Source organism: Quercus robur, chromosome 3 (assembly GCF_932294415.1).
Source record: "Quercus robur chromosome 3, dhQueRobu3.1, whole genome shotgun sequence".
NCBI classification, from domain to species: domain Eukaryota; kingdom Viridiplantae; phylum Streptophyta; class Magnoliopsida; order Fagales; family Fagaceae; genus Quercus; species Quercus robur.
Window position 1 is genome coordinate 18,293,362 of NC_065536.1, and position 71,277 is coordinate 18,364,638.

Consider the following 71,277-nt stretch of genomic DNA (forward strand, 5'->3'; position numbering starts at 1 on the left):
GACAAAACTTCTAATGTTTTTTTCTGTAATGGTGGCCAAGGCTTCCGCCTCCACCCATTTTGTGAAGTAGTCGATACCCACTACCAAGAACTTCAGTTGCCTTACCGCCATTGGGAAAGGTCCCATGATATCTAGTCCCCACTGAGCGAACGGCCATGGAGCCGTTATAGGGGTTAGCTCCTCAGCTGGTCGTCCGATGAAATTGCTGAACCTTTGGCATTTGTCGCAGCTTTTAACGTAAGACTCGGCATCCTTCTGCATGGTTGGCCAGTAATACCCAGCTCGTACCAGTTTGTGTACTAACGAGCGCGATCTGGAATGATTCCCGCATATTCCTTCGTGTACTTCCCTCATTACGTAGTCTGCCTCTTCAACCCCGAGACATCTTAGATAAGGACGGGAGAAACCTCTCTTGTAAAGAATGTCTTTTATCAAGACGAACCTTGCCGCTTGGACTTTTAGCTTTCTCGCTGCCTCCTTCTCTTCTGGCAATATCCCGTCCTTTAAGTATGAAGTTATCTGCGTAGTCCAGTTTCTTTCGGAGCGTATCTCCTGCATGTTGTCGGGGTCTATTAGCGGAAAGATTTGAACAAAGGAAAGTACATTACCCGGTGTCATCATATGTTCTGTTGAAGCGGCTTTGGCTAGCCGATCGGCGAGCTCATTTTCTCCCTTGGGGATCTGGACGAACATTGCTTTTAGCCCGTCGACTCTCGCCCTTACTTGATCAAGATATCTCTTCAACCTTTCCCCCTTGCATTCATAATCTCCGTTTACTTGATTGGTCACGACTTGAGAGTCACAATGCACGACCACACTTTCAGCTCCGGCGGCTTTGGCTAGGTCGAGTCCTGCTGCCACCGCTTCGTATTCTGCTTCATTGTTGGTAATGGGGAAGTCGAGACGGACCATACATTCAATCTTGTCTCCTTCAGGTGACAGCAATACTATGCCGGCTCCTCCAACTCGCTTATTGGATGATCCGTCGGTGTAGATGTTCCACTGGGGGGGTTCTTCCGCCCCCTTGTCCGCGTCACGCGTAAACTCTGCTATGAAGTCGGCTACAGCTTGTCCTTTGATGGCCACACGTGGACGGTACTTGATATCAAACTCACTCAATTCTATTGCCCACAACGTCAGTCGACCCGCGGCTTCAGGATTACTCAGTGCCCTTCGCAAGGGCTTGTCGGTCATTACGTTCACGGTATGGGCTTGAAAGTAGGGTTTGAGCTTACGAGCAGCCGTGACCAACGCAAAAGCGAGTTTCTCCATAGGTTGGTATCTTTCCTCGGCACCGCGGAGCGCCCGGCTGGCGTAGTACACGGGCTTCTGTGCCCTGTCCTCTTCTCTGATTAAGGCCGCGCTGACGGCCACCGGGGAGACAGCCAAATAGAGGAAGAGTTCTTCACCTGGTTGCGAGGGGCTCAGTAGAGGTGGTGAAGATAGATAGGTTTTTAACTCCTCGAATGCTCGCTGACACTCGTCCGTCCACTCGAATGACTTTTTCAATGTTCGAAAGAAGGGTAAACACTTGTCCGTCACTCTCGACACGAATCTATTCAATGCCGCTACCTTGCCGTTAAGGCTCTGTACTTCCTTCACGTTTCTCGGGGGGGCCATCTCCATTATGGCTTGGATTTTGTTCGGGTTAGCTTCAATTCCCCTTTGAGATACCATGAATCCTAGGAATTTGCCTGCCGTTACACCGAATGCGCACTTTCCCGGATTGAGTTTCATGTTATAGGATTGAAGTGTGCCGAATGTTTCCTTAAGATCTTCCAAGTGGTCTTCCTCCTTCCGGCTCTTCACCAGCATGTCGTCGACATAGACTTGGACATTCCTCCCGATTTGCTGTGCGAACATCTTGTTCATTAGTCTCTGGTATGTTGCCCCTGCATTCTTCAGTCAGAATGGAATTACTTTGTAACAGAAGAGTCCTTGACTGGTTACAAACGAAGTCTTCTCCTGATCGTCCTCGTGCATGCGGATCTGGTTATAACCCGAGAAAGCATCCATGAAGCTTAGCAATTGGTGTTGAGCCGTCGAGTCTACTAGGATGTCGACCCTTGGAAGGGGATAGCTATCTTTGGGGCATGCTTTGTTAAGATCGGTGAAGTCCACGCACATCCGCCATTTGCCGCTCGTTTTCTTCACCATTACCACATTCGCCAGCCAATCGGGGTAGTAGACTTCCCTAATGAAGCTTGCCTCTTGGAGTTTGCGGACCTCTTCCGCTATTGCTTGGTCTCGTTCCGGGGCGAACACTCTCTTCTTTTGTCGGACGGGTGGAAACGAGGGCAACACATTCAACTTATGTACTATGACCGAGGGATCGATTCCTGGCATATCGTCATGGCTCCAGGCGAACACATCCTTATTGCTCCTCAAGAAAGCTACGAGCTCTTGACGGATTGCGGGTTTGGCAAGCGTTCCGATCTTGGTGGTTCGATCTGGATTGGAGCTGTCGAGAGTTATCTCCTCTAGCTTCTCTGTAGGTTCTGCCGTCGTTCGGTGTTCTTCTATGTTCAAGGCCTGGATCTGGTCTTCCACCTCCATCATAGCTACGTAGCATTCTCGTGCGGCAATTTGACTTCCGCGTAGCTCTCCTACCCCATACTCCGTTGGGAACTTGATCATCAGGTGGTAAGTTGATGTTGCCGCCTTCCACGAGTTGAGCGTGGGTCGTCCAATAATAGCATTGTAGGCTGACGAGCAATCGACCACCAAGAATGTTACGTCCTTGGTGATTTGTTGGGGGTAATCTCCTACTGTCACCGATAACGTGACTGCGCCCAAAGGGAATATTCTACTCCCTCCGAAACCAACGAGCGGGGCGTTTGTCGGTATTAGCTGCTCCCTGTCAATCCTCATTTATTGGAACGCCGGATAATACAAGATGTCGGCCGAACTACCGTTGTCGACCAACACTCGGTGGATATTGTAGTCGCCTGCCCGCAAGGTGACGACGAGGGCATCGTCGTGTGGATGGTGTAGGCGTCTTGCATCCTCTTCCGAGAACCTGATAATGGGGCGTTCCCTTCTTGCCATCTTTGGCACTGTACCCGCCAACTGGACATTCTGTACCATCCGAAGGTATGTTTTGCGAGCCTTTTTCGACGATCCGGCCGCGGCTGTTCCTCCAATTATCATCCTTATGTCCCCTAATGGGGGTCTTGGTCACTCGTTTTCTCGGCGGAGGTGTTGTTCTTGTGGGGGTTGATCCGTTCTCTCCTTGCTGACGAACTTCTTCAGTTTCCCTTGTCGAATAAGGGCTTCGATTTGTTGCTTCAAGTCGTAGCAATCGGCCGTGTCGTGACCATGGTCACGATGGAAGCGGCAATATTTGTCTCTGGACCTTTTGTTGGGATCACCCTTCAGCTTTCCCGGAAACGTCAGGGATCCTTCGTCCTTAATCTGCATTAGGACTTGGTCTATCGGAGCGGTCAACGGGGTGAAACTTGTGAACCTTGCGCCCATGGGTTTTGGACGTCTCTCCTCCCTCCGATCTCCCATTCTTCCTTTCTTCCGCCCCTGGTCCTGTCGGGGATCCTCTTGTCTGTCTCTTTTCTTGGGTCTATCTTCTCGGGCTAATAGTGCGTCTTCAGCGTTCATATACTTGGTGGCCCTGTAAAGCACCTCCGACATGGTCTTTGGGTCGTTTTTGTATAGGGAGAACAAAAACTTACCCCCCTTCAGTCCGTTTGTGAACGCTGCCACTAGTATCTTGTCATCGGCTTCGTCGATCGAGAGCGCTTCTTTATTGAAGCGTGATATGTAGGCCCGTAACGTCTCCTCCTCTCTCTGCTTGATATTCATTAAACAAGCCGTGGATTTCTTATACCGATGTCCTCCGATGAAGTGCGTAGTGAATTGAGCGCTCAGCTCCTTGAAGGTGCCGATGGAGTTTGGTGTTAGCCGGCTGAACCAAATCCTTGCTGCGCCCTTTAGGGTTGTAGGGAACGCCCTGCACATAATTGTGTCTGCCACTCCTTGAAGGTGCATCAGGGTCTTGAAGGTCTCTAGGTGATCGAGAGGGTCCTTGATTCCGTCATAACTATCCATACTTGGCATGCGGAATTTACTTGGCAGGGGGAAGGAATTGACGGTTGCCGTAAATGGCGAGTCAGTCCGGTTGACAAGGTCGTCAAGATCATTGGACACTCGCCCCTTGAGAGCGTTCATCAGTACTTCCATCTGTTCCTTCATCGCCTGCATCTCCGCGATGATGGGTTGTGGAGCTGTATCCGTCACTGAAGGGATGCTGGCGTCCCGCCGCACTTGTTTGCTCGGGGCGTTACTCTCCTGTGGTCCGTCATGATTCCTCCTTTCAGCGCTGGTTCCTTCTTGATCCGCTCCTTGGTTATTGACCGCCGCACTCTTTTGGTTTAGCTGCTCTTCTAGGTCGTGGTTTTGTTTGGTGAGGCGCTCCACGGCTGCGGCGAGCGTCCTGACCTGTCTCTCAAGGGCAGTCGTAGGGGCTTCCTCTTCTTGAGCGTCGTTAGTGGTTGCCATCGAGCGTATGAGTACCATGTAACTCTTTTGTCTAAGAAGCGATAACGTGTTATGACGATCGTTGTTCCCACAGACGGCGCCAACTGATGACGTCGAAAGTTGTCACCAGTGGGTCACACCGTACTCGCGACTCGATGCGAACCTGCACGACAGAAGCAATCGAGAGAAGTCCTTCAGAGAGCACCGGTGTGGTGCCGGCCAAAAGCTCTCCGACGGTCAAGTTAGAATTCTTCTTTTTACTTAGAGCGTTAGAGAGGGTCAATTAAAGCGTACCTCGATTTCTGAGGGTGGCAGGCCTTTTATAGTGGCAAAGGGTTGACTTTTCTTCTTGGTTTCCAAATCTTTTCCATGTGGGACTCTAATACAAATTCCTCTGAGAGTGGTGAGCAAGGATTTCCATTTTTGGCTCTTAAGGCTTTTCTAGGCGATATGGACCTCGGATCATGGGCCCTTTCTACGTCTGTCAGTAATGGGCCTTCAAAGTGCAGGGAATCATCTTTATACAGGCCCACCAGTTCCGATCCGTCAGGCCCATTAAGGTAGGCCCATCAGGCTCTATATTTTACCATCTTCAAGCATAGTAACTTTTTATTGAATTAATTTTTCATAAATCCCATTGTTATATTACATGTTGTCTGTGTTCTTATCATGCATGCTAAGTTTTGTATTAATTGGATGTTGGTTACTATTCGATCTAAAAATCCATCTTTGATGCATAATTTTAAGTACAAAAACTTGAAATTTAAACATTTAATTGACGACATAGTTATTGATTTCAAATCATTTTGAAATTTTGCAAGCATGTAGAGTATGAGAAAAAATATATATATATAATTCAATGGCAGATTTGTTAAAATTTGCACCTAATAAAAAAAATATTTGATAATGTAACATAACTTAAAGTTACATCACGTATAACTTGAACTCATCTTTTATATATGTGTGTGTTTGTGTGGACAATATCAAGTTACTTAGTATAACTATATATGATATTATACCACTTCGATATTATATATTGAAGTGATATCTTTTGGTTATTGTTAAGAGCTTCCTAAGAAGTTAGTATATAATTGTAGAGGGTTCTTTTACGTTTCTTTTTCTAAGAAGGAAGTCGGGCCTAGTGCTTTGCAGAATGGACTTCAAAGTACCATTTTGCCGCTGCTAGTTTGTATGCAAACGTGGAGTCCAAGTCCAAGGGAAGACGCTACAAAGTGGGCTTATCCTGTGTTTCTACCGCAGAAGGAACTTTTCTCCAGTTTCTGCTGCAAAACTGACTTTTCTACTATGCGATAAAACTTCCTGCTGTGCAATAAAACCATCTGTTGTGTAGTAAAGCTTTCTGTGATGCAGTAAAGCTTTCTGCTGTGCATTAAAGCCTTCTGCTATGCAGTAAAGCTGTCTGCTATGCATTAAAGCTGTCTGTTGTGCATTAAAGCCTTCTGCCATGCAGTAAAGCCTTTTGCAATGTGAATGACTACTCTTCATTTTTTACTACAGAAATACTTTTCTACTTCCTGCACATAAACAAATCTAAAACCCAAATAAAATACCAATCAAGCAAATGTTAGCTTACATGGGTTAGCATATTCTCAAATATATACATACACATATTGGTAAATATACTTATACGTATTCACATATACATCTATAAAATATATTTTGCAGAAAATGAGAAACAAGATATATGTATATATATACTTATGGTAGGTTAATGATTAGTTTGTGTCAATAGTAAAACACGTAATAACAGATAAAGAAGAAAGTTTCGGCAGAAAAGGTTTAGTTAGTATAATAGCTAACACGGTAAATATAATGAAAAGGCGCTACAGTAGAAGAACTAGTACAATAAGTAAAGATACCACAGCAGGACAACTAATGCAACAAACGTGATAAAAACGTGCTACAGCAGAATGATTAAATACAATAGATATAATTTATAATGAGAGAAATCAAATATATTTGCAATCGAAATCAAGTATTGAATCTTCCTATAGGATAAGTAAACCAAGAAAGAACCCAAACCCTAACTTGAACAACCTTGTCATTGGCTATTGCCATCAAAGTTGTGCATTTTGAAGAATAGGCCTAAATGGCTACTAGCTATTACTTTTGGGGATATCAAAGAGTGAGTTTACTAAGAGGGAGGGAAAAGATGGTCTATTGATGCATGCCCCTATTCCTGCCATATTTTCTCTCTTCTTTTTACCACTTTCTTTCTTTCTTTCTCTTCGTTCTTTTTACTCTTAGTTGCTTACTACTCTCCTACCGTGGATTGTTCCCCCCTTTGGTCTTTTTTTTTCTTGGGTCCCTCTCTCTAGGTGACTCTCTCTTTCTAAGTGCCTCTCTTAGGTGCTTCCCCCCCCCCCCCCCCAATTAGGTCTCCCCCTTCTGCTATGGTTACCTCTTCCTTTTATAGTGAACTGATTCAATGAGATTTCTCCCTTTTACCCCTAGGGCTTCACCAAATGTTTTTGGTTTGTTGTGGGCATCCTTTTAGGACTGTCCACCAACCCATTGGTTGCCCCGACCACTACCATTACTCAGAATACATCAGCTGCACCATTACTCATTTCACGACAAAATTTCATTTTGTTTGTTCCTGCTGTATACCTCTACCTCTAGGTTCAAATGGATCAGAATTGGGCTACCTCACTACCTAACTCTATGGCATGCATCAAATGGTCCCAACCATCTATTACTTCTTTTGGGTAAGATACTATCCCAGCAAGGTATATTCCCAAAAGAAGTCATGGTAGAAAACCAAATATAGACCCCATTTTCCCCCCACCACCAAACCACACCCTCTGAATCCCCTTAACCATGGGCCCACCTCCCTTGTATTGGCTGGGTACAAGTTAGTGGTGCTCCGGCCTTTCTGTACTTGCTCCATTGTCTTCTATTTTTGTCTTCTTTCATTCCCACACTGTTTTTGCCGTAGCAGTTTTGTTTTGTTTTGTTTTGTTGTGTGTCTCTGTCTTATTTCTTCATGCATTTCCTGCTACGTTTGTCATTTTCCTTTGATTTGACTTTTATTTCCTTCACGTGATTCCTGCTACTGACACTTCCTTTCGTTCCATGTTTCTTTTCATCGTGCTTCTTCATATTAGCTTTCACACCTATCTTTTTATACAAAAGGATTTGGGTCTTTGTGGGCCAAATAATGTTAACTAGATCAAAAGGGTCTTGGGCCCAATTTGTCTTTATCTGCCAAAGCCATTCTGCCAAAGAACTGTATTCTGTGGTAGATCTGTATTCTGCTGCAGATTTGTAATTTGCTGCAAATTTGCATTTTGCTGTAGATCTGCTGCAGATCTGTATTCTTTTTTTGGTAGGCCTTTGGGCTTTGATTTTTATTGGGCTTTCTTCCTCATGGGCTTTTGGAAATGGATTCGCAAAAATAGGCATCAACAATAATCTGTGTGATTTTCAACAAAAGTATTAAACTTGAAAGGGTGTAATGAATTTGTGAAGAGCTACTATGAAAAATTCAAATTCTAAATGAATCCACAATTTAACAAGTATAAAAGGCTAAAACTATTTTGTTAGAAATTAAAGTGTCATGTAAGAAATCAAATTGAATTGTATATTTTAGATACTTGATTTGATTTAGGGGGATGGATCATATAAATAGTGCCATGTGTTCCTCCCTGACACTCTCAATGCTTCAACTTTCATAATATCTTAATGCAGGATGTCTCGAGTTACTATTTACGAGGTGCGTTCAAGGTTGATCCATATTAAAAATGTGACATTGAGCAGAATGAGCAGGAATCAATGATGGAAATAAAATGCACAAAATTAATTGTGAAGGTTTGGTAAATTTTATTCCTTAACCATTCAGAATCTCCATATATATATAAAGTATAAACTCTAGCTTCTCCACCAACACTTTTATCATCGCCCAATAGAATTTGAAACCAAAACATGCTGGTAACTACCGTAGACGTACTCCAAAAAAAATAAATAAATAAAAAATAAAAAGACCTACCGTAGACCGATAGGCTTAGACCAAAACAAAAAATAAAGTAAAATAAAGTAAAAGAAGAAGTGGAGGAATATGATTGCCATTAAAATAAGTAGGTGATAAATTTTAGAAGAAAAAAAATCTTGTTTAATGCATAAAAGACATGAAAGAACGTATCCTTAAGGAATGATGTGTATGCAGAGTCATCAAGGAATGATATGTAACAAGCACTTTTATACGATATCATATAAGTAGTAAAAATAATCATATATTAAATTGAAAAATATACCTAAACTACCCTAAGGTCATTTATTCAAGTTCGATTAAATTAACTTGTCATAATAATATCAATTCGAGGCTATCATGATTCTCAAAAAAAAAAAAAAATATATATATATATATATATATATATATTCGAGCCTATCATATTAGTAGAACAAATATAGAATTCTAAAAATTCTATGAAGATGCATCAGGGCAACAATTAAAGAAGGCGAAGACGTCGCTCTATTTCAGTAGTAATATAGCCACAGACATTCAAGAAGAGAACAAATATAGAATTCTAAAAATTCTATGAAGATGCATCAGGGCAACAATTAAACAAAGCAAAGACGTCGCTCTATTTCAGTAGTAATACAGCCACAGACATTCAAGAAGAGACCAAGACCAAATTTGGGGCACAAGTTATTAAACAACATGAAAAGTATTTGGGCCTACCATCTCTTGTGGGGAAGAATAGGAAGAACTCTTTCAAGGGAATCAAAGAAAAGGTGGCAAAGAAGCTGGCGGGATGGAAGGAAAAATTACTCTCAAAAGCAGGTAAGAAGATTCTGATCAAAGTAGTGGCCTAGACAATTCCTACATATGCCATGAGTTGTTTCAAGATTCCGAATAAACTTTGTGATGAGATGACTAGCCTTATGAGGAACTTTTGGTGGGGACAACAAAGAGACGAAAGGAAGATGGCTTGGATTAATTGGGATAAACTCTGTACTCCTAAAGCTCAAGGGGGGTTGGGATTTAAACAGCTAAAACAATTTAATCTTGCTTTATTAGCTAAACAGGGATGGAGATTACAACTGGGTGGTGACTCACTGCTCTATCGAGTTTTTAAGGCGAAGTATTTCCCTAGGAGTGACTTTCTACAAGCTAGTTTGGGTGCAAATCCATCATATGCGTGGCAAAGTATCATGGCAAGGCAGAATATTATCAAAAAAGGAATGAGATGATAGGTAGGCAATGGTCAAAGCATTCGGATATGGATGGATAAATGGACCCTTAATCCCTCAACATACAAGATTATATCTCCTCCGGCTGGTCTTCCTTTGGAGGCTCGGGTGTGTGAATTAATTGAGCCAACTCTTGGTACATGGAAAATCGACCTGATTCAAAGCATTTTTCTCCCACATGAAGTTGACGATATTTGTAGTATCGCACTGAGCTCTAAGCTTCCCTAGGACAGGCAGGTCTAGGCTCCTACAAATAATGGTAAGTTCAGTGTTAAAAGAGCATACAGAGTGGCTGTGGAGCTTGTCTCTGAAGGCTTAGCTGGGGCTGCTTCTGATGACAGTAGGATGAGGAGGTTTTGGAAACAAATATGGCAGCTTAACATCCCTTACAAGGTTTGCCATTTTGCATGGTGAGCTTGCCGAGACACACTTCCCACCAAAGAAAATTTAGTGCGTAGGAAAGTCTTGACTGAAGGATGCTGCAAGCTGTGCAATTCAGGCCTAGAGAGTTCTAGCCATCTATTTTGGGATTGTAACCGAGCACGTGAGGTTTGGGATAGCTTAAAGTTGTTCAGTATTTAGCCATCCATACGTTTCACTTCTTTCATGGATATGGTCTGGTACAGTGTGGTCGAAGCTGAATGGGATTCGGAGTTGATCGAAAAAGTAACCATGGTGGCGTGGTCTCTTTGGACGAACAGGAATGAACTGTGGAATGGAGGTGCGAGGAAAAGTACTACAAGGATCGGGTCTAATGCTTTAGAGTATCTGGTTGAATATCGAGAATGTGTTGCCGAGCCGATGTAGCGAAGGGAAGTCCAGCCTGAGTTTTGGAAGCCACCACTGAGAGGAATGTTCAAAATCAACATTGTCGGGGCTGTATTTGCTGATCAAAAAGTTGCAGTTGTGGGAGCTTTGATTCGGGACGAGGAAGGTAATGTTATTGGGGCCCTTAGCAAGAAGATTTCAGCCCCTCTCAATGCAGTAGAAATCAAGGCGAAAGCAACGGAGGTTAGGCTGCAATTTGATAAAGGTCTTAGTAGATTTTATTCTTGAAGGTGACTCTTTTTTGGTGATCAATGCTCTAAAGGAAGTCTCTCCGCCACCATCATCTGTGGCTGCTTTTATTTCTAGCTCTTTGTTGGTTTCTCAAGAGTTTAGACAGATTGTTTTTTCACGTGTCCGTAGGCAAGGCAATAGGCCAGCTCATTTATTACCTAAATATGCTTCTGGCATAGATGATTTTTCAGTTTGGTTAGAAGAGGAGCGTTGTTTCCTTAACCAAGCTCTGATTCAAGATGTAACTTACTCTTCTTTGGTTTAATAAAGTTTTTAGTATTTCCCATCAAATATATATATATATATATATATATATATATATATATATATTTTATTACTCAACTTGACCAACAACCCATTTTGCACCCATTTAAGAATTTAAATGCAACACAATCACTATGAAAATTTTCTTTTTACCCTTCATGTTACTACTAGGGGTGAGAATGCCAACCTAGACCCGACCAAAACCTATCGACATGAATCGATCCTGTCATATACGGTCGCCTCTGAACACAACTTCAATTGACAACAGGTTTCATTCGGACCATATTTGACTTGGGTGTCATGCAAATCCTTAAACTCGACACTCTTGATTAATTTTTAAGCTTTGATGTGTCTCCATCTCCATTCCTTTAGCCCTCTAGAATCTAGATTTCTCACCTCTCCATGGTTGAAATGTTGCATCGTATCTTATTACCTCTATCTTCCCCTTTAAATTAAATGCTATATATAACTTATTCTTTTGTGATTCCATAATATAATTTTTATGTTTGTAAGTTTTTAAAATAAATAACTATCAAAATCTTTAAAAATATATTTAAAATTAAAGGAATTCTATTTCAAATAAATTTTTTTTTTAATTTCTCCCAACATATAAGGATACAAATGCAAAAATGTTCTTGGCATGTCCAACACAAACACGCCGAGGATTTTGAGGTATTCATACTTCTTAGTTCTAAAAGAATGCTTTAAATGCATGGTGTCCAGTGTCCACTTCTGAGCCCCATCATTGTGTCAGCCCGGCTCTATAAGACCTTAGCACACACTACTTTCAAAGATGGAATCACTTGGGCTATCACTCTCTCAAAGTCACCTCTCTATCCACTCATCACCAGGGCCTTCATGTTGAGAAGTGCTCATATAAGACTAGTAAGAACTTAAAGTCTACCCTCACAGTGGCTGAAATTGAACCTCCAACAGGCCATGTGAGGCTCTCATTACAACTTTACAGCTTTTTTATACATGCACATGTAAATGATGTTTTTGTTCCTATATAATTACAGGTATATAAAGTGCAGAAGCGTACCTTTGAAATGATAAATGGAGAAACTTTTATATATATAGACCTGGCCTGAAGGGTAATGAGTGCCTTAAGCCTTGGAGTAATGGGCGTCCACTTTGAATTAAAGATAAAGTAGAGATCACAGTTTGAGTTCATAAGTGTAAGTGGTCTCCAGGGGAATACTGTATACATGGTTTTCAATAGATAAGGAATTCCAATCCTGGTTCCTACCACTAAAATTTCCCCCTCATTTATCTCTCTGACGATCTTAAACAAAGCACAATCCATAACTCAACTCACCAAAACTCTTGATAATCATAATAATCACAGATTAAAGTACTAGCATTCTCAAATTAGTACCATACACTCACACTTTGAACTTAAACCTGTAGTCATGCTAATTTTTTCCAGATTTTGTATCGTTAGTACCAAAACATGATGAGGTCCTGTGTAACCAGGAAAATTTGAATCAACTGCTGGTACAGAGGATAATATTGTAAGAATATTTGGGTTCTTCATTGAGACTTGAAAATTCAATCATTTGGCCTTCCAAATCTAGGGGTGAATATCTGGCCAATTGCTTCAAGCGCAGAAACATTCCAACTCTCAGCATGCCTAATAATCTGTTGAATGAAAAGAACAAACTACCTGTAATTAGCAGCAATTTTGGCCTACGCACCAGAAGTTAAGACATGCACATTGCTTTAATAGAAACAGTTTTTATTTCTTACTTTAAACTTGTCGTCTAATTCGTAGATTGTACTCCCATCTATGCAAATGAGGGGCCTCCATGGAAGTTTCAGGTAAGTCCTGCAGGCCAAAAAAAAAAAAAAAAACAGCCAATAAATAGGCTGGACCTACAGCTAGTGGTAAAAGAATATTAATAGGCTGACGCAATCAAGGAGAAGTATTTTTGTACTTCAAAAGTGCAAGAAAATAATAGCTGTTTGTGGAAGTGAGGAGGCAACAAGCCAATAGTGAATCAATTACACTAGTTCCTTTGAAATATTTTAAGTTTCGAATCTGCAGTAGAATAATCTTGATTTGTCCCAAAACTAAATAAAAGCCCACACATGACCTCCTTCATGCAAGGCATCTCATTTGGAAATGGCATTATCACATTGTAGAAATGGAAAATATATAATGGTGCAACAGATAGCACTTAATAATAGTTTTGATTTACATATTTTTTTAGTGTGCCTGGCACACATCATAGTCGATAAGCACTGAGGTAAATTACATTTCTCCAGACATTGGTCTTGCCATGCAAAACAGTACTATATTACTTAGTAACTGCATTTTACATATTTTTCTATGGTGCCTACCACACTGCATGGTCAATAAAGTAGTCAGCAAGCTAATCACACGTCTCTCAGCATTAGCATGGATATCCAAAAGAACAGTATAATGTAATGCATGCAAAGCACATAAAGCAGAAATACACTTCATTGCATGAAGCCTCTTGAGTAAAGAATAAGTCTAGTGACAGTGGCAAGCAATAAAAGCAGTGCTAGTGGTGGATCTATTTGAAAGTGATTGCTCACCAATTACAGTTTTGCCATTTTAGCAAATTATGAAAAAAGGTGTGAAAAGAGTTGTCATTAGTAGAATAGGTTAGTAAAAATGATATCACAAATAACATACAACTCTAACAAAAAATTAGAATAGAATAGGAAAAATTACTGCATGATATCCAGAACAAACTATGAGTTGATGGGGATTAGCTTCTAAGAGCATTTATTTTCATTATTTTAAAAAACATATAAAGTAATCTACTATTTTATACAAAGAACAGAAATAAGTAAATTCTTAAACACCTCCCTTCCCTGAAGAGAGCAAGTACAAAGAATATCTGAGCTTATTTAGCACCAAAACACACACACACAATTGACCAAGTTAGGCACCTTAGGTTCCACGTTGCAAGCACAAAATTAGCTTTGGAATTGATACCCTGCAGTGAAGTCATATTATCAGACAATAATGAATTCCATATATGTCTTGATTTGATAATAAATTATGTGAATAGTGTTGTACAAGAGTAAAGAGCCCATGCTCCGTATGCTTTAAATTCTAAAATAGACAACTTTACAAAGTCATTATAAAAGAACAAAAGGCAACAAGCAGAATAATGTGTCTTACAAAATCCTTGAAGATCTGGAAATCCATAGGGTTTCCATATGGTAGATCTGGAGCTGACCTTAAATGAACTAATGGGGGTTCAAATGGGATATAACTCATTATTATGCAGCATAAAAAATTTAAATAGAACCAGATAAAATACAAACTCAACTGATTTCTTATAGTTGACTTCTAGGTATATGAAAGCTGGATTTGCAGAAACTGTACATCTCTTTTTCTAGAAATTGCAGTTTACCATTTCCTTCAAAATAACCCAAAAGAAAATTCTGTAAACAAAAGTCTGCCATCACCCAACACCCAAAAAAAAATAGACAGCCTTTGATCTTCCATTTATTCATATACTTCTAAGTGAAACTATATGACTCAACTTGGCATCACAGAAGGCATCCAGAATCTATACAGAACTCCATGCAAAACAGTATAAAAAAGGCAGATTTGTAAAATGGAGACAAACTCTCAATTTCTTTGTTTCACATATTCTTAAGAACAATGTTAAGCTAAATATGGAAATAACTCATGTTTTCATTTTTCCGTTGGATTTCATAATCTTAGCCTCTCACTCCGTTAATGTGTAGATATCCAACCATTCCATTATTATAAATAAAATCAATTTTCACATAGAGAATGACTACCTTCTCAAGCTTTTGTAATCCAATTGATGGACAGTCAAAGAAAGGAACAAGCAATTTCAAGTTGCGTGAATACAACTCCTTACCTGAAGGTGATGAGCAGAGATATTAGTTTATCCTTCCCATAAATATTTGCACTTTTGCACACAGTGGCAATTTTTAGTCACTCTCAGAAACAGGAGAGAGAGAGAGAGAGAGAGAGAGAGAGAAATTTCAGGCATCTGGTATTATTTGGGTATGTCACAAAATCTGGTTAGATACTAGATGCAAGGATCTAAGTAGAATTTTCACCTGTACACAGAATACAAAGAGTGATGTGATAGTGTTACCTTAAAATAGGTCAATCACCTAGATACACAACTTGGACAAAATTTAAATATATCTATCAGATTCAACAGGACAAATTTTGCTTCAAATTTAGAAGATGTAAGTCAAAAGTCGAGCATGATTAACAAAAGGCAAGTAAGATAACAATTCTGACTAAATTCATAATTAGAGATGTTTGTTTTTTTTGGTGTTATTCCATTCTTATAGAATCTTAATAAACTGAAACTCAGACATATCAAACAACCAATCACAACAAAAATTGTGGAAACATTCTAATTAGAAAAAAATACAACATTATTCTTCTTACCTCGAAATCTGATAGTTGGATCTTCGAAGATACAATCTTCAGCATAAATTGCAGAAGTGAAAACCCCTATTTCAGATGAAAAGATAATATTACTGCACATTGCAAGAAAAATGCCTAATAGTTAACTGATTTTAATTCGAGTGAATTCAGTTCACAAAGAAAATATAGAGCTCTTTAAAACAGTTCAAAGACACCTGTGAGCAGATGCCATACAGAGAACTTACCATTTGTCAAGATTATACACTTAAGGTGGACAGATCTATAAGATCACTAAGACATCTTATTGGGGAGCATTAGTGATTAGTACCATTTAAGCTGAATACAACTCTTGGAATTGCCTCACCTTCTTTTCAAGTTAGTTCTCTAGGGCCCATTTCCCTTTTTCAAATCAATTCCTTTAACTAATTTATAATTTCGTTTTTTAACCCGCCCATTAACACACAAAAAATTTTGGAGTGTAAGAAGGTACCTGTTACAAAGTAGGCATTCTCATAATCAGAATTGAGGATCAGTACAACATCATCAATGCCCGAAACTTCAATCTCTTCTCTCTTTTCATCTCTTTCTCTTTCCAATCTGGAAAATATCAAATTAGCAAACACAGACACACACACATACACACATCCTTTGCGAATTGTCAGTAGATTGTAGAAGTAAAAATGCAATTAGAATTTAGAACAACTCCACTAAATAACTAATTATTGCAGTCAAATTACAGTTTTTTTTTTTATACAAGATAGAAATTTTACCCTAGTCTAATCTAAGTGTATATATGTGAAGCTCCCTTCTAGAAACTTTAACTCCAGTATTTGCTCCCCGTAACCTCACAATAACTTTTGTACTTGTAGAGTGAACATCAGGCCAAGGGTGCACCGCAATCAAATTACAGCTCATATATCATTAATCAATTGTTCAGAGACACTTTCCATTACAGTTTTTGGCTAAAATGGAACATACCATGTTACACATAGCCATATCAACAGTTAAGTTGTTTCCATAGAGCAAAAGGTAAGAACTTTTCACCCTGAAATACAATGTTGTGAATCTTGTGATCTATTTTGCAAGCTATAGAGTGAAACAGCTTATTAGATAATTCAAAAGTTAAGTAAGGGACTGTCAAATATGACATTCACATGCATAATTGAAGTACAATGTACAAGGACCAAAAATGGAAAAGACCCATCACATGAGGATGAAAATTGAAAGCTTTGGTGTACACACCTTGAGCTGGAATCGTTGGAGGAAGAGAAGAGTCTCAAAAGCTCAGTGACTCCACTGACCACGAGTTTCAATACCTGCGGGGTTTTAGTTTTGGTTTTGGTTTTGGAGTGAGAGTGATTGTTATCCGGTGTGGCTGAGGAGCACCGAGGCCCGTGGACCTGGAGTCTCTGCCGCAGAATCAAAGGTGATGAGACTGAAATTGCCATTTCCCTCTCTCTCTCTCTCAACACTGTTTTGGCTTCTTATATCTTATCCACGTACGTCAAATTAAGCTTTTGCATTTAAGTCTTTATTTATTTTTTTTTTTGAATATCATTTAAGTCTTTATTTTAATTCTATTTTTAAAAAAGAAAAAATTAACGGATGCCATTACTTTAAGAAATAAGTTATTGGCTAAGATTTTTTTTTTTTTTTTTCTTTTTGAATTTTCCCGTGTATGACTCGGGCGGGTTAACAACTGGTAAAAAATTAAAATCCAAAACCCAAAATTAAAAACTAAAGCTGTCAAACAAAAATCCCAAATTATTAATGTTGTTGCATGCTTCAAAAAACAAAACTTGTTGTAAATCCATGCCTTATGGTTCCAATGCCGTAATTATAATTATTAGAGCATTCACACAACAGAGCTATTAAAATTGTTAAAAAGCTATTTTAACAGCTCCAACACAAAAAATTACCCTTTATTAAAGGTTGCTAAAGTTAAAATTATTTGTAGTTGGAGGTTGAAACTTGAAAGTGATTTGTGCCTTTGTGGGGCTATGGAGTGGTGTGATGTGGCCGTAAGTCAGTAATGGCTTTAGTTGGAGGCAGCTTCAGAATTACAACATTACACAACTATGGGTGGCAGAATTTAATTGGCGGGCAAAGTGTTTGTGTAAACTTTTTTTTGATATGTGTGTCACATATATTTTATTATGTAATAGAAAATTTTGTGTTCAAGAGAATTTATTTGTTTGAGACATAGAGGTTCGGTTTCAAACTTACGATTTTTCTGTGAACAAGCTTTAGTCTGTAGATCAAAAAATCTAATTGGTGTATTTACCTTATCACTGAACACTTACCATTTATTTGGTTTTATATGCATATATTAACTTTATAATGTATATTCTTATTTGAAGGACTTTTTCAAGGGGCGTATTGGTTGAATTAGATTAAGGTTACATTTGGATTGGCTGAAAAACCCAGCGTCTGCACCTGGCCTTTTTTTTTTTTTTTTTTGCACCCATTTGTGAGACTTACAGTTACTGTTCATACACTGTTCATGAACAGTAGCTGCAAAGTTTGACTTTTCTCACTCTTTCTCAGCAAATCAGTGCACACCGTGCACTGTTTATAGACACACAAATTTTACTTTTTAGCAACTTTTTCATTAAAAATAGATCTCACGGTACTATTCACACATTTAAAAATTATTTTGTTACAGTGTTTTTCAATTTTCAGCTGTATCCAAACGGACCCTAAGACTTCAGAGTTCAGAGGAGTTGAAAAAGAAGAAGAAGAATTACAGAAGAACCTCTTATCTTTCGCGTCCGTGTAATACCAGTGAGTCTCATGCACTATTCACGGGACCTACAAACCTCTTTTTTAGCAAAACTTTCATTAAAAATGGGTCCCACGGTATTATTCACACATTTAAAAATTATTTTGCTACAATGTTTTTAGTTTTCAATTTTCAGCGGTATCCAAACGGACCCTAAGGCTTTATTGTTGAGATGTTATACTTCAGGACAATTTATATAAAATGAACTTAGTATTGATACAAAAGTAGCTTTCATTCCTGAAAGTTGTTTCGGTTATTGCCTATTATTTACTTTTATTCTGCACTTAGAAAAATTAGAGTAAAAACAATTAAGCCATGTTTTTAAAATTGGAGTTCTAAATAAGCTATAGTGTTTTACACTATTTGAGCTTTTAGAATTGATCTTTGGAATTTGAAATTTTACATTTTAAAAAAAAAAAAATTTAATCTTTTAAAGGCTAAAGATCAAATTACATCTTGTTTTTGCCCCTTAACAGAAAATATGAACCAGAATATCATTTATAATTTGAGAGAAAATATGAATGAAGAATCTAATTTCTCTACTAATAGAATATAATTTATAATTTTTTCTAAAAATTCTAGAGAGTAAAATTCAAATTTTGTAAGACCCTTAAAATATAGACATAACAGAGTATAATTTATAATTTTAGAGGTGTAATTTGCACTTTACACCCATATTTTTATATACTCTTGACCGAACCGGTACTTTTCTTGATTAACTCTACGAATTTAAATGGGTTTTAATAAATAAAATGATTTTGTTAAGAATCAAGCATGAAGTTTTGAGCTAAGATGATGTTTGCTAAACAGAGGTTTCCCCTATTTGTCACCATGTTCACTTCGATGGCAGCCATTGCTTCTCCACAAGGGGGCTGCCTGGCAATAGCTTTTTAACTTCAACCCATGCAAGAACTGAGTGAGTCATCCTTGTTAGTGTGTTGGTTTGGCAGCCATGCTACTATGTAAAATGACACTTGTTCATTTCATAAAGAGTTGAAGACGCTTGTCACTCAAGACATAAAAAATACTAACTTTTTTGGGTAGTTATGGACGGGAAATAGCTGCCATCTTTGCCTATAAAAAGGGGGTTTTGCATGGACACATAACACACATCAATCTTCAATAACACATCATGTTTTCTTTTAATCTAGGCATAAAGGTAGTTTTTGTAGTTCATCTACAACTAGGATTAGTGCAGTAGTAATTGCCTTCTTGTTCATCTTCAACACTGGTATTCGGCTCTTGTATTTGTGATCTTCAATTTGATTCAAGTAAGTTACATCACTTTCTGAGCTCTTAATCCTAATTTCTTTAGTTAAGTCATCTTCAATATGTTTGTCAATCTCTCATCATAATTCCGTAGTTGTTGATCTTACTTTAATTTTATTGTTCCTATTATGTTTATTTTTTTCTCTTTGCTAAGACGTGCTCTCGATTGAGGTATTATTGAACCTATTAAATTTCACTTGAAGTTGAATTTGTTCTTCAAGTTAGAAATAATTTTTAATCAAATAATGGCAACGGCCACATAGAAATTTCTTTTTCTACAAACATGTCTGGAGTCCAATTGGATTGGAGTAAGAGGCCAAATCAGCAATGCTCTAGGATCAAAGTATTAGGGCAAAGGTATAACCACATTGGCAGTGAAAATGGTTATTTCTAGTTTGTTTGAAGAGATCCTGATTTGGAGAGATTAGAAGGCAATATTAATGTGGACATTAGAGCCTCACAAAAGGGATATAGAAAAGGTTGGGTTTCAAAAGGAAGGTTTCCTTAGGAAATATGCGGGGATACCATTGATGTTACAATGTACAATTTCTTAAAAACGGACAAAATAATCGTTTTAAGGGTTTTTTTTTGGTTGAAATTTTGATTTTGCTCTAAAATCTATTGTTACTGAGGTTGGTCTATCAGTTTCTGTTAATGCAGTGAAGACTGACAAGCTCAGCTGGCTCGACTAGTTCTATAATTCATTCTGTTCAAGTGTGATATTGGATTTCCTACGAGACCTTTGCTTTCTCTTTTCAGGGATAATTTATTTCACAAGTTGGGCATCATCTTAGCAAAACAAAGCATGCAAATACAATACATACACAGGTTGGGGAAAATTTGGTACGGAAAATTTTAAGTAGTGAGACCCACCATTATTTGAGATGAGAGGGCACCATAACAGTTTCTTGCTATGAGAGCAGCCCTCAGCCAAAAAAAAAACTGAAGCTATTCTTTTGGAGTTTGTATTTGGAATTCACTACTGGAGTCTAGATACCAAGTATGCACACACTCATGCCTCGGCAGTCATACTAGTCATGTTTGTTTACAATGAAAATTTTGACTTTGGAGTTGAAAGTTGGATAGGATAATGAAATTCAAACAAGAACCAGGAAGAAAGTTAGATAGGCTGGCTATAAATTAGTCATCAACAAGTTTATTCATCAGTCCTTCCTGTTGGTGTTGCTGACTTAAGTTCTGTGATTGATGGGAAATGCTTTATGTTTAGCTTCAAAAAGTGTAGAATGAAGGTTAAGCTGCTTTTGACTCTGGTTAATATCTTTGTGTGTTCATTCTGATTGATCCGTGCTCAAGTAATTTCAATTTAATTTATTGTTTAGTTGACCATATGATGTGTGTAGCACTAGCATCCCCACTCAACATATAGATGGATTTATCATCACTTTGAAAATTTAAAAATGTCAAACGACCCAACATTTTCCATGTAGAGTGCATCTATATCCTCTGGAGTCTTGTGAAAGTAAAGTCCTACTAATCAAGCTCCTGAAACCAATTGTAGAGGGATATCTTGGAAGATGACTCAATAGGGAATTCTAACCAATTGTAGAGGGATATCTACTTAGTCACTATAGGGCAAAGCTTGTTTTCAGTGCACTAGATCTAACACGTCATGATTCAGACATGTGGTAAATTTTAGACACGTATCCACATCATATGTGATCTAGTGCTCTAGTGCACTGGACACAAGCTGTGACGGTCACTAAAAGCATCTAAGTTGTGTGAATTCTCAGCCAATTATTGTAGCCATGTGTCATGTGGTTGTAATGGGTAGCGTTATTGTACTAGTTTGTGTGTGCAAGAAAATCTTTAGAGCCTTTGCTAGTGTTATAAAACAGGACAAGTATGAAGTGAAAGAGCAGAACATTGGCAGTATGTTTCCTTTGTTATGTTAAACATGTTTGAATCAATACATTTTTTTCTGTTTTGGTTCCCTAGTTCTTGTTGCTCCTTTTAGGTTGTAGTTCTATTGCTTGGTCCTTATAAGTTATAACCTGCTCCTTTTTATATATTTATTCTCTCTTCTTTTTTCCCTTAAATATTCAGCAATCATTTATAGTGTTTGGTGTTAGCTACAAGACCAGGACGTTAATTAGAGAGATTAATAAGATGGAAATCAAACTACGCCCCTATCAATTATCTGATGTGGAAGACTTCATGGAATGGGCATGCGATGATCAAGTAATTCGTACAAGCAGACTAAGGTACTACACTTCAAGAGAAGATGCACTTGATTATCTTAAGGAAGTTGCCATTCCTCACCCATGGTATAGGGCTATATGTTTGGAGGACCTTCCAATTGGATTCATATGTGTCAAACCAGGGTCTGACAATGAGATATGTAGAGGGCAAATCAGCTATGCTCTTGGATCAAAGTATTGGAACAGAGGTATAACCACAATGGCAGTGAAAATGGTTATTTCTAGGGTGTTTGAAGAGTTTCCAGGTATGGAGAGATTGGAAGGCTATGTTAATGTGGAAACTAAGGCCTCACAAAGGGTTTTGGAAAAGGTTGGGTTTCGAAAGGAAGGTGTACTTCAGAAATACATCATTGTCCATGGGAAGACTATCGATGTTATTATGTATAGCCTTTTAAAAACTGACCAAATAATTAATTGAAGGGATTTATCTATTCTTATTATCATCTCTCTTTTATCTTTTTGGTTGCAATTAAGTTTGGCATATCCCTTTTTGTTAATGAGTTGAAGATTGACAAGCTCAAAAAGCTTTGAATAGTTAATGAGTTATATATGATGTGTGCATTTTATATGATTTTAAAATTCATTTTATTTATTATTTCTTTCATCAACTTTTCATTTTATTTATTAATTGTCGATGTGGCTTTTTTTTTATAGCAATTAATTAAGAATACGGTAAAAATGCAACTCTAACTTCTACTAAAACATTGCCTAAAAAATAGGATCACTCTCCTGTTAATTTTCAAATTGTTTTATCTATTTAATTTTTCATCACACCCCTAGGTTTTTTTATGATTGGAAAATGTAGTAATCTCAAATTATAATAAATATTCTAAATTAACCCTTACTTAAAAAATAAAAGAGCCTCTGAGCACGAGCGTGCTCAGAGGCTAGTTTTTTTTTTAAGAATTTGAATTTTTTTTTAGTAGTAGTTATCCAAAAGTTTTGTTAAATATTTGAAAGTAGGGTTTTTTTTTGGGATAAATTTGAACATGGTTTTTTTTTTTTTTTTGGGGGAGGGGGGGGAGATAGAAGTTGAACGTGGGTTTGAATGTGGTATTTGAAATTTTTTGGATTTCTTTTGGATATGATTGATTTCTACTTTTTAGTATTTTTTTTCTTCCAAAAAAAAAAAAAAAAGAGAGATTTAAGGGGGAAAAAAAAAAAACCAAACGTGAGATGAGATTAAGGGAAACCAGTTATTGAAAAAATTTTAAAAGAAAAAATTAATTTTTTTTATGCAAAGAAAAAAAAAAGTTAAGCCTTCATAAAGGAAGAGAAAAAAAACTGAAGAAGGAAAAGTGAAAACGTGGAGTAATACTTGGAGTTAAATGCATAATACTCATCAAACCTCAAGTTTTTTTTTTTTTTTTTTTTGTGTAATCAGAAAATGTAATAATCCCAAATTATAATTTATGCAAATCATTATTTTACCCAAAAAATAAAAAAGCCTCTAAACACGTGACATTCAACTATTTATAACCGTCAAATACCGTGCCCCTCTATTTCTTGTATTCTTTTCTTTTCACGTGTCAATTTTCTTTTATGGAGTATATGATGATCAGCCAATAAAGAGGCTCCCCGTGATAATTTAATCTTTAAGTGTAAACACTGCATTAATTTAAATTGTTATCTAATGACTTAGATGAGATTCCTCAAGAGGAATATGATATTTAGCTAAATTTTTTAGTACCTAAATAAATTTGGATTAAAATCATTATAAATTTTTTTCCAATCATATCCCCATCCATTTTGAAATGAATAGATCAACATTTAAATAATTTTTTTTTACTACAACCGTTTCGATATTTATTTAAACCAGCAGTGTTGCCATACAAACCCAATACCAATATTCATCGGTAAAAATGCCTCTTTCCTTGAGACGGGTCTTTCCAACACTTTGTTTGCTGGAGTTAATTGCAGGTTGTACCAAAGGAATGAAAATGATATTTAAGCAAATTTCGTTGTGTGCATATTTAAGTTTATCAAATATATAAATTCATATATGTTATTTATGGGAACAACTAAATGCAAATTGAAGGAGTTTTTGAACTTGTTAATTGAGTTCATCGTAGGTTAATGTCATCTACATATCAAGATGAGAATGGACCTTTCTAATATTGTAGAACATATGGAAGAATCATACTGTTTATCAATATATATGAAACAAATGACTTTAAGCACAAAATACCTTGGAGAGTGAATAGAGAATTGTTTCTAATCTTTGGTCACAATGAAAGCACAAACACCCTCTAGGAAGGGTCCTACTTGATTTATGTCAAGGAAAGCCAAAAACTGCTTGAAGAACTGGAAAGATTAGTACATATATCATTAGACGAAACTTTCAGCTGTCAAACTATCAAACTCCATTAAGCAAAAACATAAACGTATGTGAACATATACAGAAACATATTAAGCCAACAAGCTAACACTATGAGATTGATTTGAGAAGATACTTTTAGTGCTTGCGAACATAAAAAGAAACATCCTGGCTCTTAGAAACATCCTAGAAAAAAGTAAGTCTTATAGCAAATCTAAAAATCTATATACGAAATTTACTTCAATTTTGGTTAAATAAAAAAAAATTACAAATTACCACATATATAGAAGACTGTAGCACTCTAAGAAATTGAATCAAAGGATTACAAAACATCTTTCTTAGAGAAATTTAATTAAACATGATGAAGTGCAAATCGTCAGTCTTATAGGTTCGTCCAGATGGAGCCGTATCTTCGTCGGTGTCACTGTGAAACTGGTAAGGTAGCTCCCTTAAGGTGGACACCGGTGTGGTGCCTGCCACAACGTCTCCGATGCCAAAGTCAGTATAAGAGAACTTTGAGGAAATAACAAAGTATCAGAATAACTAGAAATGCTTTGAGGTGTGTCTGTGTCCTTTGTGTTGGTGTTGTGAGGGCTTTATATATGCTCCCACAGCCCCTAGTTGTTGTGGTTGTTAATGTGGTTTTAATGTCTCTTTTGGTAACGTCTCATGCTTAGTAATGTGTGCCTTAATGAGGCATCCAACAGTCTGTACAGCTGGTCTTGTAACTGCTCGGGACATTATTGGCTGTATTGAATGGTTTTGTTACCTTCGTCAGTGATATGGACATGTGGTTAGTTCGTCTCAGAGGACAGCCTCGTCGGTCTCGATGAGGTTGTCCAAGAAAGGTGAGTTTGACAGTCCCATCAGATGGTGAGTTCGCCAGTCCCATCAAAACACATAACATGCATCAACTTTTTCTGTTCATAAAGTCGATCTTTCAAATAAAATAAACAAACGAACGGATTAAAAAAAATTGCATAAATATAGAGACACTATATTCGTATTAAAAAGAAGAAGAATGATTAACCTTCAATTAAAAGCAAGTTAGGTCTGCCCTTGAAGATTGCTCTGTTTGTATCTGTGAATATCTTATTTAGCCTTGAAGTTCTTTCTCTCTTTCTTCCTGAGTAGCAATCATCTTTCTTTCTCCTTTTTTTGGGTAGTCTTATTGACGGGTTTAACGTTGATGAAGAGCAGACGTGACAGAGATAGTAATTGAATTTAAATATATTATGGCAATGACCCTTAGAGCATCCGCTGCAGGTGTGGCAAATGTGTCAAATGTCAAATATTTGGCACATTTTCCACATCAAACACCAAAAATTCCTTTTATCAGATGTACCAAATCTCATAAAATTTACCACATGTGAACAGTACCGTTGCAAATTTGCTACAGTACGGACGAGAATGCTAAAAAAAAAATAGTTTTTTATTCATTCTCTCTCATCCTTTTTTACTTTCTCTCTTCTCTCTCTTTCTTTTTCTTTTTTCTTTCTCTACCACTCCATCTCTGTCACTCTCTTTTCCTCTTTTCTTCTTCTTTCTCCAGAAGCTTCACTTCCGTTGGACTTTTCTTCTCTTGCTTTGTTCCACGAGTCAACGAGTAATTGTTCCAAGAAGATTATTTTTTTAGATATTAATTATTTTTTTAATTTTTCTGGGTTCTGTGGAGTAGAAGAATCTGGTGGGTGATTTCAGATTTGTCTTTTAGGGCTTACCGAATCTGGGTTTTGTTGCTTGGACTGAACCAAGAAAAAGGGTATGTTCTTCTACTTCTGAATCTCAGCTTTATTGGGATTTGATATTTTGTTGCTTTTGCTTTTGCCGATCTTGCCGCCGATGGTTGGTTGAGTTTTTTCATTGATTGATTTGTTGGGTTGGAGTTTTGTTGAAGATTTTGAGTTTATTATTATTATTATTATTATTATTATTATTATTATTATTATTATTATTATTATTATTATTATTTTGTTGAGGTTTTTGGATTTGGAATTTGTTGGAGGATCCGGTGATTGTGGATGTAGTTTATGGTGGTGGTTGTAGCAGTGGTTGTTGTTGTGGCGGTGGTTGTAGCGGTGGCTGTTGGTTCTTGGGTGGTGGCGACTGCCATTGGCTGTGCATTTGTATATTTGCTGGGTTTTGGGTAAATATATTATTTTAATGTGTAGTAAATATTATTTTAATTTATATAATTGAATGATAAAACATCTGATAAATGGGATGTTTTAAAATGATGTGGTAAAATAATAAAGTAGACCTTTGGTGTAGTAAAATGGCAAATTTATACAACAGCTGCTATGGATGCTCTTAGGTTCATTTCACTTATAATAGATGAAAATAGGAACGTAAGAATAGCAATGTTAATTATGAGGAAGATAGAGAGGTTGGCAATTTGAAACGACTAAATCTTGTAGAAGAAGAGGAAACAACAGCTAAGCTTTTTGAAGAGATGACAGAGAATGGAGTCTTACATAGCACTACACAACATAAATGCTAACAGTAAAAAAAAATTAAAAAAGAAAAAAAAAAAAAAAAAAAGAAGAAGAAGTTAACACAATCTTTTCGGTAACAGTAAAAAAAGGTAAATGAGAAAGAGGTTAAAAAAGTTAAATGCAATATCAGAGTGCCATATGGCAGGATCTCATGCACTCTCGCATGAGGTCTCTGCTTTTATATATATATTGATTATTGATAATACAGCAAAATCCACCATTTTGAATAGAGTTAGAACTCTATCATCAACGGAGTTATCCTAAGAAGAAGTGTGAGAATCCCACTCCAAAACTTTCTTTCATACGTGTCTCTCTATAAATGAATATATAGCCAATGATACATCCAAGCTGCATTAGTTGAGTACTTGACTACTTGGGTTCCCGTTGAACACAAAAGAGATAAGCCTATAATTAGAATGCAAAATTTTAATGAAATTTTCTACTAAGAATTTAAGAACATACCTTCAATGAATTGTTTGGGTCTTAAATTCCCTTGCATTTACTTCAACTCCACCCTTTCTTCCCTATACAGAAAATAGAGAATCAACTTTGTTAGAAAATAGTTGCAAAATGCAAAGTTAAATGAGAAAGAAAAAAAAATGTACCTATTGCTCATGTGAGGATTCTGTCAATTAATTTTTCTGGTTCTTAAAGTTTCTTAAATTCCTTTGCATTTACTTCAACTTCACCATCTCATCACTATACAGAAAATAGAGAATCAATTGTGTTAGAATATAATTGCAAAATACAAACAAAAAAAAAAAAACAAAAAAAAAAAAAAGCCAACCGTTCATATGATGACTCTATAAGCAATTGCTATATAAGTAAAGTTTGAAAGAGAAAAATGATACTGGGGAAGTTATCTTTAAAGATAAAATTATAAAATTGTGGAGGAAACTGCTTCTAAATAATAGGCAAACTTTTAGGAATAAAAATACCTAAAACAATTTTTTTTTTAAATGTAAAACCGTGTTGGTCAGTAGGCAATTAGTTGAGGATTCTAAAATCCTAATATTTAGGATTTATTTTGCTTGAAATTGTAAAAATAAAAAATAAAAATAAAATATTATGGTCCTAATTTGTAGGCAATGTTTTAGTAAAAGTTAGAAATGTATTTTTATCAAACTATCCTTTAGTTTTGTTCATACTTAAACCTAGTGAATAGGGGTATTTTGGAACCAAAAAAAATTCAAGTCCAAATAGGAGTAGCCCCTTAAATAGAAGTATAGATACTAAATACTTACAAAATAATGTGAAAATATATTAAAGGTAATTAGTGTTACATTAATAGCATAATTAATAAATAAAATCCCAAAACTACTACCAATGTTTCTATAGAATATTTACAAATTAATTTAGCATTGGATGTGTTTGGTTTCGCATCAACAATATAATAAATAAATGTCTTAATTACTTTTTTTGTCTCAACGATTAAAATACATCAATTTGTGAGGCTTATCAAGTAAAATTTATAATATTTATGTCATCATTCTAAATAAATTCATTCGACCAATCACTAAGCCCTTGTTTGGGAGGGGGGCATGGAATGGAATGGAAATAAATGAAAAGAATAATTTAAAAAAATTCTTTCCCTCCCTTGTTTGGCAGTTTAATGAAGGGAGTGAAAAGTCTATTTCCTTATTTGGAAGTTTAAGTGGAAATGAATGGAATGGGTAAGAGGGAACACTCATTTCTCTCTATTCTTTTAAAATCTCAAATTTTCATTCCTCCCCTCCTCTTGGCGGAAATTGGGAGGAATGAGGGGGAATATAATTAGATTTAATGAATTTTTTACTAAAACTCTCAAAATGCCTCTATATATTCAACCTTTTATTTTAAAATAAGGGTATAATTGTAATATTATCATAAAATGATTCCATTCCATTTCCTCTATATTACTCTCAGACAAGTTTACTTAGATTCCATACATTTTCATTCTTTTTCATTTCTTTATTTTAAAACATTCAATCTAAATTACTTAATTCTATTCTATTCCATTCTTTTTCATTCATTTCCTTTGCTTAAATACATTCCATTTCATTTCATTCCTTTCTATTTCCTTATGATCATTATATTTTATTCCCTTATGAACCTCCAAACGAAACCTAAATAAAAGACACATAATAATTGTATTTGAATTATTTGCCTTTTTCTTTAGAAATAAATCTAATATTGTAGCTAGGTTTCCTATAATTTACCAATCAAATATACATCATATTTATCAGCTAATTATATGTCAAATATTATGGAACTAAAAAACCAATTAACATTGCCAAGGAAATAAAAAGAACCATACTTCTAACTTTATGTCCCAAACAAAAAATAATCAAAGTCAAACAACTTCATTCTATAATAAATAGATCAAACAACTTAACAACCCAAGTCATTTACTCAAAAAAAAAAAAAAAATGGAGTCATTTGCATAAAAAATGCTAAGTAATCTATATATATATATATATATACCCCAAAAAGTCAAAGAATAGCTTTGTCACTGGTTATAGTACAAAAATTCTGGCAAGTTATGAAGAGAAATTTGATTTGAAGCCATAAGAATAAATCAACTCGATCATGTACAAATTTGACTTTGGAGTATAAGCATCGATTCATTGCTTAATAAAGACAAAATGTTATGTGATGCAACTTTCCATTAAAAAAGTTATATTTTATTTGTTGATGAAATTTGATAAAAGAAGATAGAAAATAAGTTGGATTATGTGTGTGTCTATATATATATATATATATATATATATATATATGGGGAAATTACAATAAACTCATATGTGATTTGGTCCATTTCACTTTACCTATTTATGGTTTAAAACTTAACACTTTGCCTACTTAAACTTCAATTTATTTGCCCTTCATTACCCACCTCACCCTTAAATATTAGAAAAACATTATTTTATTAAAAATCAAAACATAACATAGATAAAAAAACATAAACCATTAAAACTTTTCCTCACGGGCCTTAGAAACACTAAAATATGTAGTAATATTTGTGTTTGAAAAAAACATAAATATCACATCAAGCACCTAAAAATATTTACATTTTTTTTATAAGAGATTAAATTTTGTAAGGATGTGGTGTAAAACATATATTTTACCCTTTCAATTTCAACATGTTATTATCTTATCACATCTAATACCCATATATAAATTCAACCAAATTGAGAGTTTATTGAGATATCATTAAATGTGATAAGATATATTAAATTTTAAGTAAAATATTAATATAATAATTTTTTATTAAATAAAATAAAAAACATAAGTTTTGCAACATATTTTTACCAAATTCAACAGTTTTGATAAACATTCACAATTACATCTTTAGTTATAATTTATCCGATAAAAATATTTTTGAGTTGTAAAGCAAAGGTTGCTTGATGCTTCCAAAGTCTTGGAGACTATTTTTTTTTCCCATTCCCTCGTACCAACTACAAGTCCAGATTCATTTCTCTCTCCCTCATACACTCTTGACTCTCAGTATATCACTCTTCTAAAAAGTCTCTCTCTACTCTCTGTCTGTACTTCTCTCACCTCACCACCATGGCCGAGTCTACCACCACCACCACCACTCGTCCTCTCAAAATCATAGCCGGAGCCGACTCCTTCGGCTGTACTCTCAAAGACACCTTGGTCTCCCACCTCCGTTCCCTCAACATCGAAGTAGAAGACCTCTGCACCTCCTCCTACTACACCATCGCCGCCGAAGTTGGCCGCCAAGTCTCCTCTTCCACCACCCCGGCCGCCACAGAAACCCGTGGCCTCGTCGCTTGTGGCACAGGCGTTGGTGTTGCTATCTTCGCCAACAAATTCCCAGGCGTTTATGCAGCCACTTGTCTCACTCCTGAAGATGCTCTCAACGCTCGCTCCATCAACAACTCCAATGTCCTCGCAGTCTCAGGCATGTCCACTTCACCCTCCACCGCCATTGATATCCTCAACACTTGGCTCAACACTCCTTTCAAGTCTCCTTGTCCGGCTTCTAACTCTCAACCTTGGCCTCAAGATATAGAGTCTTTTCTTGACAGCTCTATCAAAGAAATGCCCACCATTGGATCTGGTTCTTCTCAGTCTGATGAATCTGCAAAATGTGCTATTTGTTGTTTGGTGAAGAATAGGGAATTGAATCCGATCGATATAATCCCAGGTGGGTCTATGAAGATTTTGAGAGAGACTCCCACATCGGCTTTTGTGAGGTTTAAAGCTGGGAGTGTGGAGCCGGCTCATCATCATACTTTTGGGCATGATTTGGTGGTGATGGAGGGGAAGAAGAGTGTGTGGAACTTGAGCAAAAAGGAGAGGTATGATTTGGGTGTTGGGGATTTTTTGTTTACTCCTGCTGGGGATGTGCATAGAGTGAAGTATTATGAGGATACTGAGTTTTTCATCAGGTGGGATGGGAAATGGGATATGTTCTTTGATGAGGATCTTGAGACTGCTAAGGCTGCTGTTGACAAAGAATTGGGTAATGGGGCTGTGTGAATATGAATCAGTATGTGTGTAGAAGATATTTATGGGGTTGAATATTGTGCTGCTACTTAGTGCTATTAAGAAGGAATTGGGAAATGGGTCTGCGAGAAAATGAATCAATATGGTTGCTATGTATGTGTTTCTAAGATGTATATAGGGTTGAGTATTGTGCTACTGAGGAGGAATCCAGTTCTGGGTCTCTATAATAAAGAAGAGTATGTATCATACTTAAACCAACTCTTGTATTCATATGGTGTTGTTACTTATGTTTGGTTTAGCTGCTGTTTTTTTATATTATATGATGCTGTTTGTACTGTTATGTTATGGGTGTTAAGTAGGAATTTGCTTGCTTGTTATTGACTTGGTGGTTTAATTCTGTTGAACCCTTTTGGTTCAATGTAAAACTCGGTGTTCTCTTCGTTATTGATGAATTTGGCTTGATCATTAGAATTGAACAAGCTAGACTTGAAAAACCCGACTTATGAGATATATTAAATATGAATATGGCTGTTTTCATTCGAAAGTTAGCTGTTAGATATCTAAATTTTCTCAATGGCTCAAGGAAGCATAATGATGTCCGTTCCTCATCATTGTTATTGTTATTGTTACTAGAGGTCAAACTTTGGTACATTACTACCTAGTTAATCATTTGACAATTAGTAAAAATAATTACAAAACCCTTTGTGGTTTGGCTTAGAATTAGTAAACTGACGTGATTGTTTCAAAAAAAAAAAAAACACTATAATCCAGAACAATTTCTTTTTTCTTAATGGTTAAAACTATCCATCTTAATGTATAAAAATATTTCGAAGTGTCTTCTTCTCTCACTTCTCAACCTCAGTCTCTCTCATTCTCTCAGATCTTAATCCCAAAGCACACAGTGGTAAATCTCATTTTTGCAAATCCAGACAATGTTGTTTGCCTTCTTCTCTCAATCCCAATCTCATGCCTCATTCGAGACTTTGTGGTAAGATTTTAATATCTATATATTAGATTAGGGTTCTAATTTATTTGAGGTTGAGAGAGAGAGAGAGAGGAGAATATGTCTTTTGGTTTCATTTCGCATGTGGTTTTGTCTGAATCATTTTATATGTCTTTGGGTTTATTTGGCATGTGAGTTTAATTTAATTTCGTCAATAACCATTATTACAATTCATAGTTTCATAATATTGTTGATGACTATATTTGATTCCAAGGCCTTTTTTTCATTGGTTTATGTGTAACAGCCCCAACGCATAAATACGAAGTAGTACTGACAGGGCAATTAGCATAATAGTCTTATTTTTGCCGGAGCATAGATAAAACCTCAATTTGTTTGGACAATCTGGTCTACTTGTGAACTCATCTCCAAACAAGGGTTGAAAGGATTTTTTTTTTTTGTTTTTGTTAGAATAGATAGAAGTTGGGTTGGAATGATTTGGTGGCTGAACATGTTTGTCTCCACCAACACCAAAATGAAATCCCTTCACATTGCATTAGTGCCATACATGTATTTGATTAGATGTTAGTAACCTTTTTTTTTTCATACCAGTGGCAGCACTTTGCCACTTCCTCCACCCAAATCTGAGTGTTGACCCATTTCCACACCTACATCTTCCCCACCCCTCCCATTTGTTTCCACCAACACTAAAATGGAATTCCTTCACATTGCATTAGTGCCATACACGTATTGGTTAGTTGTTAGTAGCAATTTTTTTTCATACTAGTGGCGGTGCTTTGCCGCTTCCTCCACCCCAGTCCCAGTGTTGACCCAATTCCCCACCCCCATCTTCCTCAGCCACCCACTTCTTATACAGTTGCTTAATTTTCCCAGTAGTTCAACAACCATTGCTTCTTTATCATGTCTTCCTTCCCCTTAGTTCCTGTTCTTCTGGCAACCCATTAATCTCAGAATATATTCACTCCCATGTTTGTTATTAAATTTTGTTCAGTCCAAAAACCATTGGCGGTCCAAACCTGATGGTTAGATGTTTTATATATCTAACTTTGTAGCACAGTGATTAAGGTCAACTAAGCATTGCCATGCTGCTGAAATGTACAAGCTGTGAGATGTAAGGTGACATTTTAGACTTTATGGTAGTTGTTGAGTTTGACTTAACTCTGTCTTATCAAATTCTAAAAGTATTCTCTATGGTCTTTGATTCTAGCTGTGTTTTTGCTTAGTATATTTCCTCAAGAAACTGAGGTGCTTCATGGGAAACTTTTGTTATAAACTTAAATCCTTTCTTCCCTTTCCGGATAAAATTTTGTTGGTGAATTTGGCTTGATTAAAAATTGAACAAGTTGAACTTGAAATACCTGACTAAACTCAAACATGTATGAGATCTTTTAAACATGAATTTGGCTTTTTTCATACTAAAGTTGGCTGTTAGATATCTAAATTTCCTCAATGGCTTAAGGAAGCATAATGATGTCTGTAATTGAACTACTTCTTCATTTTTATTATTGTTATTATGAGTCAAACTTTTGTACGGTACAACCTGTCAATCATTTGAAATTAGTCAATAGAATTACAAAAAACCATTGTGATTTGGCTCGGAACTAGTAAATTCACATGATTATTTTTTTTAAAAGAGTACCTATAATCCGGACAATGTCATCTGTATTAATGCTTAAAACTACCTGTGCTGTCGTAATGTTTAAAACTATTTCAAAGTGTCTTCTTCTCTCACTTCTCAGTCTCAGTCTCTAATTTTAATCCCAATGAACAAATTGGTAAATCACAATCTCTCAAATCTCAATCCCAAAGCACGCATTGTAAATGTCATTCTCTCAAATCCAAACGATGTCATTTGCCTTCTTTTCTCAGTCCCAATCTCACGCCTCATAGCGACTTTGTGTTAAATTTTTAATATCTACATATTAGATTAGGTTTTTTTTTTTAAAAAAAATTATTTGTAGTAGAGAAAAGAGAGTTTGGAGAGAGAGGGGAGAATATATCTTTGGTTTTATTTGGCATGTGGGTTATCTATATGATCTTATGTCTTTGGGTTTACTTGGCATGCGAGTTTAATTTAATTTTTTTTCAATTCATATAAATTTATAATCTTTATTACAATTCATTTTTTGTATCATTACAGTTACTAAAAAATTCTTCTTCAGTTGTGTATGCTACCATAAAACTTTTCTTCAGTTGTGTTTGCTACTATAAATCTTTTACACTGATCTTCATTTGTAGTTCTACTAGCATACGAAATCTTTGCAGTTGCGACTGTTACTGTAAAACATTTTTTCAAGGCTACTATAAATCTCTTCTTCAACTAGCATCATCTTCTTCTGAAAAATAAAATGTAATGTAAATAAGCAAGAACAATTATTATAACAACAATTGTAAAAAAAATTCGTGTAAGTAATATAATCCAATTAGAAGTTGGCATGTGTGTCAAAAAACCTGGTTTTGTGCTTTAAATAGGAAAACGAGAATTTTCATGAAATATACCAAAAAAAAAAGAGTTGCTACAGAACAAACCCTTGGTCCACAATCGTTTTTTTTAATGGTAAATGCTTAACTAAATTCATTAAAGGAGGCAGAATACAAATGTATAAAAGTACTAGAAATGTTATTAGCTATTTTTTATTTTATTTAAAAATCATATATATATATATATATATATTTTTAGAACTGTGTAGGATACATGTGGCGACCCTAACTGCCCCAAATTTTGGGAGTAAGGCTTGTTATTGTTGTTGTTTGTGTATAAACATAAACTGAACTTTCTTTTTGTACTAATCTGTATAAGATCTTACAACTAACTCTGTTTTATTAAATGCATCTTGTATGTGTGGAAGATGTTTGTGGGGTTGAGTATTGTGCTGTTAGTACGAATGAAAATAAATTCCAAATTGGGTTTGCTTGAAAATCAATCAATATGATTTCTATGTTTTTGTTTCTAAGGTGTATTGTGATACTGTGGAGGAATCCAGTTCTTGGTCTCTATAATAAAGAGTATGTATCATATTTGAACCAACTCTTGTCTTGATGTGCTATTGTTACTTCTGTTTGGTTTAGCTGCTGTTTTTTTATATGATCTATGATGCTGTTATAGTGTTATGCTATGGTTGTTGGTAGGGATGTGCTTGATTTTTGTTAATTTTGTGATTAAATTTTGTTCTCCTATTTTTGGTTCAATGTAAAACTTAGTTTTCTCTTTGTTTTTTAAGAAGCTGGCATAAATTTAAGAAGCTAGAATTACCTGACTAAACTCGAATATGTTTATACATGATTTGTTTATTTTCATGCTAAAGATGGCTGTTAGAATATCTTTATGTGTAATAGAATATAGAACTGTTCTCTCCCTTATCTACATTTTCTCAATGGCTCAAGGAATCATAATGATACCTGTAATCAAACTACTTTGCTAGAATTACCTGACTGAACTCAAACATGTTTAAACATGATCTGTTTATTTTAATGCTAGAGATGGCCTTTAGAATATAGTATTGTTTTCTCCCTTATCCACATTTTCTCAAGGAATCATAATGATACCTGTAATCAAACTACTTTGCTATTTATGAAGCACAATTGATTATTGCCTGGTTGATAAGGATTTTCTGAAATGATATGTAGTTGTTGCTAGAAAGGATGGATAGTCCAAAGTAAAGTTTAGACTACATCACTTCTCCGGTGTTCCCTCTCTTTTGAACTGAGATGAGTGACCTTCTCTTTTCCATTCTAGCAATTTAAAGAAGTTAGTTGTCTTTTTATGCAGTATTAGCTTAGACTGTTTCTAGTGTTTCCTGTGTAAAAGTTAGTCAGAAGTAGATTTTAATTATGCACTCAATAGGTGCATGCATAGAATAAGTTTCAAGATTGTATCAAAAACATGGAGGAAAAAAATTGCTTCTCTTCAAGATTGTTGGGCTGTATTCTGAAATTGATTAAAACTTCTTAGGAAGCCATATTTCTTGTATCAGAACTTGATGTCATGGCCCGAGAAATGTACAATTTTGTTTTTGAACCAAGCCAGAGACATGTATGATGAAGAGTTAGCTTTCGGAGTGACTCCAATCGTTTATTAGCTTAGTTCAACTACCCATGATTCAAGTTGGTTGGGGAGTGCTTCTAAACGCCCATGCACTTCACATGTATGATGTTAGTAGGTTTTCATATCTGAGAGTTTGGCAGTAGATTGGCACCAATAGTGAACAATTTGAAAGTTTGTCGACTTCCCTAGTGGAGGTGAAGGTGAATTAGATTTTGCTCATGTCTTCTTTTGTTTGTTTGTAATTTCTTTCATTCATTATGATATTGTGTTTCTCTGGTATGCTTGATAGGACATTGTGGCAAGAAAGCCCTTCGGTCTCATTGGGTTTCTTCCCTTGTAAAAGACCATCTTGGTTCCTGGTCAGATTTCTCTTGGAAGTTTTAGGGGTTTCATTTCAATAGAGGAACCAAGGGTGAATGTTTGAGCAACCTATTGAATTTTCCTTTTTCAAACATGAAAGTTAAAAATTGTGCACTCTTTTCTTTCGCTGGGTATAAGTTGAACTGATTCTGTATTAAATTCCGGCTGAATTTGCACTCTTTCTACTTCCAGAATCCCTCCTAGTCGTTGTAATCAAACCACTTGTCTAACATCTAACTTTTAGCGGATAATGTAAGCAATCAAATAGAATGTCTTGACTTATCCTAAGTCTATTGTTGGTTTTAGGAATTGGGGATTGTTATCATGTCGATGAAGCAGCCCTTACTGTGCAACTTAACAAATTAACCAAAAAAGAAAAAGAAGATGAAGGAAACACCCCTCAACAGTCTTGATCAATTCTACTTTTCTAGTCTAGTTCTGAATGCATATGTTTGCATTCCTGTCCAAGTTGTTGCCACTAGGTATTCTGAGAGATCAGAGATGTGTTCTACAAACTTGCTTACAACCAACTTCTGAACAACAGACGCTTTTACACTAACAAATGTTTTATACAAAATCTAATGTTGGACAAGTTACCAAAATTGCGTCTCAAAGTTCGCCAATTAGAGTGGCTTGGTAGGTAGGGAGGATGGATAAGGGATCATAAAGAGCTAAGATTCATACTAGCCTGCTCCAGTTATTCAAAGAATTTGAGGGAGGCAACTGACCCCCTAAAACCCTCTTGACGCCTCTATAAAACAGTCTGCAGATCATCCTTGCTTTCTTTGCTTTTCAATTTTAAGAGCTAAACTTAAGATGTCTCTCCAATCCTTTGATGCTTTAACCTGATCTTATCTTGATACTGGAATCCATTTCTGTTTCTTTCATTCCTTGTGGAGAAACAAGCTTTCACAACAGTCAGCATTTCATTTTGCATGGCAACAATGCCGACGAGCTTAATAATATTCGAGGAGCAGTTAATGTTTGCAGCAGAGGTTCAAGGATCATTTTGTGAGTTAATGATTGTGGTGAGAATGGTGATGCTGGTGTGTATTGTGGTACCATTGCTTTGTATTTGAGAGGGATTTTGTGTAGCCATAATGGCAATGAAAATGGAGCTGGCAGCAGTGTTGGTACTGCTGTAGGCCCCTGTAACCTGGTTTTATTGCCACATGAAAATTCATTTTCAGATTAGAACATGAAACATTAAGATCTATATGGTTCTGTCAATAAATTTCATATCATGCATGCATACATTTTATACAATAACATATAAATGCTACAAGCTGGTTTTAGAACAAACAGACTCAGTTCTGGAGCAATTACTCGACTGCTAAAAGAACTTGAACACTGCCTGGTACAGAAAATGATGCAAGAGACAATAGCCCCTTGCAACCTTGATTTAAAACCTGGGATACACTCTCTCGTGCACCCCCAATAAACTCTTTTCTCATGGGCCTTATGGCTTGCAGCTAGAATGACAAAGCACATAACTAGCAATCCACAATTTATGCTATCATCCATTTCTTTTTCTCTCTCTCAAATTTTGCTAATGTGTTTGTGTGTTGGAGTGCAAGGAGTAGGAGAGATACATAGGCCTATTTAGTTCTTAGTTTATTAATCGTTGATAGACTCTTAAAAGTGAGATTTGGCTGTAAAGGAGTATGATTGATTGGTTGATAATTCGAGGTTTGCAATGAAAATACTTAAAATGGGATTTGTTTTATTGTTGTGTGCCTAGCTCTTATTATCACCTACCTTAATTTATCACTGTTCTCCCTGTCACCAATCCAACAATTACTATATGAAGGTGCTTGGTGGTTCCATGATTTTGAGCCAAAAAATAAAAATAAAAGTTTGTTCAATGATTTAGGTGAGTTAGCTTACTATATATTCTAATTTTTACTGAGTTAGATTCCAGTAAACTAAATTATTAAAATAATTTGTCATCAAATAAGGGACCTAAGTTTAAATCAGTGTCTATACCAAAAGCATAACAATAAAAACTAAAAAGTAATCACTATGGAATAAGCATCAATGAATAATTGAATACTTGGTGAATACAACAAGAAGACTTAATCCCAAAATGTTTGGATTGACTACAAATTCTCAACAGGCTAATCAGTGAATTGTATTTCAAGATTTTGTATGAATTACTAAAGTTGGTACTGTATAAACTCCTTTAACTTTGCAACTTCATATGTTTTCAGATTAAGATCCTTTACAAGTTTCCTTGTTTATATAAGCAGATTCCCACCATTGATTGTGTAGAGATTATCACAGTAATGATTTAAGTTTGTAACCTAAAACACAAAATAAAGGAGTACATTACTGCATCAACATGTGGAGGTCGAGGAAGAAGCAGATTCCCCTTTATTAGTAAGTTAGTTATACACACATAGGGTTGGTGTTGAATCCATGATCTCCCGCTTCACTGCTCTTACAAGGAGTTACCATTTGAGCTAAACCTTTCTTTTTGGCAACAATACATAACCCCTTGGCAAATGTTTTTATTGAGATTTTTGTTTTTTGGCATCAATGAGCAAGAGCTTAGCCTTACACTATTTAAATATTATCACTTCTTTGAAACATAAAGTGTTTTTATCAAGAGATAAAACTAATGAAACATAAAAAATCCTTGGATGTCAAAACACCCTACCAGTAGCCCTCTTTCTAATTGAGCATAACTAAAGTGCGCATTGTAAATCATTTTTGACAAGATCGTATAAACACAGATGGATGAGATTGATTTCATGATTCTCTTGTAATTATTATTTCATTCTTTATACAATTTCGTCATGTTACATACAAATTGAACAAACTTACTCCTGTGGAGCCACCACCTGCCTTCAACAATTTGAGGTGGTTTCTTAGTGCCCGAAGAATAAATGACAATGAATTAGACTAGACTTAGCTCATCAGTAACGTTGGCAGCTTTTGTGTTTTCTTGAGATTCAATGGTAGCAAGTTTCTTCCGCAATGCCACCAACTCTTCCCCGGCATCACATGTTTGATGATAAGAGTAAATAACTTAGTGATTTCGAACCAATTAGTGGGTAAGTTACCCAATAAACATGACTAATAAAATGATTCGTCTGCTAGGTGATAGGCCAAACTTTTCAGCAAAAGCGAACCCAAGAAAGGAACCAATCTCCAACACGGGTAACCTCAAGAGAGGGCTCCTGCCATAGAAGTTACACATTCTGAAGAAATGGCCTAAATGGCTTGAGTTTCTATTCTCAACCTTCAGATAGTGGGTTTGTCAAGAGAGAGAGAAAATGTGGTCTATTGATATATGCCTCTATTTCTACTGTTTACTTTCTCTCTTGTTTCCTTTCTAATCTTTCTCTCTTTTCTTTTGTTTTTCCCGTGTATTCCTTTGTTTTCTATTCTTTCTTTTCTACCTCTTGCCTCCTCCTTTACTATTCATGACCACCCTTATATATCATTTGCCATTGTGGGATTTACCTCTTTTGTCCCTCAACCGTTTTTGGCTCCTTATGGGCATCCCTCCAGGACTACCCACCAACCTGTCGGCTATCTAGCCACAACCTCTGCTCAGAGTGTGTTGGTTGCACCACTCTCCATTTCCAGACAAAATTACTTGTCTTGTTTCTTACCTCTCTCTGTTCTTGTTTTACCCAGATGGATAAGGATTAAGCTATTTCATCACCTACCCCTATGGCATGCATTAAGTGGGCTCAGCCCATACTTACCTCTTTTGGGTGAAATGTCATCCAAGCAGGACATATCCCCCAAAGAAGCTTGAGCGAGAACCCAAAAATAGACCCCCATTTCTCCCCACCACCAAACCATACCCTCTGAATACCCTGACCCATGGCCCACCTCCCCTGTATTGGTTGGGTACAAGTAGGTAGTGCCCTATCCCTTTATGCATGCTCCACATGCTCCACTCCATTTGAATTGTTTCTTTCTAGCCTTCACACCATTTATGCTGCCCTTACATTGTCTGGTTCTGCTATTCGTATTGGTTAATGTTTATCCTTTGTGGCGTGACAAATGTGTGGGCTTTTGGGCCCATATTTTCTTCCTTTCATCCCTTCCTGGGCTGGATATCACTCAGGCGAAAGCCTTCATCTTCCTGCTGGGCCCATACTTTCTTCTTTATGACCGTGGGCCTTTTGGCCACTAATCCCGCCATACCACTTCATTGTATCTACTACAACTTTGTTTTTCTTTTTTGCTTTTTATTACCCTATGGGCTTGTGGATTAATATTTCTGCTGTATCAACCTGTTTCTTCATTAATTTTTTACTTAGGACTTTCTTGGCCCACTCACCACGTCTTTACCTCTTTTGGACTTGTTGACCAACATTCCTGCCATGTCAACCCGTTTTACCACTTTATGATGGACCCCACCATAATGTGAGACCCCACCATAATGTGAGAGAATCGAGCACCTTAAGTTTACCTTTATCTAAGCCTATAAGTAGCTAGGAACGTTGTTGTTGTTGTTTATTTATTTTATTTTTTTTTTTTTTTTCGAGAAAGAGACCAGAAACTTGAATAAATCAAGGCTGAAAATCAGCTAATACAAAAGATGTAATATCCGTGGGATAGGAGTCCAACCAAACTGAGATAGGGGAACAATGTCTAGCTCTCTGGGTCAGAGCATGAGCAACAGTATTGCCATGCCTACAGACATGAGAGAAAGAGGTACTCACAAAGGAGTTTACAACACATAGGATATCTCTAATGAGATGACCACCCGAAGCGAAATCCCAGCCACCCCATTGAAGGGCCTTCATAACCTGCTCCAAATCTCCTTCAAAAATCACCCTGTCAAGACCAAGTTCATCTAAGAAGAGGGCAGCATGTCTGGCAGCTATCAACTCACAGCACTTCCACAGATGGTGGCTTCCTAATCTTCTCCGCCAGCGCAGCCTTCACCTCGCCGAAGGAATTTCGAACAATCACTCCAACCCCAGCTTCATCAGATTCACAATACATAGTCCCGTCAAAGTTTATCTTCCATTCATTACGATCAGGTGGACTCCAAACCTTAGGAGCTGCAACTCTAGGAACGTAATTAAAATCAAGGAATCAAAATTATTTCCATCTTTATGCAGCAAAACTGGCGATGTCCTTTATCTTGAAAAACCATAACGCTACGTAATATCGAAATTTGGTATGTGTTCTCTAATGTGGAACCACTATTTGGTTCAATTCTATTTGAGATCTAATATGCAACATAGGCCAAGAAATTGCTGTAATAAAGTATAAAGAGGATTGCTTTGATCATTGGACCGATTCATTATAGGTACAGAAAAGGACCCTGCCACTTGATTGTGCATCATAAAATGAAAGATTTTTTTTTTTTTTTTCTCTAGAAAAAGAATGAAATTCACAATAAATCCTGATTTTATGAAGCTAAAAATAAAATTCTTAATTTTGTTTGGAAGAAAATATAGTGAGGGGAGTTAGGTGTTCCCCCATTTTTTTCTTCATTTTTGTTTTGTATTTTTGGTAAAAGTTAATATTCAAATTTCAAATTTAGGGCATCTCGAAAATCTAAAGGAGCAAAATGACTTTGGCCAACCCAATATACTGATTTATTACAAATTTACAAGTGATTTTTTTTTTTTTTTGGGTTAAAGGGAAATTATATTACAAGTGAAGTCACCCCTAGAGAGTTTACACATTTCATCCTTGCATAAATAAAAATTCATTCCTGTGGACCCCTATTTACTCAGTGTTTAATGAAAAAGAAATTATTAATGAATTTTTTTTTGGCTTATTAATATTTTCATTTTAATTAAACGAAGCATTCCATCAATCATCTTAATAAGTTATCTTACTATTTTTTTTTTTTTTTTTTGAGAAGGAAGCTGAATACTATTATTAAAGAAGATCGGCTAAATTAGCCTAAAATACAGAAAAAAAAAAAAAAAAAAAAAAAAAAAAAAAAAAAAAAATTCTATGGTAAAACATCCTTCATCCATACTAAAAAGTTTGGAATATTAATAGTATGTCTAGCCAAACTATGAGCAACAGAGTTATCTTCTCCCTTTACATGAGAGTAAAGTAATTGATCAAAACATTGAGAGTGTATCTTTGCATCTTCAACCAACAAACCATAGGGAGCCAAGGAACCATCTTCATCTAGCAAGGCCTTGATAACAACCAACGAATCACCTTTGAGCACTGCCTTCGTAAATCCCAAATCTTTTGCAAAGGAGAGTGCCTTTCCTACTGCAATTGCTTCCAGTTCGTTGCTGGTATAGGCTTTGGACAATATTTCAGAGCATGAAGCTAGAGCTAAACCTGAGCTATCCCTAATAATCACCCCCAAACTAGCCTTGTTCTCATTGGAAAAAATAGCTCCATGAAAATTTATTTCCACATAACCAATTGGTGGAGGAAACCAGCGGCTCCTTATGTGAGTTGGATGAGCAGCAGGCAAAATTTGACAAGCTCAGAATTCTGCGTACCTTTCTTTTGAGAGTTGGGCAATCTGGTGGAGCGCCGAAGCATTTTGCTGAAGTCTTACTTGGTTCCTTTGTGTCCATTTCGACCAAACCATCATAGCAAAAATTTCCAGATTTTTTTGCTACATAATTATCCATGACAGCAGCTCCTTGAAGTCCAGAAATTGGACTGTTCTTCGGAAATGCCATAGTTCAAGATCGGACAACACCACATCGAGTTCCTGGCAGGACCACAAGGCATGTAGTGGAGTTTCTTGGATTGAATGGTGGCGATCACACATTGGATCATTGATGATAGTACGACAAACTAAGCTTGCCTTTGTTGGCATGCATGGCATTACGACAAGCACGCCACACAAGGTTCTTGACCTTATTCGGCACCCCTAGAGCCCAAATGCCCCTCCATAGTTGCAAATCAAGGTTGGTAGAGTTCCGTGGAGTACTAAACTCTACTTCCTTCTTTAAAAACCTATAGCTGGATTTGCAGTTGTCGTGTGAGAGAGGCCAAAATAATACATCCTCAAAGGTTGTTTGGGACAAAGGATTTTTTTTTTTTTTTTTTTTTATTTAATTTCAGCCTCGCTTGGTGCAAATAAACCATCAATTAGCTCTTCATTCCAGCACCTTGTAGTGGAATCGATCAAGGTAGCCACAGTAGTATTTTCCAAAGACTCAAGTGGATAGGATGTTACTTGTGGTGGGTGTTTCCTTGGCAGCCAATGGTGCTGCCAAATTTTAATTTTTTCTCCTTTCTCAACATGCCATCTAGAATGCTCCTTTTTGTAATACATGCCTTCCTATAAGAATGCTCCTTCAAGCATATGAACCCAATCTAGAATCTATGGCCTCCATAATAGAGCAATTTGGGAAAAATCGAGCTTTGAACACCTTATGAAAAAGAGATGATTTGTAGTGTAGAAGGCGCCATGCTTGTTTTGTAAGAAGCGAATCATTGAAAAGTGTCAAACCTCTAAAACCCATCCCCAACCATCTTTGATTTTGTCATTTCATCTCATCTTAGCCAATAGATCTTCCTACGGTCAACTCGTTGTCCCCACCAAAATTTTTTAATCAAAGCTTCAATTTCATGACAAAAACCCAATGGAATCTTAAAGCAACCCACAGTGCAAGTAGGAATGGCTTGAATTACAAAATTTATCAAAACTTCTCTACCCGCTTGAGAAAGTAATCTTCCTTCCCAAACTTGTAATTTTCACCATACCCTTTCTTTAATATAATTGAAGCTTGTTTTCTTATACTTACCAACCAAGGATGGGAAGCCAAGATACTTCTCATATTGCATAATTTTTGAGACTCCCAAGGCCATCGATGCTAGTTCTAATATCTTCAAAGGTGGATTTGTTGAAAAAGAGCCAATGATAAAAACAAAAAAGTCTATATTATTGTTAATAAAATATTGTTTGAGTTTAATATTGTAAATATATGGACGAGTATAATTCGGCATTTTTCAAAAAATTGACATAAAAATACGAAAATTGTGAAAAAATGGTGTGTATATAGTACGAGTATTATACATTTATTTTTGAAAAAAATCATAACAAAAATACGAAAACATTTATCATATATATATTTTTTATATATATAAATACAATAATCTTTGCATCATGACCATTTATCTCTTGTTAAGTATGTCCAAGAGCCTTATAACTCAATTAGCTGACACATTTTGATTTTTTTTTTTTAGTCTAAAAAAAAAGTTCATAATTTTTTTTTTTTTAGAAAAAAAGGATAATGCTAGAGATACAAACTATTTTACAATATTTTTTACAAACTACTGATATAGTGAATGGTTATTGATAAGTAAAAATATGATATTAGTGGTGGGAACATATAAAAATTAGTAAGAAATAGTCACAATAGTAGTTTGTAAAAATGTTATAAATAATTTGTACTTATAGCATTACTCTTTTAAAAAAGAATCAAAAAATGGTTGGATTTACTCTTTTAAAAAAGAATAAAAAAAATGGTTGGATTTAAGTTTTATAATAAGATATAATAAAATAAGTATATTAAATAGCAACATTGTGTTTTATTTTTTTTTAGAAAGTGATTTGACAGAATTTGTTTCTTTGGTAGTTTTTTAATATTTTATGTGTGCGTTTGCGTCTCTGTCAGTGGGTCCCGTGCCACAAGTACTTTTTTCAACAAATTTTTCATTAAAATGTGATATTAGTGGGGGGAACATATAAAAATTAGTAAGAAATAGTCACAATAGTAATTTGTAAAAATGTTATAAATAATTTGTAAAAATTTTATAAATAATTTGTGCTTATAGTATTACTTTTTAAAAAAAGAATCAAAAAATGACTGGATTTAAGTTTTATAATAAGATATAATAAAATAAGTATATTAAATAACAACATTGTGTTTTTTTTTTTTTTTTAGAAAGTGATTTGACAGAATTTGTTTATTTGGTAGTTTTTTAATATTTTATGCATGCATTTGCGTCTCTGTCAGTAGGTCTCATGCACTGTTCACGGGACCCACAAGTACTTTTTTAGCAAAATTTTCATTAAAACTAGGTCCCATGGCACTATTCACACATTTAAAAATTATTTTACTACAATATTTTCAGTTTTCAGCAATAAGCGATATCCAAACAGACCTTATATCTAATGTTCCAACATTGTGTTTTATTTTTATTTTTTTAAAAGTGATTTGACAGAATTTGTTTCTTTGGTAGTTTTTTAATATTTTATGTGTGCGTTTGCATCTCTGTCAGTGGGTCCCGTGCACTGTTCACGGGACCCACAAGTACTTTTTTCAACAAAATTTTCATTAAAACTGGGTCCTATGGCACTATTCACACATTTAAAAATTATTTTGCTACAATATTTTCAGTTTTCAGTTTTCAACAATAAGCAGTATCCAAACAGACCTTATATCTAACATTCCAATGTTTGATGCCATCACATGAGTAGGTTTTATTTAATGTTTTATCCTAGTCTCTATTATTCCATCTTTTACCCATTTATGAAATTTAAAGCTACGTATAGGCCTCTTCATGGGTTGGGTCGAATCAGATCAAATCAATTTTGGACCCAACTTGAAACTAACCCACTGATGTCGGATGGAAGGTGAAGGGACTTGAAACCGACTGTCGACATCAATTGGTTGAGTCAATTTTGAGTTCAGGTGAAGGTCACCAGAATTTGCAAAAGTCGCCGAAATCTACAAAAATCACACGATTTTGCAAAAATTCTTCGAAATTTGTTAGGATTTGAGTGGTTCTGACTAAATCTCACCAGAACAAGTTGAGATCTCGTCAAATCTGGCTAGATCTCCCTAGAACATAGCTTGATCTTGCCAGATTTGGCATGATTTCTTATATAGCATCAATCAGGTCAGATGGCTCGGGTTTTGGAGAAGGAAACTCGCCACTCGACCCACCAATCATTGGTGGCGGATACTAGCGCCACCAACCAATGGGAGCTTCAGTTTAGGTTGGAATTAAGTCAGACCGGGCAGTTTGGTCGGGTTTTAAGGTGGTGATTAGGCCTAGACACCCCTAGCTACATATTTAACAATTTGATTTTTACGACTCCCATAACAAACGGCTATTGTACTTTTAGTTTAGGAAAAACATGTTTACTTTCGTACCAATGGAAACAAAACATTGGACGAAAGTTTAATTTAATGCTATAGATGTACTATACATGTACAACACGCAGATTTACTAACTAAATAATAGATCAAAAAATAAATAAAATATTAACTTTGTTAAGGACAATTTAGATCTAATTACTTGTCCCAAAAAAAAAAAAAATCTAGGCTCAGTTTATTTTGTTGTAAAATGTTTTCTGCATTTTATTATGTTTGTTTTATTGTAAAATTTGGTCAAACTTGAAAGTTATTTTGTTAATTATAAAATCTTTTGTAAAAAATGTTGTAAAACATTTTACCTTTAAAAATTTGGTAAAACATTTTACAAAAAATATAGTAGCTTTCCCCTCCCATCAAGTGGCTAGGTGGCTAGTCCGATATCAATGATCAATGATCTGGTTGCTAGAGCCTCCAGTCCAATGCCAACAGTTTAGCCACTAGCAATTGAGCCACTGATTTTAGTAATTTGTGTTTGAAAAAAACATAAATATCACATCAAGCACCTAAAAATATTTACATTTTTTTTACTAAAAGATTAAATTCTGTTATGTAAAACCTATATTTTACCTCTCTAATACCAACATATTATATCATCTTATCACATATTTAAGAATAAGCACAATTACACTAAATCAATTGTAATACCCATTCATAAATCCAACCAAATTAGGAGTTTATTAAGATATTATTAGGTGTAGTAAGATGTTTTGAATTTTAAGTAAAATATTGATATGACAATCTTTTATTAAATAAGATAAAATATGAGTTCTACACCTTATTTTTACCAAATTCGGACAGTTTTGATAAACATTCACAATTACATCTTTAGTTATAATTTATTCGATAAAAATATTTTTGAGTTGTAAAGCAAAGGTTGCTTGATTTTTTTTTTTTTTTTTTTTATTTTTGGAAAAAAGGAAATATCATTCAACTAACAAGAAGAAACCAACTCAAGACAGAGCCTGTTACAAGACACAACATGATAGTCAACCTCAACAAAGGAGACCAAATCCACGGGTGGAACAGGATGAATAATAAACTCTAAGTCTTGAGCATGGCCAGAATTCGCTAACCGATCCACACATTTATTAGCCTTTCGAAATATATGATTGATATGAACTTGGGGAATTTAGGAGATCAGGTACTTGCAATCACCAAATAAAGGAGAGATCACTGAGTTACTGTAGCTGGGACTATTCAGCGCATCCACCAGAGCCTTTGTGTCAAGTTCAATGATAATAGCAGGAAGTTTCATCTGATGGCATAACATCAAACCATCACGAAGAGCCCAGATTTTCGCAGTGAAGCTGTTCATGCTGCCTAGCTTCCTTGTAAAACCAACCACCCAATTACCCAAGTTGTCTTAAATTAAACCTCCCCCAACTGCCTTACCCAACGCTACATTCCAAGACCCATCCGTGTTCAGCTTCAACCACCCCAACTCCGGTTTCTCCCACTTCACTTGTTTGAGCACCCTTCTATTGATTCGTCTAGGTTGAGAGGCACAAAGAAAGAACTCTGAGGCTTGAGCTGAAATAATCTTACCCAAATTCGAGTTGACACCCTTGCTGTTGAAAAAAACTTGGTTCCGTTGCTTCCAAATCAGCCAAATGCCAAAGGAAAATAAAACATTCCGTGGAATACCCACTGCATTTTGAGAAGACCTGAGGCCGCCATTGGTGGTTAACTAATCCTTGACGCCTTGAGAGGAAAATGAGGAGTACAAACAATGGGTGCCCAATTGTTGCCAAAAGGATTTAACCAATCTACAATCTCTGAGGGCATGTATGATAGTTTCGGCTTTTGAATGGCATAGTGGGCAAGTAGTATCTAGCGGAATCCCTCTCTTGGCTAGACATTCCTTAACACCAATGCTCTACTGCATGCACTTCCATATAAACATTTGAATTCTAGGCAATGATGGAAGTTTCCAAATCCAAGAACCCGAGAAGGAATCATTGTCTGAAGAGTTTATGGCAAGGAGGTAGGCACTTCTCATATCAAAATCCCCTTTTGAAGAAAACTTCCAGGCTAATTTATCACCACACCTTGCCACACGGGGAACAAGGACGGCTTGGATATTAGCTTTCACTTCTAAGGGAAGCTCAAAAGGAATAGAAGACCAATTTCAACCAATGGGAGAGAGCACATTTTTAATCTGTAAGTTATCTGAGGCTTGCGGGAGCGAGCCTTGGATTTGAGACCTGATGGGACTAAGATTTGACCAAGTATCAAACCAGAAGTTAAGGCTGCTTTCATGGCCTGGGATCCATTTAACCCCTTTTTTGAAAACTCCTTCACCTTTTTTTAGCCCTTTCCAAACCGGAGAACATGGAAATCTCACTTCATTCCTTGAGTTAAGCCGAAGTCTATTACAGTACTTGAACTTGAGCACCTTAGCCCAAGGGGCATTCCCCTCCTGGTGAAACCTCCAATTGAGCTTGGCCAAGAGCACCGTGTTCCTTCCTTTAGCAGTTTGTAAACTCAAACCACCTGCCTCCTTTGGTTTAGACACCTCACCCTAATTAACCCAATGCATCTTCTTAACATGATTCGTCATCCCCCAAAGAAAGTTTCTATTGACCCTATCAATACCATTAAGGATATTATTTGGAAGAGAAGCATATTGCATCACATAATTCGGAATGGTTGAGGAGGAAGCCTGGATGAGAGCCACACGGCCATCCATAGGGAGTAAGTTAGCTTTCCACCCTGCTAGCTTCTTCTTGACTCTATCTAGCACAAAATCAAAGTCGTGCTTGCGGTCTCCTGTATGTTTTAATGGAAACCCTAGATGTACAGCACCGTGGTGCCCAGATCTATTTGGGCCTTGAATTCAGGCCTAGCAGCGTGGCCTACATCCCCAATCTCTTTCTACCCAAAACTCCAACCTAAACCCGCACAAACTATAGGCCCAAGTTTCATCACCTGACCCTTGCTCGACAAACCATTCCCAAACAATAAAGAAAGAATAACATCCGAACACACCATAGCATGCTCGACAGTGCCCAGGGAACATCACTGCCGAGCATGCCTACCTGAGTTGGAACCAAGTTCCAAGGCCACATTCACCACATTCCACTCCCACCTAACCATCCACTTACAACTGATGATATTGGACCCCTAATTGCACTAACTATGGTAGTAATCATGATCTCTCCACTAATCTAGAGCTATAAATATGAGAAGATGGAAAGGGAAATGGTTGTTGAAAGGTTCTCAAGAAAATAGAGAGTAGAGAAAAAGAGTGATTCAGGAAGAGAGAGAGAGAAAGAGAGAGAAGCAACTACGTTGAGTCTCTGTGCCGAGAATGACCCAAAGTAGGAAATCCTAAGCCCACATTACAAGTAAGTTGTGAGCCCAAGTGAGGTTAGGCCCAACAGTCTCACTTCCGGTGCGCACACCAGATATTTTCCAAGATTTGGAGTCGAATTAAACCCAAGAATACCAAAGAGATGCTCTCTTTGATTCGGCCCCACATTGGGAGAGAAAAAAACACGAGACTTGGCTTCACTCACCCTCTGCCCGGATCATAGGCAAAACTCATGCAGTACTGCCTTTATGGTATTACAATTATCCTGATCCACATTTGAAAAGAGCACCAGATCATCCGCAAAGAATAAATGCGAGAAGGATGGACCGCTCCTAGAAGCTTTTACTAGAGCCCAGAATTTTGCTTCACACTTCTCTTCAATCAAATGACCCAAGAATTCCATACAAAAGATAAAAAGGTAAGGAGAAAGAGAGTCCCCTTGTCTAATGCCTCTAGATGGACAAAAAGAATCAAGGCAGCCACCATTGAAGAGAAGGGATGTCGAAACTGAGGAAACATAGCTTATAATGAGTTCAATAAGAGAGGCAGGGAAGTTGAATTAGATTAGCATTTCCCTAATAAAGCTCCACTCAATCTTGTCATAAGCTTTCTCAAGGTCAATCTTAATAGCCATATACCCCTTACGACCTTTGGCTCTGCCTATAGTATGGATCAACTCTTGAACAATAATAACATTATCAGCTCCTCTTTTGCCCGGAACGAAAGCAATTTGATAGGGCGAGATAAGATACTCCAAGTGCAGTCCAAGGCAAGCAACAATAACCTTGGAGATGATCTTATAAGTAGTGTTGCACAAACTAACAGGTCTGTAATTACCAATGGTTTTTGGGCCTTGAATTTTTGGAATAAGAACAATAAAGGTTCTATTAAGATATTCGGGAACCTTCCTTTCACTGAAAACTCTCTTCACTTCCTCCATAATAGAATCCCCAACCACATGCCAAAATCGTTGAAAAAAACCAACGTGCAGGCCATCTGGCCCTGGCGCCTTATAGGTTTCATAGACCATAAAGCGTCTCTAATTTCCTCCAAAGTAACCATGCCACCAATAGAGTCCTTAAATTCCTCAGATAGTTGCACATGCCCAAGAACATCATGCCTTGGTACCCGAGAGGTCTCCTCAAGAGATGTGGTGTACAAGGAGACAAAACCATTTCTAAAATGCTCCATTACTTCTCTCTCCTCAGTCAACCACTCACCCCTCTCATCTTTAACCGGGGCAATATGATTCCTCTTCCTTCTAGCTAAGGCAGACATATGATAGAAAAAGGTATTGCGGTCCCCTTGAATCATCCAATTTATTCTGGACTTCAGCAACCAAAGGTCCCTTTCCTGATCTAGGATCACCTCCAGCTCCTGATGCAACTGATTCTCAAGATTAAGGAGGAAGGAACTCAGCCAATTGGAGATAGCTTTTTGAATACCATAGATTCCCGCCATAATTCTCCTCTTCTTTTGATGGATATTCCCAAAATGGTTCCTATTCTAAAGGGTTGCTTCCTTAGAAAAAACCCCAATACACTCAGCTAATTTCCTGTTACAACTCCAAGCACTAGAAACAATATTAGGGAAAGACAAATCTGATAACCAGAACTCCTGAAACCTGAATGGTCGGTTAAGGTGGATTGTTTTAAATGGAAATGTCTCCATGAGAACTGGACAGTGGTCAGAATGGCAGCAAGGCAGGTGAGTTACTTTCGCCTCAGGGTAGAGGATACACCAATCCGAATTCATGAAAAATCTATCAGTCCTTTCCAAAATGAGGTTGCTAACATCCCGCTTATTTGTCCATGTGAACCTTGGACCAGAGAATCCCATATCAACCATACTACAATTATCTAAACAATCTTTAAAGGCTAGAGACCGACTTACACTAACACCCCTTCCACCAAATTTATCCTTCTGGACAAGAGGTTCGTTAAAATCCCCCGCCATTATCCATGGCTTCTTATGCAAATCAGCAACCTTAGAAGGGTTATTCCATAAAATGCACCTCTCTTCACTTCTAGGACTAGCATAAATAGCAGAGAAAATCCAGGAGAGATTAGAGGCACGCACCTTTACTTCAACATGAATTTCCTGTTTTGTTTTAGCTAACTCTTCAATCTCCACTTTATCTTCATTCCACAGTAACCACAACCCACCAGAGAAGCCAATCGTCTCTGAATGTACAGCACCATCAAAAGGTAACCTGTCTGTGACTTCCTTGGCTTTGATACCACCCAACTTAGTCTCCATAATTACAAAAATAGCCGGATTATACCGCCGAGCTAACTCATGAATGTAAGTCTGAAATGAGGGTTTTAAAGCTCCTCTGCTATTCCAAATCATAATATTCATGACTAAACCAAGAAAAATTGGAGAAACTAGATCAATCAGATGAAGGGACTCCATCCCCTCCCTCCGACACCATACCATCAATACCCATGTCTTCATAAATTGACCCATCTTTAGAACTAGGACTAGACTACTCCTCAACAAAGATATCCCCATTACCCCCACAAATGGAATGACCACGATCATTAGAAATGGGATTTAGGTTGGTAGACTCACCTATTTTCCCATCATCGTTGGCTGTATTGACATTAGGACGTGAGGGTGAAGCTCGCCCATCCCCTGAAAATCGCGACACACTCCAACCACTATGGTTATCTCTTTCAACACCTAAAAATTGTGACTCACTCCCACTGCTTTGGTGCTCTATTTCCCCACTTGAAGAAGCCGTGAATTTGAAGGAGTGATCAACAGGTACACGGTTAGGTGAAGAAACATGGTAAGGAGGCAGGGAAGTGGGTTTTGTAGAAGTAAGCTTCCTCAATGAAGACCGGTCAGTGTTAGGTAGCTTGGATTGACTAAAGCCCCTGGCAAGGACTTTTTTACCCTTAACAGAGAGCGGGTTACTCATATGGGGTTGGGCTAGGGAAGACGAGTTTGGGAGAGGCCCAATACCGGTATCACAAGCTTCGGCCCCCTTTGTCAACATAAAGCTACCCAACGGGCCCAAATTGGAGCTGTCCCTAATGTCTGTGGAGCCCAGGCTAGTGACAATAAAAGTCCAACTCGGTTCAAACCTTCTAGAATGATCCCCAGCACCATGCAACCTGTCCTTACGTGGCATACTCTGGGCAAGAGTTGGACCACTAGTCGACGTGCCCTCCACTCCGAGAATTTTGGAGGTCATTGAGGCGCAGTGTTCCGAGAGGAATTGCTAGTACTCTCCGTACTGACAAACGCTTTTATCCCTCTACGTCCATTTGTCCTTTTGCTCACTACCATCCACGGTCCGTACTGACCGTCCACCTCCTTTGTCTCACCCACATCAGCCATGGTGTTATTGGACTGTGCACGGTGACCGGCACGAGCTTCGTGTGATGGATCACCTCGCCTAGGCAACACTTCCTCATCTAGCGCCACCTGCTCCTTTCCCTTACATATGGTGTACGTGCAAGCTTCCACTTTATGCCCAAGCCTTCCACAGGAGAAGCAGAGGCTTTGGATGCCCTCATAACTCACAGCTTGCTCAAAACGCCCAATGAGGATGTGGTTCACTAAAGGGTTGTTGATATCAATTTGAATGCACAGTCTAGCGTATTTTCCACGAGCCTCCATGGCCGTATTAGAGTCAATCCTCAGAACCTTTCCAATGGATTCTCCTATCTGCTTAAGCACCTCCACTTCATAAAGCTCAATGGGAAGCTCACAAAGGCGTATCCAAACCGCAATCAGTGAGACATTCGCCGTTGATGGCTTGAAGAAAGGTTCTCATGGTCTTATAGATAGAAACTGATCACCAATAAACCATGGGCCTCTCATTAAAACACTATCAAGGTCCTCCTTGGAAAAGAATCTGACCAGAAAAAACCCAAACCCAAGATCTACACAATCCATTCTACTTGCCGGCCTCCACATTTGGTTCAGCTTGGTCCGCATGTATAGGAGTAGGAGGCTGTCTGTTCTTCCAACAAGCTTGACTATAATAGATTTAGACCAGGGGCCTCTAATGCGCCGTTTAGTGTCCTTGGTACAGTGACCCAACCTTCCCTAATCTGACCGTTATCCTCCCCACCTTCACCATCAGAATCAACATCTTCCTCCATAAGGCTATCAAAATCAAAAGCTTCCACATAAGCCCCTGGCATTTCACCCACGAGCTTCTCCTTAAAAGAGGCTCTGGCAAAAGACTCAGAGTTATGAAGCCCCGGGGATGGAGAGCTCTCCCTTGGGCCCACATTAAACTCGGCGTGATGGAGGTCTTTAACCTTCTTGTCACTCCGAGCAAGCTCTGCTTCTTCCTCCCTAGAGAGCGTGCGTGGTTTCATGTCCTAGAGAGCGTAACTTGGTTAATGTCCTAGAGAGCTCTCAGTAGAGAACACTGTAGCGTTTTTGGGTAGAATATGCAAAGGTTGCTTGATGCTTCCAAAGTCTTTTAAGACTTTTTTTTTTTCCCATTCCCTCGTCCCAACTTCAAGTCCAGATTCATTTCTTTGTCGCCCTCATACACTCTCAATATATCAGTCTTCCAAAAAGTCTCCCTCTACTCTCTGTACTTCTCTCACCTCACCACCATGGCCGAGTCTACCACCACCAGCACTCGTCCTCTCAAAATCATAGCCGGAGCCGACTCCTTCGGCTGCACTCTCAAAGACACCTTGGTCTCCCATCTCCGTTCCCTCAACATCGAAGTAGAAGACCTCGGCACCTCCTCCTACTACACCATCGCCGCCGAAGTTGGCCGCCAAGTCTCCGAGTCTTTCACCACCCCCGCCGCCACAGAAACCCGTGGCCTCGTCGCCTGTGGCACAGGCGTTGGTGTTGCTATCTTCGCCAACAAATTCCCATGCGTTTCTGCAACCACTTGCCTCACTCCTGAAGAAGCTCTCAACGCTCGCTCCATCAACAACTCCAATGTCCTCGCAGTCTCAGGCATGTCCACTTCACCCTCCACCGCCATTGATATCCTCAACACTTGGCTCAACACTCCTTTCAATATAGAGTCTTTTCTTGACAACTCTACGCCCACCATTAGATCTGGTTCTTCTCAGTCTTATGAATCTGCAAAATGTGCTATTTGTTGTTTGGTGAAGAATAGGGAATTGAATCCGATCGATATAATCCCAGGTGGGTCTATGAAGATTTTGAGAGAGACTCCCACATCGGCTTTTGTGAGGTTTAAAGCTGGGAGTGTGGAGCCGGCTCATCATCATACTTTTGGGCATGATTTGGTGGTGATGGAGGGGAAGAAGAGTGTGTGGAATTTGAGCAAAAAGGAGAGGTATGATTTGGGTGTTGGGGATTTTTTGTTTACTCCAGCTGGGGATGTGCATAGAGTGAAGTATTATGAGGATACTGAGTTTTTCATCAGGTGGGATGGGAAATGGGATATGTTCTTTGATGAGGATCTTGAGACTGCTAAGGCTGCTGTTGAGAAAGAATTGGGAAATGGGGCTGTGTGAATATGAATCAGTATGTGTGTAGAAGATATTTATGGGGTTGAATATTGTGCTGCTACTTAGTGCTATTAAGAAGGAATTGGGAAATGGGTCTGCGAGAAAATGAATCAATATGGTTTCTATGTATGTGTTTCTAAGATGTTTATAGGGTTGAGTATTGTGCTACTGAGGAGGAATCCAGTTCTGGGTCTCTATAATAAAAAAGAGTATGTATTATACTTAAACCAACTCTTGTATTGATATGGTGTTGTTACTTATGTTTCGTTTATCTGCTGTTTTTTTTTATTATATGATGCTGTTGGTAGTGTTATGTTATGGGTGTTAAGTAGGAATTTGCTTGCTTGTTATTGACTTGGTGGTTTAATTCTGTTGAACCCTTTTGTTTCAATGTAAAACTCGGTGTTCTCTTCGTTATTGATGACTTTGGCTTGATCATTAGAATTGAACAAGCTAGACTTGAAAAACCTGACTTGACTTAAACATGTATGAGATATTTTAAACATGAATATGGCTGTTTTCATTCGAAAGTTAGCTGTTAGATATCTAAATTTTCTTAATGGCTCAAGGAAGCATAATGATGTCTGTTCCTCATTATTGTTATTGTTATTGTTCCTATAGGTCAAACTTTGGTACAGTACTACCTAGTTAATCATTTGACAATTAGTAAAAAACATTACAAAACCCTTTGTGGTTTGGCTTATAATTAGTAAACTGACGTGATTGTTTCAACAAAAAAAAAACTATAATCCAGAACAATTTCTTTTTTCTTAATGGTTAAAACTATCCATCTTAATGTATAAAACTATTTCGAACTATCTTCTTCTCTCACTTCTCAACCTCAGTCTCTCTCATTCTCTCAGATCTTAATCCCAAAGCACACAGTGGTGAATCTCATTTTTGCAAATCCAGACAATGTTGTTTGCCTTCTTCTCTCAATCCCAATCTCATGCCTCATTCGAGACTTTGTGGCAAGATTTTAATATCTATATATTAGATTAGGGTTCTAATTTATTTGTGGTTGAGAGAGAGAGAGAGAGAGAGAGAGAGAGGAGAATATGTCTTTTGGTTTCATTTGGCATGTGGTTTTGTCTGAATCATTTTATATGTCTTTGGGTATATTTGGCATGTGAATTTAATTTAATTTCGTCAATAACCATTATTACAATTCATAGTTTCATAATATTGTTGATGACTATATTTGATTCCAAGGCCTTTTTTTCATTGGTTTATGTGTAACAGGCCCAATGCATAAATACGAAGCAGTACTGACAGGGCAATTAGCATAATAGTCTTATTTTTGCTGGAGCATAGTTACCACCTCAATTTGTTTGGACAATCTGGTCTACTTGTGAACTCATCTCCAAACAAGGGTTGAAAGGATTTTTTTTTGTTTTTGTTAGAATAGATAGAAGTTGGGTTGGAATGATTTGGTGGCTGAACATGTTTGTCTCCACCAAAACCAAAATGAAATCCCTTCACATTGCATTAGTGCCATACATGTATTTGATTAGATGTTAGTAACATTTTTTTTTTCATACCAGTGGCAGCACTTCGCCACTTCCTCCACCCAAATCTGAGTGTTGACCCATTTCCACACCTCCATCTTCCCCACCCCTCCCATTTGTTTCCACCAACACTAAAATGGAATTCCTTCACATTGCATTAGTGCCATACATGTATTGGTTAGTTGTTAGTAGCAATTTTTTTTCATACTAGTGGCAGTGCTTTGCCGCTTCCTCCGCCCCAGTCCCAGTGTTGACCCAATTCCCCACCCCCATCTTCCTCAGCCACCCACTTCTTATACAGTTGCTTAATTTTCCCAGCAGTTCAACAACCATTGCTTCTTTATCATGTCTTCCTTCCCCTTAGTTCCTGTTCTTCTGGCAACCCATTAATCTCAGAATATATTCACTCCCATGTTTGTTATTAAATTTTGTTTTCAGTCCAAAAACCATTGGTGGTCCAAACCTGATGGTTAGATGTTTTATATATCTAACTTTTGTAGCACAGTGATTAAGGTCAACTAAGCATTGCCATGCTGCTGAAATGTACAAGCTGTGAGATGCAAGGTGACATTTTAGACTTTATGGTAGTTGTTGAGTTTGACTTAACTCTTTCTTTTCAAATTCTAAAAGTATTCTCTATGGTCATTGATTCTAGCTGTGTTTTTGCTTAGTATATTTCCTCAAGAAACTGAGGTGCTTCATGGGAAACTTTTGTTATAAACTTAAATCTTTTCTTGCTTTCCAGATAAAATTTTGTTGGTGAATTTGGCTTGATTAAAAATTGAACAAGTTGTACTTGAAATACCTGACTAAACTCAAACATGTATGAGATCTTTTAAACATGAATTTGGCTTTTTTTCATACTAAAGTTGGCTGTTAGATATCTAAATTTCCTCAATGGCTTAAGGAAGCATAATGATGTCTGTAATTGAACTACTTCTTCATTTTTATTATTGTTATTGTTAATATGAGTCAAACTTTTGTACGGTACAACCTGTCAATCATTTGAAATTAGTCAATAGAATTACAAAAAACCATTGTGATTTGGCTTGGAATTAGTAAATTCACATGATTATTTTTTTAAAAAGAGTACCTATAATCCAGACAATGTCATCTGTATTAATGCTTAAAACTACCTGTGCTGTCGTAATGTTCAAAACTATTTCAAAGTGTCTTCTTCTCTCACTTCTCAGTCTCAGTCTCTAATTTTAATCCCAATGAACAAATTGGTAAATCACAATCTCTCAAATCTCAATCCCAAAGCACGCGTTGTAAATGTCATTCTCTCAAATCCAAACGATGTCATTTGCTCTTTCCTCAGTCCCAATCTCACGCCTCATACGCAACTTTGTGGTAAATTTTTAATATCTACATATTAGATTAGGATTTTTTTTTAAAAAAATTTATTTGTAGTAGAGAAAAGAGAGTTTGGAGAGAGAGGGGAGAATATATCTTTGGTTTTATTTGGCATGTTGGTTATCTATATGATCTTATGTCTTTGGGTTTACTTGGCATGTGAGTTTAATTTAATTTTTTCAATTCATATAAATTTATAATCTTTATTACAATTCATTTTTTGTATCATGACAGTTACTAAAAAATTCTTCTTCAGTTGCATATGCTACTATAAAACTTTTCTTCAGTTGTGTTTGCTACTATAAATCTTTAACACTGATCTTCATTTGTAGTTCAACTAGCATACGAAATCTTTGCTGTTGCGACTGTTACTGTAAAACATTTTTTCAAGGCTACTATAAAACTCTTCTTCAGCTAACATCATCTTCTTCTGAAAAATAAAATGTAATGTAAACAGGCAAGAACAATTATTATAACAACAATTGTAAAAAATTCGTGTAAGTAATATAATCCAATTACAAGTTGGCATGTGTGTCAAAAAACATGGTTTTGTGCTTTAAATAGGAAAACGAGAATTTTCATGAAATTTACAAAAAAAGAGTTGCTACAGAACAAGCCCTTGGTCCACAATCGTTTTTTTAATAGTAAATGCTTAACTAAATTCATTAAAGGAGGCAGAATACAAATGTATAAAAGTGCTAGAAATGTTAGTAGTTATTTTTTATTTTATTTAAATATCATTTTATTTCTCTAGTGGAGGTGAAGGTGAATTAGATTTTGCTCATGTTTTCTTTTGTTTGTTTTTAATTTCTTTCATTCATTATAAGATTGCGTTTCTCTGGTATGCTTGATAGGACATTGTGGCAAGAAAGCCCTTTGGTCTCGTTGGGTTTCTTCACTTGTAAAAGACCATCTTGGTTCCTGGTCAGATTTCTCCTGGAAGTTTTAGGGGTTTCATTTCAACAGAGCAACCAAGGGTGAATGTTTGAGCAACCTATTGAATTTTCCTTTTTCAAACATGAAAGTTAAAAATTGTGCACTCTTTTCTTTCGCTGGGTATAAGTTGAACTGATTCTGTATTAAATTCCGGCTGAATTTGCACTCTTTCTACTTCCAGAATCCCTCCTAGTCGTTGTAATCAAACCACTTTTCTAACATCTAACTTTTAGCGGATAATGTAAGCAATCAAATAGAATGTCTTGACTTATCCTAAGTCTGTTGTTGGTTTTAGGAATTGGGGATTGTTATCATGTCGATAAAGCACCCCTTGCTGTGCAACTTAACAAATTAACCAAAAAAGAAAAAGAAGACGAAGGAAACACCCCTCAACAGTCTTGATCAATTCTACTTTTCTAGTCTAGTTCTGAATGCATACGTTTGCATTCCTGTCCAAGTTGTTGCCACTAGGTATTCTGAAAGATCAGAGATGTGTTCTACAAACTTGCTTACAACCAACTTCTGAACAACAAACGCTTTTACACTAACAAATGTTTTATACAAAATCTAATGTTGGACAAGTTACCAAAATTGCGTCTTAAAGTTCGCCAATTAGAGTGGCATGGTAGGTAGGTTGGATGGATAAGGGATCATAAAGAGCTAGATTCATACTAGCCTGCTCCAGCCATTCAGAGAATTTGAGGGAGGCAACTGACCCCCTAAAACCCTCTTGACTCCTCTATAAAACAGTCTGCAGATCCTCCTTGCTTTCTTTGCTTTTCAATTTTAAGAGCTAAACGTAAGATGCCTCTCCAATCCTTTGATGCTTTAACCTGATCTTATCTTGATTCTGGAATCCATTTCTGTTTCTTTCATTCCTTGTGGAGAAACAAGCTTTCACAACAGTCAGCATTTCATTTTGCAAGGCAACAATGCTGACGAGCTTAAGAATATTTGAGGAGCAGTTAATGTTTGCAGCAGAGGTTCAAGGATCATTTTGTGAGTTAATGATTGTGGTGAGAATGATGATGCTGGTGTGTATTGTGGTACCATTGCTTTGTATTTGAGAGGGATTTTGTGTAGCCATAATGGCAATGAAAAAGGAGCTGGCAGCAGTGTTAGTACTGCTGTTGGCCCCTGTAACCTGGTTTTATTGCCACATGAAAATTCATTTTCAGATTAGAACATGAAACATTAAGATCTATATGGTTCTGTCAATAAATTTCATATTATGCATGCATACATTTTATACAATAACATATAAATGCTACAAGCTGGTTTTAGAACAAATATACTCAGTTCTGGAGCAATTACCCGACTGCTGAATGAACTTGAACACTGCATGGTACAGAAAATGATGCAAGAGACAATACCCCCTTGCAACCTTGATTTACAACCTGGGATACACTCTCTAGTGCACCCCCAATAAGCTCTTTTTCTCATGGGCCTTATGGCTTGCAGCTAGAATGACGAAGCACATAACTAGCAATCCACAATTTATGTTGTCATCCATTTCTCTCTCTCAAATTTTGCTAATGTGTTTGTGTTGGAGTGCAAGGAGTAGGAGAGATACATAGGCCTATTTAGTTCTTAGTTTATTAATCGTTGATTAACTCTTAAAAGTGAGATTTGGCTGTAAAGGAGTATGATTGATTGGTTGATAACTCAAGGTTTGCAATGAAAATACTTAAAATGGGATTTGTTTTATTGTTGTGTACCTAGCTCTTATTATCACCTACCTTAATTTATCACTGCTCTCCCTGTCACCAATCCAACAATTACCATATGAAGGTGCTTGGTGGTTCCATGATTTTGAGCCCAAATAAATAAAAGTTTGTTCAATGATTTAGGTGAGAGCAGTTCTATTTTGGGCCTATATATTCTAGTAGTTACTGAGTTAGCTTCTTTTTTCCTTGTTTTGTCGTTTGTAAAATACATATGATACTGTCCAAATTTTATTTTGGATGATTTGCAATTTCAGGGAAAGCCCTTCCATACCAAAGCCCAAATATCCAACACATAAACTCTGGACGCCCTCTCCTTAGTCCTTACCCGACTGATATTCTTGTTTGTATTATGATAGTTTTTGTTTGGTGAAAAGTACATTTTAGTCCCTACATTTTCAGGCGATTCCCATTTTAGTCCCTATATTTTATTTTTACTACTTTTAGTCCCTATCCTGAAAAACGGTTCCTATTTTGGTTCCTGTCGTTACATCATAAACGGATATTGCTGACGTGGCAAACGGCATTGATAAATAATAATAAACTAATGTCCACATGGCCTATCTTACAGCTGTTAGTCACTCCCCGCCCTTAGTAGTCATGTGTCCCTCACGTGACAGTCCTTAACCCAAATAAAACCCCAAATCATGCCATCCACACCTGACCACACATGACGGCAGACTTGCAGAATCCCTAATCTCTTACCTTACCCGTTGCTCATCACATGACCTTAGATTTGCACAAAAAAAACCACAAATCGGCAAGCACAAAAAACCACAAATCGACAAGCATAATCATAGATAGCTTCAGAGTGTTTGTGCTGAGCAGATTGCGAAGGTTATATTTCTCTCCAACTCTCTCTCTCTCTCTCTCTCTCTCTCTCTCTCTCATTATGTCTCACTCTCTCTCTGTATTATGAATGCCATTTTTAAGTGCTGGGTAATTGCTGGGTCTGAATCTTAGCTGTTGGGTTTTGAGAATTTGGGAATTTTGAGATGTTGTGTTTTGTTATTGCTTTGGAATTTCAATCTATCTCTATTTTTCTCTCGTGTCTCACGCTCACTCTCTCTCTTCCTCTCTCCCTTTATAGCTTTTGTAGTGGACATAATACTGACTGTGATAGTGGAATATTTTTGGGATTTGCATTATTTGGCTGTTGTGTGTTGCTTTTGGTATTTGCAACTCTGTTTGTTTTACTTTTTGTTTTAATTTTGTTTATCAGGGACCACAATACTGATTGTATTTTTGTTGGCAATTGCATTGTTTGTCTGTATTGTGTGTCACTATTATTTATTAGGGACCACTATATTGACCTTGATAAACCATGGAATCTTTGTGTTGGTATTTGCATTGATTATCTGTATTGTGTCTTGCTTTTCAATAAGTGGCTGGGTCCATGTGTTCCCTTTGTCGGTATTGTATACTTTTTTATTTGTTTATTAGCCTAACAAAGTATTATTAATTTCAAAAAGTAGATATCTGTTTTCATTCTGTTTTCTTCCCGTAACTTGCATGTAAGATGGATGAGCTTTTTACTTTGCATGTCCACCATGGTGGGCATTTCATGTGGGACCCTCAAGTGTATGTGGGAGGGACAGTTGATATAGTGGATAATTGTGATCCAGATAAGTGGTCAAAAGTAGAGATTGAGAGTATTTGTAGGGAGTTTGGCTACATTGAAGTGGGTAAGCTATGGTTTAAAATGCCTGGTGTGAACCCAGAGCAGTCAAATTTCCATCAGGTGGTTGATGATGATGCTGCTATGTTCATGACTGACTTGGTAAAGGGATATGGGGAGATTCATGTCTTTATGGAGCATCCAGTGCATGAACCACTTAAGTTACCAGTGGAGGATTTTGATCCCTTAGCTGCTAGACTACCTGGTAGTGAACTAGAAGGTGTAGATGCTAAGGCCTTAGAGGTTTTTGTTAGTGACAATGTGCTTCAAAGTGATCACTATTATGAGCATGCTGAGTATGGTGATGAAGAGTACAGACCTAATTTTTCACAATTTGAAGGCCATGATAATGCTAAATTTACTAATGTTGACCATGGTGAGCCACATGAGGTAGATGTTGAGTAGGTTTGTGCTAGGAGGGCTGGCAAAGCACCAGTTGTTGATGACCAAGTTGAGGAGAGTAGTGAGGGTAGTGAGGATGAGAGGAGTGACTTAGAAGAAGAGCCAGAAATGCAACCAATGAACATTGGTGAAGATAGTACTGATAGTTGGGACAATCAAGCTGAAAATGATAAGGTTGAACCAGGACAAATGGGTGGTGGTGTCATGAATCTAACTACGAGACTGAGGAGTTGCTTAGCCTTGACGAATCATCATCAAGCAGTGAGGATGGTGATGATTCAAGTGATGATGACATCCCTATTGCTGAGGTTGACAATTCTATTAGGAGGAGCAAATACCCAATCTTTAGGCTAGTAGCCAAAGTTGAGCACCTTAGGTTTGAAAAGGATATGTTGTTCATCTCAACTAAACAATTTAAAGATGTTATAACTGATTATGCAGTCCATGGTGGGTGGGGTATAAAATTTGTGAAAAATGACTTGGTGAGAGTGAGAGCCCGATGCCAGCCAGGGTGCAAGTTTGTTACCTACCTTGCAAAGGTGCCAAGGGAGAAGAGTTTTAGATTGAAAACACTGAACATGGAACACACATGTAGCAGAAGTTATAGAAATCTAAAATGCACAGCATCATACATTAGGAAAAAGTTAGTGAAAAGGGTTAGGAGACAGCCTGACATAAAGCTCAAGGACATTCAGGATGCTGTGCATGAGAAGTATGTGGTTAACATAAGTGCAGGCAAGGCAAGTAGGGCTAGAGAGAAAGCTTAAGATGTTGTTGATGGGGCCCACACTGCACAGTTCAACCATGGGAGTACTGTGATGAGTTGAGAAGATGCAGTCTTGGGAGCACAGTATTGATGAAGGTGCATATTTATAATGATAGTGATTTGGCAGCTAAGCATGGATTGGCAACTGGGCTGCCATATTTTGAAAGAATCTACATCTGCCTGGAAGGTTGCAAGAAGGGCTTCTTGGCAGGGTGCAGGCCAATCATTGATCTAGATGCATGCCATCTAAAGACCAAGACAGGTGGTCAGCTGATGTGTGCTGTTGGCAGAGATCCCAATGATGAATACTTCCCCTTCGCATATGCAGTAATCAAAACTGAAACAAATGACACTTGGACCTAGTTTCTTAATTTATTGCTTGCTGACATAGGAGATGGCAACAAATGGGTGTTCATATCTGATCAGCAGAAGGTATGATGGTAGCTTTATTGCTTACTGAATTAATTCTAGTTGATGGTAGCTTCATTGCTTGCTGAATTAAATGATTGTGCTTTGCAGGGGTTGGTGAACACCTTTGTTGACAATTGGCTACAATACGAGCACAGGATTTGCTGTAGACATTTATACAATAATTTAAGGAAAAATCATCCTAGTGTCCTTATTAGAGACCTTTTTTGGAAAGCAGCCAAAGCTACCTATCAGCAAGCATAGGAGAGGGCAATGAATGAGCTAAAGGAGGTGGATAAAGATGCATTCAAATGGCTACAGTCTCACTCAACAACTATCTGGACTAGGCACATGTTCAAAAGTGATGGCCAGAGTGACACAATCCTGAACAACATGTGTAAAAGCTTCAACAGTGTGATAGTCAAGTTCAGGAGCAAACCTATAATCACCATGGTATGCATAATTCTCTCTTTCATGTGCATTATGATCCATAGACCTGTGTAATTCATGAATGATTAATTCTCCCTTCCTCTCTATGTGCTTGTAACTTGAGTGTATTAGGCTATATCTGATGACTAGATTTCAAGCAAACAGAGAAATGATTATGAATGTGGAGTTTGAGTTATGTCCAAAGATAAGGAAGAGACTATACAGGGAGAAGTTGGCATGTAGTAAGTGGCTAGCATGTTGGGCTGGTCGTACGAAGTTTGAAGTGAAGAATGGGCTGGAGAGTTTCATTGTGGACTTGGAAGAGAAGAAGTGCAGCTGTAGGAAGTGGGACATAATTGGCATACCATGTTGCCATGTCATTTCCTGTATATTTTTTCAACAAAGAAGATGCTGAAAAGTATGTCAATGCTTGCTACAAAAGGACTACCTACATTGACTGCTATGAACCCATTATAGAGCCCATCAATGGCCAAAATATGTGGAGACCTAGTGGACTGCCACCTGTGCAACCCCCTATCAAGAGGAGACCTCCTAGCAGGCCTAAGAAGAAGAGGGCACTGGAGCCTGATGAACCTAGAAATCACAGAAAAAATAGAGGTCTATGCATCTTAAAACAATGCAAGTTATGTGGGAAATTAGGACACAAAAGGAGGAGCTGCAAGGGAGAAGTAGGAGGGAACTCCTCCTTGCCTAGGAGTGCATCCCAAGCCAGTAGGACCATTAGGAGGGTAAATATACTACTTTGATTTAGATATCCCTATTGTTTTGTTTTTCAGTTGGCAGACTATTAATTGTTATTGTGCTTGTGCTTGCAGGCAGCCAAGGATGGTCATGCAAACAGCCCAGCTGTAGGCAATGCACAACTAGGCTCCAATGCTCAACCAGGCTCCAATGCTCCACCCCCCACTGATAACCAGTTCAATCCAAGACCAAAAAGACAGAGGAAGAGAAGTGCAGTCACCACTGAGACCTTGAATGCAACTGGGAATGCAGCAAGATATATGGCAGCAATGAGATCTGCTGGAAGATAGCAAGCTGAAGCAGGACCTTTTTTTTTGTTGTGCTATATGTTGAAAGCACTCTTCATATGTTTATGTAACTGCTAGAACAATTGGCATTTTGTAATTATTGTGGTACACTAAAAACTGTCATTGGTGTTAAATATTTTGTAATTATTCTCTCATTGTTGTGATGATTCAGCTTCCATTATTCAGATTTGCTGGTTTTTAGCATTGGTTTTTAAAAGGCTTAAACTCATGTCTTTTGGATCAAGCTTGAGTGTATTACATAGTCAACCTATATGCAAGTAATATTCAAGCTTGGAAAACTTAAGCTTGAGCTTAAGCTTAGTGATTGTGCAGGTTTGGTGAATGTGCTAGGCAGTTTAATATGTAATAATGTTAAATGATGTTAAATGTAATGATGTTAAATTTGTAAATGGCAGGTTTGGTAAATCTTTTACATGGTGTTATGCAGTTTAATATGTAATGATGTATGATGTATGAATTACTGTGTAATGATGTATGATGTATGAATTAATGTGTAATGATGTATGAATAAATGTAAATTATGCAGGTTTGGTAAATTATGCAGTTTAATGTGTAATGAATGTAAATTATGCAGTTTAATAAATGTAATTATGCAGGTTTGGTAATAAATGTAAATTATGCAATTTAATATGTAATTATGCAGGTTTTCTCAACTGAGTCAGTTTAATATTGTTTGTTATCTTAATCATGTCCCTAAGTTCCAGTTTTGATGACCTCCTATATACTTATATGTACTTGTATGTACTTATATGAGATAAAGCATAAAGACCTCATATGACCTTCATGTAATATTGAGATGTGACTGAGATGTCAATGAGATAAAGCATAAAGATCTGCCTCTTTTTGATTTGTCAATTACATATCATTTTGACTTTGAATATCAGGCTGTCGATGTGCTAGCTCAAACTATCAGCTCCTTTTATTTTGCAGCTAATCAGCTCCTTTTATTTGAGTGATGCTAAATATATTACAAAATTTACTTCATAAGTTTTAAAAACTAATGTTTCTGCAGTCAGCTCCATTTTCTTGCTTGGCAGACTCAAATTGCAGTGTTAAATTGCTGTCTAAAACAGGATGCTCTCTCAAATTGCACAGTTAATATCAAATTGTTGTCTCCATTCAAAATTTACTGTTGATGCACAGTTAATATTTTGTTATAACCCTTTTAAGGCACTGTTCAAACTACTTCACAAGGCACAAACAAGGCATAAACCAGGGACGAAACCAAGATTTGAACCTGGGGGGGGGGGGGGGAAGCTTAAAACAATTTTTTTTTTTATGAAAATAAAAACTAACACCTATTTCATATTCAACAAAATACTACATATAAAATAAGTGTTTCTTAAACATTTGATATTATAAAAATGTTAACAAAGTATAACACACAAAGTGACAAAGACAAAGTTCACAAGTTCATATATATATATTACTAATATTAGCCACATCACACAAAGTGACAAAGACAAAATTTTTGATAAAACCAAAACAATCAGACCAAAGACTTGGTCAATTGGTTACAAAAAAGAGTCACTTAGGACTTTCCAAAGACTAGTCTTCACAATTAATAGTACTCACAAGTGACAAAACAGTGACTACCAAAGACTACTCTCACAAATAACAAATTCACTATCACAATTCAATACTCACATCCTACTATCCTGGTCCAACTTTATTTCTTTATAGTTAAAACCAAAAAAAAAAAAAAAAAAGTTACAAACACTAAAAGTCTAAAACCGATCCACACAATCACAAAAAGGAAAAAGTCACAAACAATTACACTTTATACAGTGGTCAATACTCAATAGTCAATACAAAGCCATAAACACAAACTAAGTCTACGGTCCACACATTGACACAAACATAGTGAACACACCAGTCCAATAAAAGCCAGAACTCACAAATACAGTCAACACACACAGTCACCACAGTCCATAAAAAAAACGCAGAGGGCAAACTTGGCAGAGGGTAAACGACTAAGGCACTAGGTAGAGCAATATAACAAAGACAAAAAAAAACAAAAATATGAACTTGAGAGAGGAGAGTAATTTCTTAGATTTACCGTGTGTGACTGTGATGAAGGATCTGAGGAGGAGCAGCAGCAGCAACAATCCGAACTTTGGATCTGATATGAGGAAAAGAACAGCAATAGCAGCAATGATGGTTGGAGGAGGCGTTGATGCTTGATGAGATTGAGTGGAGCCGTGGAGGAAGAGTGAGGTTAGAGTAAAAATTTGAGAATTGTAATTTAGGTGTTCAGATTTCGGTCCATATTTATTTTTTGTTTTGTTTGTCGGTGGTTTTTTTTTTTTTTTTAAATTGGGGGTGGGGGGGGGGGGGGGGGGAGGGGGGAGCAGGAATGGCCCCCCCCTACCCTAATGTAATAAATTGGTACACAAATCATAGATTAATTAAAAAGACCATGTTCCATTGCTAAAGTCTCAGATTATAGTAAGAATTACACCAAAATTCAGGCATTTTCCCACTAATACATACCAACACATACCAACACAAATTATGGCCTTTTTCCACTAATACTTACCCACCTAATGAACCATTCCACCACCCCACCCCCCCCACAACCCGACCTATTTAGCCAACCAAAAGAAGCATCAAACAGAGTAGCCCACTTATCACCAGAGACAGCCCCAAGCAAATGAGCAGTCTCTTCTCTCTCTTCCTGTAGCCTACAATGGCAGCTTTAAGGGTCAAAATCTGTTGCCTCTGCTCCGAAATCAGCACTTTGCCACGCTCGTAGATTTCATCATCACGCCACTGAAAAAATTTACACTTGCGTCCAACCTGACACCCAAGAGCCAGATAAAACCCATTATATCTTCAACCAAAATCATGAAAAACAACCACAAATAGTATTAGCAAATACTACCTTACCCAGAAAATAAAATAGTATTAGCACAATGTTCCAACACTTGTATTAGCAAAATACAAGAAAACCAATTTATATTGTCAGCAACAAGCTAAGGTTTTTTTTTTTTTTTTTAAGAAAATAAATTCTGGGTTCCCAAGACAAGAAAACCAACTTGGGTTTTCTCTACGAATTAGCAAAAAAATTGGTTGTCAAATATTATGAAGCTGTGTTGGTTTAAGATCAAAATGACAGTCTAGCACATCATTTAAGTTGGGCATGCAACATGAATAGGGAAAGATTACATCTTAGCAAGACAATAATGAAAACTAAGAGAAATAAAAGGGCTGTAATTGAAAGAGAGAGGGGTTAGACTTAGACTAAAGGGATTGCGAGCTTGAAACGAAAATGAAGAAGGAAAAGCGAAAGGCTAAAGGGAAATGAAATTGGAACCTAAAGTGCTTCCAAAGTTAAAAACCCAGAAATTGAATAAAAATTTAAAAACTTTACAAAGAGAGATACTACCTTACCCAATAATTTGAACACCCGTACAACCTTCTTCCAGGGTTGTCAAGTGTCCACGAAACCACCAAAACGGGTTTCTCCGAGCAGAAGCATCAGGTTGGGCCCTTTTTCCTCAAGCTTCCACTCGATGATATTGAGCTTGAATTCATGGAAAGCAGTTGATTTGAAGATGTTTATGGGCTGTGTGGTGAGCAAGGAGCAATTGATTTGAAGATGTTTTTGAGTTCGTGACTGGTGTAGGACTTCAATTCGTGTGGTAACTAATGAGCGAGGAGCTGAGGAAATTTGGGGGTTAGGGATTTCAATTTGGCGTGATTTGGGGTTTTATTTTGGGTTAGGGATTGTCACGTGAGGGACACGTGACTACTAAGGGCAGAGAGTAACTAACAGCTGCAGGATAGGCCACGTGGACATTAGTTTATTATTATTTATCAATGCCGTTTACCACGACAGCAATATCCGTTTCTGATGTAACAGCAAGGACCAAAATGGGAACCGTTTTTTAGGATAGGGACTAAAAGTGGTAAAAATAAAATGTAGGGACTAAAATGGGAATCGCCTGAAAATGTAGGGACTAAAATGTGTTTTTTGCCTTTTTGTTTTTGTGGTTAATTGATAGAGTAACATAATTTTATAAATGTCACACTTTACATTAAACGTTTTTTTTTTAAAAAAGCACTCTTACATTTATTTAATTAGACTTTTGAGAAAAAAAATATTGCTTTATTTTAAGATCATTGATATTAGATTCTAGTAAACTAAATTATTAAAATAATTTGTCATCAAATAAGGGACTTAAGTTTAAATCACTGTCTATACCAAAAGCATAACATTAAAAACTAAAAACAGAGACATGGAGTCATGGAGTGTGAGTTCTCTCAAGCAACATGTGAGTTCTCTCATGTACTCTTACTAAAAACTAAAAGTTACCCGAAAAAACTCTGTTTTTGTCTTGCCAAAATAGAGACATAGAGTGTGAGTTCTCTCAAGCAGGAAAGTCCAAGGAAGAAGAAGTTGAGCTCCAACGGAGCAACAAGAAGGCTAAGGATGCGAAGGGAGCCTCGGAGTTTGGCTCTCCTCCTTCCTACAGGGATAAGCTCGTCGGTGAGATGCCAGGAGCCTTTGCGCAGGCTTTCAAGCTGGATAGTCATGAGTTGGACCTTCCACACCTTCTATGAAAATGGGTGAACTGGTAAATGGCATGGTGGCTGTCAACCTGACTCTGGACACGGGAAAATCCATTAGGTCTAGATGGAACCATGCATTGATCGTTAAGGTTTTTGGACGGACTGTGGGATTTCATTATCTTCACTCGAAGGTAGTGAGTTTATGGAAGCTAGCGGGGAGGCTTGACTGTGTCAACCTGGGTCGGGATTTCTTCCTCATGAGGTTTGGGCTAGTTGAGGATTATGAGAACGTTATTAAGGGAGGTCCGTGGTTTATTAGCGGACATTTCTTGACGGTTAGAGCGTGGGAACCAAACTTCAAGCCAGCTAACGCAGTGTGTAACATGGTGGCTGTGTGGATTCGGGTACCGGAGCTTCCATTTGAATATTACGACCCTAGGGTGCTAAGGGAAATTGGCAATGCCATTGGACCGGTCCTGAAGGTGGACTCTAATATGGCAACATGAGGCGAGGGGTCGGTTTGCCAAAATTTGCATCCAAGTTAACTTGGACAAGCCACTGACCACGTCCATTCTCCTTGAAGGGGTTCTCCAAGAAGTCCTATATGAGGGTATTAGCCCCTATGCTTCTCCTGTGGCCGGGTGGGACACTGACGGGAATATTGCCCTTTTACAATTCAGGAAAGTACTCCAGCTGCGATGATGGAGGAGTCTAATGATTCTGCTGATCAAGCTGAAACTAGTGGTGAGGTTGGTGACATTTCAAAAGAGGCGAGAAAGGTGGATCCTGATTTGAAAGGTGATGGGCAAGAAGTGTATGGCCCTTGGTTGCTTGTTAAGAGGAAGAAAGCAGTAGCTAAATCCGAGGGGCATCGAAAACTCAATCAAGGAGTGGGTATGGGCCCGGGCAAGGGGTATTCTAGGAATTTTGAGGCTGTTAATAGGCAGGTTTACAAGTCATGTGACAAGCCAACCTTCAATAATAGGCATGGGTCTGACGTAGATAGTATGGAGGTGGGTCATAGGGTGTCACATAACCCATCATCGATTAGAGAAAGGAAAAAGAAAACTTCTCTTTCAATGGATTAGAAGCTCCAGACAGCTCAAGAAACAACTTTTCATAATTCTGATAGCCCTCATATTTTTGCTTTTGGCACCGAGTTCAACCCCAAGCACGTTACTTCACCTAGTACTTCTGTTGATTTTGATTTGCGAAATAGAGGTGCTTTTGGTTACAACACCCCTCTGGGCATGGTGAGTAGTGAGAAGGAAGATGGCAGGGGTGGAAGGCCAGAGAAAGCAAGA

The 71,277-nt window shown here is 37.2% G+C and overlaps 4 protein-coding genes across 14 annotated transcripts; 3 read left to right on the forward strand and 1 right to left on the reverse strand.

Annotated features, from left to right (window-relative positions):
• Positions 1 to 12,126: 12,126 nt before the first annotated feature.
• LOC126717352 (uncharacterized) lies at positions 12,127 to 16,920 on the reverse strand. 4 transcript variants are annotated; one of them, XM_050419011.1, is made up of 7 exons: positions 16,670 to 16,920; positions 15,918 to 16,015; positions 15,449 to 15,514; positions 14,818 to 14,900; positions 13,951 to 13,997; positions 12,778 to 12,856; positions 12,127 to 12,669 (listed from the first exon to the last, which is right to left on the reverse strand). In XM_050419011.1, the coding sequence occupies exons 1-7, from the start codon at positions 16,873 to 16,875 to the stop codon at positions 12,580 to 12,582; spliced, it is 669 nt and encodes a 222-aa protein (XP_050274968.1). In that variant the 5' UTR covers positions 16,876 to 16,920; the 3' UTR covers positions 12,127 to 12,579. The 4 variants fall into 4 exon arrangements, with proteins under 4 accessions (XP_050274968.1, XP_050274969.1, XP_050274970.1 ...); XM_050419012.1 differs by lacking the exon at positions 14,818 to 14,900 and adding an exon at positions 14,186 to 14,253 and having other exon boundaries at positions 15,918 to 16,024; positions 16,670 to 16,919; XM_050419013.1 differs by having other exon boundaries at positions 12,127 to 12,694; positions 15,918 to 16,024; positions 16,670 to 16,919.
• Positions 16,921 to 20,655: 3,735 nt separating this feature from the next.
• On the forward strand, positions 20,656 to 22,134 carry LOC126720049 (uncharacterized). Its single transcript, XM_050422521.1, has one exon. It carries the CDS (start codon positions 21,606 to 21,608, stop codon positions 22,113 to 22,115), a length of 510 nt encoding a protein of 169 aa, XP_050278478.1. The 5' UTR covers positions 20,656 to 21,605; the 3' UTR covers positions 22,116 to 22,134.
• Positions 22,135 to 29,903: 7,769 nt separating this feature from the next.
• LOC126717354 (DNA damage-repair/toleration protein DRT102) lies at positions 29,904 to 57,328 on the forward strand. 8 transcript variants are annotated; one of them, XM_050419020.1, is made up of 3 exons: positions 29,912 to 30,903; positions 55,097 to 55,390; positions 56,424 to 57,328. In XM_050419020.1, exons 1-2 carry the CDS (start codon positions 30,056 to 30,058, stop codon positions 55,185 to 55,187), a joined length of 939 nt encoding a protein of 312 aa, XP_050274977.1. In that variant the 5' UTR covers positions 29,912 to 30,055; the 3' UTR covers positions 55,188 to 55,390; positions 56,424 to 57,328. The 8 variants fall into 8 exon arrangements, with proteins under 8 accessions (XP_050274978.1, XP_050274979.1, XP_050274977.1 ...); XM_050419021.1 differs by lacking the exon at positions 56,424 to 57,328 and having other exon boundaries at positions 29,904 to 30,184; positions 54,426 to 55,452; XM_050419022.1 differs by lacking the exon at positions 56,424 to 57,328 and having other exon boundaries at positions 29,904 to 30,141; positions 54,383 to 55,452.
• A 7,197-nt stretch (positions 57,329 to 64,525) lies between these two features.
• LOC126720050 (uncharacterized) lies at positions 64,526 to 65,575 on the forward strand. The gene is made up of 2 exons (XM_050422522.1): positions 64,526 to 65,137; positions 65,225 to 65,575. Exons 1-2 carry the CDS (start codon positions 64,763 to 64,765, stop codon positions 65,438 to 65,440), a joined length of 591 nt encoding a protein of 196 aa, XP_050278479.1. The 5' UTR covers positions 64,526 to 64,762; the 3' UTR covers positions 65,441 to 65,575.
• The last annotated feature ends 5,702 nt before the right edge of the window (positions 65,576 to 71,277 follow it).

Bases quoted from the DNA above. Each gene is read 5' to 3' on its own strand.
- LOC126720050 (XM_050422522.1), top strand. From the start codon at position 64,763: ATGTCATTTCCTGTATATTTTTTCAACAAAGAAGATGCTGAAAAGTAT. The intron at 65,138-65,224 runs GTAAATATACTA...TTGTGCTTGCAG, and splicing joins CCAGTAGGACCATTAGGAGG to GCAGCCAAGGATGGTCATGC.
- LOC126717352 (XM_050419010.1), bottom strand. From the start codon at position 16,875: ATGGCAATTTCAGTCTCATCACCTTTGATTCTGCGGCAGAGACTCCAG. The intron at 15,515-15,917 runs GTACCTTCTTAC...CATCTGAAATAG, and splicing joins GAATGCCTACTTTGTAACAG to GGGTTTTCACTTCTGCAATT. The intron at 12,857-13,950 runs GTGCCTAACTTG...TTTGGCCTGCAG, and splicing joins CTTGCAACGTGGAACCTAAG to GACTTACCTGAAACTTCCAT.
- LOC126717354 (XM_050419020.1), top strand. From the start codon at position 30,056: ATGGCCGAGTCTACCACCACCACCACCACTCGTCCTCTCAAAATCATA. The intron at 30,904-55,096 runs GTGGGATGGGAA...GTTTTTCATCAG, and splicing joins GATACTGAGTTTTTCATCAG to GTGGGATGGGAAATGGGATA.
- LOC126720049 (XM_050422521.1), top strand. From the start codon at position 21,606: ATGGAAATCAAACTACGCCCCTATCAATTATCTGATGTGGAAGACTTC.